This window comes from Muscardinus avellanarius, assembly GCF_963383645.1.
Source record: "Muscardinus avellanarius genome assembly, chromosome: 2".
NCBI classification, from domain to species: Eukaryota; Metazoa; Chordata; class Mammalia; order Rodentia; family Gliridae; genus Muscardinus; species Muscardinus avellanarius.
The window spans coordinates 85,487,452-85,559,540 of NC_137787.1; the positions used below are offsets into that span (position 1 = coordinate 85,487,452).

General features: G+C 37.4%; 1 protein-coding gene across 1 annotated transcript; it reads left to right on the forward strand.

Moving 5' to 3' along the window:
* Positions 1-40,343: 40,343 nt before the first annotated feature.
* Positions 40,344-56,004, forward strand: MMADHC (metabolism of cobalamin associated D; the record flags this gene model as incomplete). Its single annotated transcript, XM_080688934.1, has 6 exons — positions 40,344-40,482; positions 43,298-43,515; positions 48,164-48,269; positions 48,878-49,008; positions 54,216-54,302; positions 55,810-56,004. The coding sequence occupies exons 2-6, from the start codon at positions 43,327-43,329 to the stop codon at positions 56,002-56,004; spliced, it is 708 nt and encodes a 235-aa protein (XP_080545060.1). The 5' UTR covers positions 40,344-40,482; positions 43,298-43,326.
* Between the last annotated feature and the right edge of the window lie 16,085 nt (positions 56,005-72,089).

Genomic DNA, 72,089 nt, shown 5'->3' on the forward strand with positions numbered 1-72,089 from the left:
ATCGGAGCCTGCCTTGTGGTGAGGCCGGTGCCAGGGCCCCCATGGCCAGGATAGGAGAATGCTGCATGGTGAGGCTGGTGCCAAGGCCTGCGAGGCTAAGATCAAAGTCTGCAATGCGGTGAGGTTGGTTTCCGCGACAGTGAGGTCGGGATTGGAGCCTGCAGTGCCGTGAGGCCGGTGGCAGGGCAGGGCCTGAGAGGCTGGGATTAGAGCCTGCTGGGTGGCCAGGCCAGTGCCAGGGCCTTCGAGAGTGGGATCTGAGCCTGCAATGCGGCATCCACAGGGAAATTTCACAGAAAATAAAAAATCAGATGCTTTCCCTAATATGCAAAAACTAGGAAGAAATGGGTAATAGGAGGGAATCTAGTTGAAGAAAGGGCCCTATGGAGGAGCAATTAAGGGGACCAATCAGAGGGGATGGGAGGGGGAAAGATGGAATCTCTTTAAAGCACATGATGTACTCAAACAAATATATCAAAGTCAATCACTAAATCAAGCATGGGATTGAGAGAGGGGGAGGGAATGGGATGGGGATTGGATAAAGGCTGATTGGGTGATGTGTCCTCACAATTCTGGTATTCCATTGAGATGTTTGACTACAATACACCAATAAAATATATATTTAAAAATAATAATAAGAGAAAAAAAAAAGAATGGGCTTTAAAAATAGATAAAGCTGCATGTGGTGTACACACCTAGAATCCTAGTACTTAGAAAGCTGAGACAGGAAGATCATGGATTCAAGGACAGCCACAGCAAGTATGAAACTCTCATCAACCTAGTGAGACCTTGTTTAAAAAAATAAGATACATCTGGGGGTGGTGGCGCACGCTTGTAATCCCTGCGCTTGGGAGGGGGACACAGGAGGATAGCGCAGGTTTAAAGGTAGTCTCTCTGGCTTAAGAGACCCTGTTTCCAAATAAAAAATATAAAAAAGTAGGTCTGGGAGTGTAGCACAGAGAAGGGTTTCCAGGAACCCCAGTCCCACCAAAAAAATAAAAAATAGAATGCCCACCAAAAAAATAAAAAATTAAAAAAATAAAATAGGAGTGAGCGTGAAACTTTGAGGTAGAATGCTCCTGGGTTGAATCACCAATACGACAAAAAGAAAAAAGAAAAAATTTTTTCTTTAATGAAAAAATGGGTTTATTTCAGTTAATGTTCAATAACTCCAGAAAAAAATTAAGTTAGGAGGAAAGTTCATGAGGATTTTAAGGATTTTTTCTCCTCTTTCTCCTCCTCCTCCTCCTCCTTCTCTTCCTCCTTTTCCTTCTCCTGCTCCTTCTCTTTTTTTCTCCTCTTTTTCTCATCAACTTCTTTACTAAAGGAAAGGAAGGAGCCAAGAAGAACAGTGAAGTGGGGCTTTCTTTTTCATTCTCTATAATTCAATGACATTTTTTTCAACTGAAAAGAGGGTAGGTACTTTTTCAGCTATGATCTAGAATGATCAGCTTCAGCTAGAGATCAGATAATTAAAAGCAATAAATATGTAGTAAGAGTATACAATTGTAGTCACATACAGGTATTTTTTATACATTAAAAACACAAATGAGGCTGGGTGTGGTGGTGCACATCTATAATCCCAGTACTTGGGAGAATGAGATAGGAGAATTGCAGGTTCTAGGCCAGCCTCAACTTAGTGAGATCCTGTTTCTAAAACAGAAGGAAATGTATCTCAGGGGTAGAATGCCCCTGAGTTCTACTTTCAGTGCCACAATTAAAAAGAAAAAAAAACTATAAATGAATTTAGATGTTTTAAGTGGCTTTACCTTTAGGTAGAAAATATATCTTTTAATACAGGAATTGTGCAAAAATATAATTCCCAGGTGAGTCTTCTGGGTCCCTTTTTATGGAAATGAGTGCCTGGGACCTCTTATTTTTAGATAATGAAAACAATAGTCTTTTAAATCCGAATCCTGAAGTATTGAAGTTGGCAGAGACTGTGAAGTTATTAGAGGAGGGCGTAGGCTCAACACTCCAACATATAGGCACAGGCAGTAACTTTCTCAACAAGACCTCCAAAGCTCAGGAAATTAAAGCAAGAATTAACAAGTGGGATGGCATCAAACTAAAAGTTTCTGTTCATCGAAGGAAACCATCAAAAACCTAAAGAGAAAGCCTACAGAATGGAAAAAGATCTTTACCAGCCACCACTCTGATAGAGGGCTAATATCCAGAATATACAAAGAGATCAAAAGACTCTACACTAGCAAAACAACCCAATCAAGATAGGGCAATTGAACTGAATAGACACTTTACAAAAGAAGAGATACAAATGGCCAATAGATACATGACAAGATGTTCTACGTCACTAGCCATCACAGTTTTTGGACAGCCTCAGCTACTTAGGCCCTCCGCCATACAGTGAGACCCTGTTCCAAAATAATAAAAAACAGGGCAGGGGGTGTAGAACGGAGGTCAAAAGCCCTTGGATCCCATCCCCAGAACTGCAAAAAAAAAAAAAAAAAAAAAAGAATTCAAAATAGGGCAGCAGGTGTAGCTTGGAGGTCGAATGCCCCTGGGTTCCATCCCCAGACACACACACACACACACACACACACACACACACACAGACACACACACACACACACACACACACACACACACACACAGGGGTTGAAATCAGAGAACTACAGTAACATGCATACCGATGTTCATAGCAGCACAATTCATAATAGCCACAATATGGAACCAACCTAGGTCTCCATCAACAGATAAATAGATTGCAAAATTGTGGGAAATACACACAATGGAATCCTACTCAGCTATAAAATACAAAATCATGTCATTCACAAGAAAATGGAAAGACCTGGAGAACATTATGTTAAGTGAGATCAGCCAAGCACAAAAAGAGAAGGGACATATGTTTTCTCTAATATGCCCAAACTAGAGAGTATTGGGGATATGAAAGGGACTCCAGATAATGGAAGGAAGGGAAACCACATCAAAGCTAGAATGGAAGGGTAGGAGAGGAAGAAGACAGAGGTTGATTGATGGAGGAGCTACATTCAAATATGTGTAAAAGTATGAATGTAGCATGGTCAACCTGGACACTCATTGTTGGGAGGGGAAAAGAGGAAGTAGGGGTGGGAGAGGGCACCAAGCACAGTCTGAATGTATGCCATTTTCAATATGATCCACATTAAAAAAAAATCCTAATTCACTAAGGAATCAAAAACTGCCATTGTGAAAGCTTTTAGCAGTGGAGACACCATGGACATAGTGTAGCTCATGGTGACTGTTTTCCCTGCCTACAAATCTTGGCTCACATATATGGGAAAGCCCTGACTCTCATGAATAGAAGCCTGACTCCCTCACCTGTGGTGTGGTGAGGCGTACCTCACCCTACAACATACTTCCCATGGAGCATAATATTAGTTTTTTTCTTGAGATTATTTATCACCTAGTTGTTCTCAGCAGGGCAAGGTAGCTATAAGGAATGAACATTCTAATGCGCTTTCACTCTAGGAAAGCATTGACAATGTACAGAAGAAGAGTACATTATAAGCCTAAATACAGAGTAACTTACTGGGGCTAAAGTTTTAATACCAGCTCTTTGCCAGCAGAAGTTAAGAGATGGACAGAAAGAGCCCCAACGAACTGAAACACATGCACCACCACCACCAATACCACCACCACCACCAGAGTTTTTCCCATTTCAGAATGCAGGTCTACAAATTGCAGAAAGTTGCAAAGGACTGAGCTTTCAGTAAAGATTGTCAAAAATCAAAAGTAGCACTGTAAAAGTACATGAGAAAAAGAAAGACACTGGCCATTTTGGTGATATCCCAAACACACACACACACACACACACACACACACACACACACACACACACACATCTTACAGAAACATCAGCATGAAGAGAAATTATATTTTAACCAAAACCATCTGAAGGCTGAACTCTAAGTGCCTTATAAACAGGATCTTTGCCTTTATTTTTCTCCGCAGCCGACTACAATTTTGGTGATTTAAATAAAGGCTGGAATTTTTTCCTCAGATGAAACCTATATATTTGATGTTTGTAATTCTAAAATCTTTCTTTAGCCATATCAGGGGAAACAGATAAAAGCATTACTATACATATGCATAGACACACACACACACACACACACACACACACACACACACACATGCATACACATATTAAACACTAAGATTCACTCATTAATCCAGATCTAGATAACAAAAACATACTGTTTGATAGTATAATGCATAATCCTTCTTAGGGAGAATTTATCTTTTTTTCTTTATAAGTATAATGGTAATGTGTTTGGAGGGGGTTTTCTGAGGATTTAAGACAGGAGTGTTTTACCTCCGAGCTATCCCCCTAGCCTTTTTTTATTATTTTCATTTTTATTTTTAAATTGCATTATTGGTGCATTGTAGTCATACTTCTTAACAGGGTACAAGATGGTAGAGGCACATACACACATCTCTCCTTTAGCCCTTGGTGTCTTGCTAAGTTACCATAAGCTGGCCTTGAACAGGGCATCTTCCTGTCTCGGTTTCCCAGTATGATAGTCATATTTTTCAGTTGGTGTCTCGGCTAGAAAACAAAGGAAATTAAGCCAGACTTACTTACACAGATTTTAAAATCTGCTGAATTCACCAAATCTTAGCCTGACCTCAAGTAATAACATAATAGGCACTGAGTAAATTTTTGTTAATAAATTAATTAATATAGTATGACCAATCAGCAAAATAGTCATTTATCATAACCTTTACCTGAATTGTATATATAAACTAAATTAATTCCCATCTCAGTATTGCCAGTTATGAGCCAATAAAGATCTACTTAGGTTTTATAAATGTGTTCAGATTTCATGCCCTCCTCTTCCCCAGAAGCAGCCAAGCCTCTGTCAATAATCCTTTAGCAATATCTTAAGTCTTCATGTCTTAAGTTCACAAATTAAACCAGGATGGTAAGGAGAAAATTTATAAAGTATTATTTGAAGAATGCTTAAAGGATTGGCTAAGTATTTTTCCTTCACCAATTTACTACTGGTGTGATCTAAAACTGACACCATCGGTCTACTTTTAGACTTAAACTGTTCAAAGGTAAAAGGCAAATAAATATATTGCAGCTACAATCTGAAATTTCTTAGGCCTTAACACATGTGATATAAAATGAAGTATATATATATATATATATATATATATATATATATATAATTTTTGCGGGTCTGGGGATGGAACCCAGGGGCATTCGACCTCCAAGCTACACCCCCTGCCCTATTTCTTATTCTTTATTTTGAAACCAGGTCTCACTGAGTTGCAGAGGGCCTAAGTAGCTGAGGCTGTCCGCGAACCGCGATCCTCCGGTCTCAACCTCCAGAATGCTGGGATTACAAGCATGCGCCACCACGCCCGGCTTGAAGTTATAGTTTAAGGAGTGACTTACATGTTCCTGGCCTATAAATCCACTTACCTTGACAGGCACTCAGGTCTTTAGCCATTCCCACTCCACTTCCCCAGACCCCATGAACTTTCCCCCAATATGGTTGGGTTCTCAGCAGGTATCTCAGACTGGCTTCTAAGTAATCCTATTTCTACTGGCTTCTGTGATGACTTTGGCTGCACTCAGCATCATTCTTCAAATACCCCAGCTGATAACAGAGCCCTCCAGAAGTCAAATCTATGCAAGGAACTGGCTCACAGCAAAGGGCATCTCACGTCCATCCTGATTTACAGAGATTCTCAAAGCACTTATACCCAGTTCCCAGAATTTATAGAGTCCCCCCAGTGCTACCCAAGAATACACAACATTCCTTAAATTTTTAGTTAATATCACTCTGCTTTCTACAGAGCTCCGGAAGAGCTAGGAGATAGCTCTAGGTGGCTGAAATCATGGCACATTCTGACAGCCAATGCCCTCTGCTAAGAGCTCATCCAACCTGGCTCATCTTCCTCACAGGACATTCATCAGTATTTATGCAAACATGCTTCTGTAAAAAACAAGATTTTAAAAAATGCCAAGTATTGTAAATGCCTGAATTGTAGTCTCAGTTGAGATCACAACCACAGATGGAAAGATGAGGAGTTAAGCATTAATATAATATCATCCACAAACATCTTCAGGAGAATTAGATTCAGAGACCAGTTGACCCCACAGTAGAGAGTAGATATCTGAATGACAGGACAAATGTAGTTTGATAAGAGGCATAAAAGCTGAGCATGGTGGCCCACACCTGTAATCCTAGTATTTGGAAGGCTGAGACAGGAGGATCACGGTTCAAGGCCAGGTTCAGCTACGTAATGAGGCCCTTTGCAACTCATTGAGACCCTGTTTCAAAAAATAAGCAATAGGGCTGGGGGTGTACTTTGGAGGTAGAATGCCCCTGGATTCCAATTCCAGTACTAAAAAAAAAAAAGGAACAAAGAAAGGGAGAGGTATTAAGGCTAAAATATTGAGAGGCTGGAGGTCCTGCCCAAGTAGACAAAGCCCAGGAGCCAGGTGCCTTCAGAATGAATGGCAATGGCAGCATGAGGTTATTAGGTATCCAGACAGAGGACACCTGCTTAAAGAGCTTAAACAGGAAGAAAGGACACCAGAGATGAAGTTACTCAGGTCTAAGTGCTTCTGAGAGTCTATCTTAGAAACAAGTCATTATTTTTCAGTGAAATTCCATACGAAGCTTTCACTTTACAGATTTGTTATTGGTCTCCCTGTAACTGGCTCTGTTTCATCTTTATCCAGTCATAACATCAGTCTACATGATACCAAACATCCAGCCAACTCAGCTACAATCAAAGGTCCAGTGAGCCAGCCAGCTGTTTTCTGTACAAAACACCAAGCAATCAACTGGATGAACTTCATGCCTGAGTGGATGGGAATATCCAGATGTTTGGGCATTATGTAAATGTCAAGCGCCAATGGAAACCAGGAGTGTTAGCTGTCATTGTCTTTAAATGAGCCCTTGCACTTTTTTTCATGACTGGGACATAAACTCAACAAAGATATGCAGAGGCATACACACGTACACTCGATGCACTGAAAACAGCAATCTTGTGTGTAGGAACCTTTCGGAGGTGGGGAGCCACGTGGTTTCAATTTCATTAAATGTATTCAGTGTGCCTGTTTCCTGCCACCCTGTGCTCTTCCCTGCCCCTGCTCTGCTCTCAGTCTTAGGGTCCACATAGGACCCTTTGCCCTATGGTTTCGGCACAGGGGAGATGTTTCTGGAAGATCGGTATCAGAAGGAAGGGGAAAGTAGAGCTTTCCTGTTTTGTCTTTCCCTGTTTATGATATCTCCAGGCAGCAGCCCCTGCCAGGTGGTCCTTCCTTCCCCAGGTCTGCTTCCCACCCAAAAGCCCTATCATTGTCTCAACCTCCATCATCTGTTTATCTGTTCCCTGGAATAATTTTCATCTACTGAAACACCCAACATGACTCATTTTTCTAGCTGCACCTTGAATGATACACAGAATAATCTGGCAATGTATCTTCTCATCCTAAGGTTCTCAGGGCAGCCTGAGGCTTAATAAAGAGCAGCCCAGGCACTGAGCAGAGAAGGAAGTGAGCACAGCTCCTCTCCTCCCGCCCTCTCCTGTCCTATCATCTTCCAACTAGCAGGGAAAATAAGTAAAAGTGATTTAGTACTTGCTGCAGCAACACATATACTAAAACTGGACACATATACTAAGTCACCTGCACAGGAATGATACTGGATTGGTAAAGTCTTCTTTATTTTATACTGTCTTTATGTATCTCATGATATCATGTTGTATACTATAAAGATTCACAATAAAACATATCTTCTTTTTTTTTTGGTGGTGGTACTGGGGGTGGAACCCAGAGACTTTCTACATCCGGGCTATACTCCCAGACCCATTTTATATTTTATTTGGAAATAGGGTCTCACTAAGTTGCTGAGAGCCTCACTAAGTAGCTGAGGCTGGCTTCGAACCTGCGCGATGCTCCTGTCTCAGCCTCCCAAGTGCGGGGATTACAAGCATGCGCCACCACGCCTGGCCAAAACATATCTTTAAAAGAGGCTTATCAGAGCCTACTCCCCCAGATTTCTCCAGTGATTCTTATGAGACAGAAGTCCCAAACAGAATGTCTAAAACATGTTTCAAAATCAGCAAGCCACCCTTTTTACCTGCCTCAATTCCCTGTTAGACTTTTTTTTTTTTTTTTTTTTTTTTTTTTTTTTTTTTTTTTGCAGAGGAAGGGCAGCAATTTTTTCAAATGGCCTTCCAAAACGTAATTCAGAATTGACAGCTTTTCAGTGTTGTCAAAAATCATTTCAATAATCTCACATACAAATTTAACTCGTCGTTCTATCTTTTAAAATAAAGATTTTTAGAGCCGGTGTGGTGGCACATGCTTGTAATCCCCGCGCTTGGGAGGCTGAGACAGGAGGATCATGCAGGTTCGAAGCCAGCCTCAGCTGGCTTAAGAGACCCTGTCTCCAAATAAAATATATAAAAAAAATAGGTCTGAGAGTGTAGCCCAGAAGTAGAGGGGCCCCTGGGTTCCATCCCCAGTACCACCAAAATAAATAAATAAATAAATAAATAAATAAATAAATATTTTATAATGTTTATTAATGTCTAGTTTTCTCAGAACACTTTAATAAATCGCTTTCAGACTGATGAGAAAAAAATGAAAATATCAAAGTGAAGTAGATCTCATTGAATGTAGGATAAAACATTAATGTGGGGAAAAGTGAATGGCAGGAATTCCTCTCCATAACACTGCTGAGCACTTCTTGCACGTCTTCTCTGCTGCACATGGAATACGCAGCTTCAAAACAGGTCCTGACTGTAGGGAGTCCGCACCTTTGAACTGAGAATAGTATGTTATGAAAATGTTTCTTCAAGAGCAAAAATGACTCAATACTTTACCCTGAGAAGTCTAAGTCATAATATGGAGACAAAACACTGATATAAAGAAGCATATTATCTTATACCTTTTATAATTATGTTATTTTGAAAAAATGTTGTTTCTTTGTGAGTAACTCATGTGTTTTGTAGAAAAGTTTGACTTACAGCTAAAAATAAAGAAGATAAAATTACACAAACCAATAATTCTGACAGTGAACCAATTACCATGAATATATTGGTGTATTTTATTCCAGACTCTATGCATGCTTATAATATGAATATATGTTTTTATATTTTTACAACATATATAAGGTTGTTTTGATTGTTCTATGTCACCAATATATTATGAATATCTTTTCATATTAATAAACATGCTACCTTACAATTTAAAAATATATCTCATTATATGAAAAATACTGTCTTACCGCTAGCTATCTAGTAATGTCCAATGTATTTCAATAACAAATAATATTGCAACACAGATCTTAAACATATACATTATATATATATAGTTTTTACCTCTATAATCATATAAAACATATTTCTAAAAGTGAAATCAATTAAAACTTGTATTACACATCCCAAAATTACCCTCTCTAGAAGTCTTGTATGAATATTAGCTATGCATGTGAGTAAACTGATTCTCCTCCCCCACCCATCCCAAGGATTGGCTTTATAATTTGTTTCAGTGTATGTATGTGTATATTGCTGTTGATTGATTGAGCCTGGGGACATTCTAGATCTGAACTACACCCCCAACCCTTTCTCTGTTTGTTTTCAAATGGAGTCTTGCTAGATTATTGCAAATCTCACTATGTTCCTGAGGCTTCCTCAAACCTGCTATCCTCCTATCTGGACCTCTAAAGTCCTGGGATTACAGATGTGTGGCACCATGCCCAGCTTGATTCATTTCCATCTTAATCATCATAAGTAATGACATCCTAAATTAATTTCTATTTCTTTGAATATAAAAGTGTTGAAGATTCTTTTATGTTTATTTGCACTTCTTTTTTTGAAATTTCATAAACTTCTATACTTTGTGTTCTAAGTTTTTATTATTATTTTATTTTTATTTTCATTGGTGCATTGTACTCATACATCTTAATGGGATACAAGATGGTAGAGGCATACATGCACACATCATTCATTTAGCCCTTCCCTAATACATACCCCATTTCCTTCCCCCTCCCTCCTTCTCATGTTTGGCTTAGTGACTGACTTTAATACATTTGTGAATATACATCATGTACATTATGGAATTTCTCTCTTCCCTCCTCTTATCCTCCTCAGGTCGCCTAATTTGCTCACCTATGGTTTCTCCTTCTTTATCTAGAGTTCCTCCTATGAACTGTTTAAGTCAGTGTGTATTTAAAGATCTTTATAAGCCGGGAGTGGTGGCACACGCTTGTAATCCCAGCATTCAGGAGGCTGAGACCAGAGGATCGCGGTTCGCAGACAGCCTCAGCTACTTAGTGAAGCCCTCTGCAACTCAGTGATACCAGTTTCAAAATAAAGAATAAAAAATAGGGCAGGGGCTCTAGCTTGGAGGTCGAATGCCCCTGGGTTCCATCCCCAAACCCACAAAAAAAAAAAAGATAAAGATCTTTATAAAGATTCTTATGCAAAATAAGAAAATTTAGTTTGGATATTATACAAAAAAAATGTAAAAGGAAGAAAAGACAAATATATGAAAAACAAGAAAGAAAAATAATAAAATAAAAAGAACAATGCAAAGGTTAAACAGTTTAAGAATAGGAACTAAGAGATACAAAGAGAAACTGTAGAGAATAATCCAAGAAAGTTTTCTAGAGTTGAGGGATATGAGTTTCTAGATTGAAAGTTGTTTTTAAACAATAATGAGCTGAAAGGCAATAATGTGCTTATCTATTAGGAGTTTAAACATAAAATCTTCTAGCTAGGCATGGTGGCGCACACTTGTAATCCCAGTTCTTGGGAGGCTGAGACAGGAGGATTGCACAGGTTCAAAGTCAGCCTCAGCTACTTAGTGAGGCTCTCAGCAACTTAGTGAGACCTTGTTTCCAAATAAAATAGAAAATAGGTATGGGAGTGTAGCCCGAAGGTAAAAAGCCTCTGGGTTCCATCCCCCAGCACCACACACACACACACACACACAAACACAAACACAAACACACAAAACAAAACATTTTATAAAATCTTCTAACTTCAAGTCATACAATTAAAATTACCTTTCATTTACTTACTCCACTACAGAAGCATTAAGGCAGTTGGCATGCTTAGGGAGTGCCAAGAATAATGAATGAAAATAGGCTGACTCCAAGTATCTTCACTGTAATATTTTAGAACACATGAGAGGACCAGACAATCCAATAAGAACCCAGAGAAAAAGCAAAAAGCTCATGGAAAATGTCAAGAATCACTATGGCAAATATTTCTTAACTCCAACACCGAAATCAGAGAACAGTGAGTGTATGCCTTCAAATTTTTTAGAAAAAAAAGTTTTCAACCTCTAAGTCTATATACAGTAAATATCATAATTATACATCAGGATAAAATAAGATACATAAATATGAAAAGTTTTCTTCTTGTGTAAATCTTTTCAAGAAGCTACTGGAGAATATATTCCTCCAACACAAGAGAATAAACTAGAAAAGAAGAAGATCTAGAATTCCTGAAGTTCTTGAAGGAAGAACTCAGCATCATGTGCCAGGGCTAGAGAACAACTGATCCAGTATTGAAACAGATCAAACAGTAAGGAGAGATCTCTTCAAGAAGATGTAGCAGATAAAACATTTAATGTGCCCAAAAGTTTTGAAAAGTATTTACACCACTGAAGAAGAATTTGGTCTAATGCAGTGATAAGATTATAAAAAAAACAAGAGCAAAAACAATAAAGCTAGATAATTATTAACTTGAAAGAGAACAAAATATTGCTCAAGGAAAGAAATGACCATCATATAGTACCTAGCTCACCCAAAAGTATTACATAGTCATAAAAACATCAACTGTGATTACTATACTAATAAGACTGTCTTTCCATCATCTTGAGAAGTGGCTGAGACCAGAAGTGAACTAAGAGTGGAAAGAATTTGTAAAGAGCTAAATCCTCCTCCTCCACAATAGTGAGTCAGAATACACTACTACAAGTATTTTCCACTTAAATCTCCCTTCACTGACTTTGTAAATGATCACATTTCTTCTCTATTTCTATATTCTGTTGAATTATGCTGGGATGTAATAGGTGTTAAATAAAACGTTTTATGATAAATCAATTAGTTAGTTACTTTAATTTACATGTTGACAGTCAGAAAATTTGAAAATGTTTTACTTTAATCTTACATCAAAGTTCCCTCAGAAATAGTTTCAGAGTAAAAAGTAGTTTGAAATTATATATTAAATTTTAACTACCTTTGGCAATTCAGCTTCTGATACTCTTTTTTTTTTTTTTTTTTTTTTTTTTTGGTGGTAGTACTGGGGATAGAACCCAGGGGCTATCTCCAGGCTACACTCCCAGACCTATTTTATATTTTATTTGGAAACGGGGTCCCTTAAGCCAGCAGAGGCTGGTTTCAAACCTGCGCGATCCTCTTGTCTCAGCCTCCCAAGCGCGGGGATTACAAGCGTGCGCCACCACGCCCGGCCTGATACTCTCTTAATGGAAGGTACATAGTACAAAAGAAAATGTATAATTTTAAAAGACAAGCAATTTATGTAATATATGCATAATTATCCGCAAAACCACAAGCATTAGCCCATGGGTTTTATTTTTTCCATGACATATCTATTGTCTCAGATTACATCACCTATTTTCTGGTGGGTGGTAAAGTGAGTAGACAGCAATAAGTCATTACAAAAGTCACTGAACATCTCACTGTTCTTTCTACCTAAGAGAATTTATTTTTATTAAACACACTAGAACGTGGTCACCTTTGCCTGTGTACAAGCCTAGAGCCCAACACTTCATCGTTAAGACCAGCTCATGAGGAGGCTGTGGAGGCAGTCAGGACCATGGAATTCAGAGAGCAGGAGCAGCTCAGCCAGTTCTCCTTCTCCATCCTCAGACAGAGGCTGTTATCTCTCACTGCCCTGTAGCTTTCTCATTTTTTCCTTAGTAAATGAAAAGTCTCCAGATATTTGATAGAAAGAGAAGACAAAGTAGAAGCCTAATCAAAGTAAGATTGATTACTTTCCTGACATTCTGTAAAAGGAACAATAGCAGCTTAAGGAGCTAAAAAACTTTCCTTATTCATTCATTTTTAAAATAAATCTGTAATTGAATCATTTGGTTTTAGCTGCTTCTTTCATTTAGAGAAGTAGATTCATTTTAATTGGTATTTAAAAATTTATTGCAAAGAGAAATTTATTAGGAATCATGGTTAAAATTTATAATTGGCAATATAAGAATTTTTTCTATTAATCCTGAGATACATTTCTACAGAACATTTTTAAAAAATTATCTAATCCTTAGACATAGCAACTGGAGATTTAAAAGATTTTTTTTCAAGATAGTTTAAATTGTCACAAAAAAAGAAAAACCTTCGCAATATACTATTCCATGTAACATTGGAAATCCACAGCAAACTCTGGAAAAAAAGCCCATGAATTTACATTTCACTACCTAGAAAAGTATCTCTAAGTGCACAATAATAGAGGGTAATTTTATTTGAACATTTAAGAAAACTTAAGACTAATAAAAAGAAAATGTTAAAATTATGATCCTTTACTGAGATTGAAGCTATATGCATATTTTTCATGTATATAGTATATTTTTTCATTTGTATGTTTGTATCATTTTGGAATGGTATTACCAACCTCATAAAAATAATATACGTGTGTGTGTGTATATATATATATATATTTATTTATTTATTTATTTATTTATTTATTTATTTTGGTAGTACTGGGGTTCCTGGAAGCCCTTCTACTTCCGGGCTACACTCCCAGACCTATTTTTACATTTCTATTTGGAAACAGGGTCTCCTAAGCCAGCGCACACGGCTGGCTTCGAACCTGCACGATCCTCCTGTCTCTGCCTCCCAAGCACAGGGATTGCAAGCGTGCGCCACCACGCCTGGCAAAATAAAATACTATATTTTTAAAGGGGAATTTACATACTCAACTCCCCAGTGAATATCTGGAGGTGTGTGTCAGAGTTAAAGCAACATATCAAAGCAAATTTCTAGAAGCTGTTTTTAAACAAGAATCAGTTAGAAAGCAATAATGTGTTTGTTAGGAATTTAAACATATAATCTTCTAAAATGAAGTCAGATTAAAGTTACCTTTCATTTACTAATTCCACTACACAGCCATTAAGGCAGTTGGTATATGAGTTCTACTTTGGCCCTTTCTGCCAATTGTCTGCCATTAGCACTATAATGATCTCTCTGAACTTCAATTACTGTATCTAAAATAATGACAGCAATATTTTGTAAAATCTAAGACCTTTCAGAGATTAGAAGAAAAGAACGTTGAATTTCATGATATTATTCTATTAGAGCTGATATACAGTTCACGTAGCTTTCTAATTCAGCTGATTTTTTTGACCCTTTTATTTATCATTTCCCAGAAATTCTTGAAATAGTCATATATGCACTTGTCTTGTTAATTCATTGACTACTACCGTTTATCATAAATTCTGGGGTGTTCATTTGGTTTTTAAGAGCAAGATGTCAGGAAGAAAGAGTCACCTACCAGCTTATCAGTATCTCCATAGATACTTCTGCTTCAAGCCAAGATGATGGACTTGGCACTGTTATCTCACCCCCCATGATAAATACCTAGCAAAATATTGCACCCAATAAATAGTGGTTTACAGACACTAGAGAAGAACCACTGTAAACTACAATCTCTGAGAGAAAGAAAACAGATGAAGAAAGCCCAGCATGCATCATTTTACCTCTTGGAGGCAATTTCTAGGCAACAGCCCAGAGTCAGACAATTTTTCTGAACTGAAGAAACAAAGGTTAGAATTCAGGGAAATCAAGCAAGGTAGAATTTGTAGAGCATAGAGTCACAGAGAAAGGAGCTACACAAAGAAAGAACTCAAGAGCTCTGCCATGGGAATTTCTGGCTGAATAAAGAGCTGTGCACAGGAAATGACCCACACTAGGGAAAGAACCACAAGAAAGGACTTAGAAAGCCCCCACCGCTCCCCCAGGGCTAGGAAGAGTTCCCCTTCCAGCTCCTTCCCATTCCCACCAGCCAGAATGAAAAACAACGACAAACAGATGCACAGGGCATCGAGTGGAAAGCCTCAGAAAGGCACTGAATTTCAAGGCACCACATAATCAAACTGCAGGTAACTGGTGATAAAAAGAAAATCCTAAAGTTATCCAGAAAAATAAAATCCATTGTGATAGAGCGCAATAAAGAAGAGACTAACAGCAGACTCCTCACCATAAACTATGTAAGCCAAACATACTGGGAAAGGTCTACCTACTATTTCTTTACCAAAAGAAAATATCTTTCCAAAATGAAAAATAATAATATACATCTCTGGATGAACAAACTGAAGAGAATTCATTGCTAATGGAACTGCACTCCAACAGTCTTTAAAAAAAAGTTCTTTGGACAGAGTTAATAAGACACCAAGGCCGGGCGTGGTGGCGCACACTTGTAATCCCTGCGCTTGGGAGGTAGAGACAGGAGGATCGCATAGGTTCGAAGCCAGCCACGCTGGCTTAAGAGACCCTGTTTCCAAATAAATAAATATAAAATAGGTCTGGGAGTGTAGCCCGGAAGTAGAAGGGTTTCCAGGAACCCCAGTACCACCAAAAAGAAGAAGGAGAAGAAGGAGAAGGAGAAGGAGAAGGAGAAGGAGAAGGAGAAGGAGAAGGAGAAGGAGGAGAAGGAGAAGGAGAAGGAGAAGGAGAAGGAGAAGGAGAAGGAGAAGGAGAAGGAGAAGGAGAAGGAGAAGGAGAAGGAGAAGGAGAAGGAGAAGGAGACGAAGAAGATACCAGATTAAATAACTAAATATTCACAAGAGACTGCAGAATACCAGACATGGTAAACCATTAATTCTAAGACAGAGAATAGAAAAAAGTAACAAAAAATAGCTAAATAGAAAATAAACAGCAAGTTGGTAGGTTTAAATCCAACTATATGCATAATGACATCAACTCTAAGTCTAAATATTTTGATTAAAAGGTGGAAATTGCCACATTGGGCCAAAAGAAAATGATTTGAGACAAATAAAATAAAAAATGAAAAAATAGATATTATGCTAATACTTTATCAAAAGAATTGTTGAGTGGCATAATTAGTATCAGAGTAAGTATCTGAGATTTCATGCCTAAAATCCCAGTACTTGAGAAACTGAGACAGGAGGATTGGAGGTTCAAGGCCAGCCTCAGCAACTTAGAAAAACTCTAATTTAAAACAAAAAAGTTAAGAGTTGGGGGTATAGTTCAGAGGTAGAATGTCTGCCGAGCATGGTGACACATGCTTGTAATCTCAGCATTTGGGAGGCTGAAACCAGAGGATTGCAATTCGAGGACAGCTTCAGCTACTTAGTGAGGCCCTTTTTTGAAATAAAAGAATAAATAATAGGGCTGGGGATGTTGCTCTGAAGTAGAATGCCCCTGAGTTCCATCCCCAGTACCACACACACACAAAAAAAAAAAAGAAGTAGAATGTCCCTGGGTTCAATCCCCAATATAAAAAAATAATATTGTCATGAATAAAGGACATTTTATTGTAATAAAAAGGTTAATTCATCAAGAAAACATAATAAGATGGTAGAGGCATACATGCACATATCACTCATGTAATCCTTCCCCAATTTCCACACTATTCTCTCCCCCTCCCTCCTTCTCATGTTTGCCGTAGTCATTGATTTTTATATGTTTGTGAATGTACCTCATGTACACAGAAAATTTCCTTCTTCTCCCTCCCATCCCCCTCAGTTAGCTTGCCTTATTTGATGATCTATGGCTTCTCCTTTCTCATCTAGAGTTCCTCCTATGACCCTTTTTCTCCCTAGCTTCCACATATTAGAAAGAACATCTGATTTCTTACTTTTTGTGACTGACTAATCTCATTTAGCATAATGTTCTCCAGTTCCATCCATTTCTCCGCAAATGGTATAATTTTGTTCTTTATGACTGAGTAAATTTCCCTTGTATACAAATCCCATAGTTTTGTAATCCATTCATCTGTTGATGGACATCTTGTCTGGTTCCATAGTTTGGCAACTGTGAATTGTACAGCTATGAACATAGATAACACATATATTAGTTTGGTAGTTTGGTTTCCATTCTTTTGGGTAGATACCCAGAAGTGGTATTGCTGAATCATATGGTAGGTACATTCCCATTCTTCTGAGAATCCTCCATACTGTTTTCAAAAACCCTTTATGTGATCCAGGACAGTGCTTGAAGACTGACGCTTTTTTCTAAATAATAATGGAATAAGGGATCAGAAGGCTCCGAAATATATAGAAGGATTAAACAGCACTATTAACTAATTCAACCTAAATAACGTTTATAAAACACTATACCCAACAACAAGAGAATACACAAACTTTTCAAGAATATTCAATGAATAAATATTATTATTTCAATGAATATTCATTTAATCATGATCCTCATTAGATAGGCACTATTATTAACCCTATTAATCAGATATGATCCTAAGGCACTTGTGCAATGTAGATATGACAAGATATACAGAATCAGGATGAAACATTAGGGTCAGGAGGAGAAATGAGGATTGTATTAGCGTAGGGAAACTGTTGAGGAAGAGATAAGTTTGAGCTAGCACTTACAAAGTCTAGGCAGACAACTACAAGGTTTTCCACACTAGTTGTCACAATCAGATATTATCAACAATCTAAGCCTTCAGCAGAGGAGCCTAAATCAATTCCTTAATTGTTTCAACAAACACTTATTGGATACCTAGTATTCTAGGCTCTAGGATCCCAGAGATGAACAAAGGATAGATATCTTGAGAATGTGTATACAATATACACCAAGTTGCTAGATGGCATTGGGTTACGGTCCCTGCCATCAAAATGGGCATGTATAATCTAGTTAGTTGTATATTATGTAAATGAATGTGCACAGATTTACTAAAAAGCAACAAAGACTAGGTTATAATCCTGAAATAAAGTGAGTAATTCTGCATTTGACCCTCCTTATACACAGGTTCCACATCTAAACATTCAGTCATAGATAAAAAATATTTCTCCCAAAAGTGTGTCTGTGCTGAACATGTACAGACATTTTTCTTATCATTTTGTAAACAATACAGTAAAAGAACTACATAACATTTACATTGTATTTGGTACTACAAATTATCTAGAGATGACTTTAAATACATGGGAGAATGTATATAGGTTATATAAAAAATACTATGTCATTTGACATAAAGGACTTGAGTATCACAGTCTGTGGTATCCACAGGCCTCCTGAAATCAGCCCTCTGAGGATATTGAGGAACAACTCTATACAGGTTCCAGAATGAAGATTTGTGTAAATGATCCAGAGATCTCTTCATGAAGGAGATGACTTGCAGCTGAATTTTGAAATAGCAGCCACGTGTATGTAAGTGAAGAAGGGGGAAAGGGTGTACCAGCTGGTGATGACAAAGTGAGAAAGACTCAAGTTTAGCTAAGGGTAGGTAATGTTGGATGGTAGCAGAAAATGAAGTCAGACACCTTAAGGTGACAAGAGGGAGACAAACTGCAACACGAAAAAATAACTTCCATCCAAGATGATTGCTGAGCATCTAGGCTTGATAACTTTCATCGGCAAATTCTAACAAACCATTCTGCTTTGCTTATGAAGGAAGGAGGGCAGAAATGCAAATGAGAATGCACAGAATGTCCAAAACAACAGGAAAAACTGTTTCAATGATCATTTGATACACATGTAATTACCTTCAGAACTCAAAACTAGCAATAGAAAATTAAAATAAATAAAAAAACTTTATGTGATCCAAGACCATCTTGATTCTTTAGAGATTATTTAAGCAACTAATAAGCAAATGTTACTGTTTCCACAAAACAACATCAGATCTTATAGAAAACAGGAGCTTTATAACAAAGAGTGGCATAACCACTGCACTTCTATGGGCTGGTGAATGTGCTTGCTCTGCTCATATGATAGGCCACTGGCCTTCACTGTGTTCAGGAGATATTCCCTTTGCAATTTGTCAGCAGCTTAGCAAATGTTCTTATGAGTGCACAGCTCAGGAATAAATGTATCCTTCCCTCATGCATGGCTCAAATCACCTCAGTGCAGTGTCCCTCTGGTCGCCTGGCTTTTTGTAAGGTCCCCAACTGCCAATTAAACAACTTCATCATTTCTGGATCTAAATTTGGACATAGGTATTGTTTGGGTGCCTGATGAGACTAATTAAGTCCTCTGCACAAGTGTGAAGTAATCAGTCCTAGAATGCAGGAAATTTTTAAAAAAGAAGTCCCCAGGTGTGAATGTGAAATGGTTCCTGTCTCTATTGCAGATTCATAAGATCACAGCTGAAAGCACATTCTACCATAAATTGAATGACTCTGTGTTAACAGCAGGACACAAAATCTCATCTCACAAGTCTTCCCCCACTAACTCAGCACAGCCAGAAGTTGTAAAGTACTGTGTCGACACCTAGCGTCCAGAGTCAGGAAAGCACAAAGGGGATATTTTTCTTCAGTCATCTTCCAAGGTCCTACTTTTAGATTTACCCCTCTCACTACATCCTACATCAAGGGGCCTAATGTGATTTCTCACCCTAACTCAGACAATTCCTGTGGAAGTAAAATTATGTATTTATTTGGTGAATTATCCTCAAGTGCTTTGATATTACAAAATGCTCCCAAAGATGGTTTTCTTTCCACTTGTCATAATCAAACTCCCACCTTTTTTTTTCTCTTTATTTTCTTCCATTACTAGGATGTGGACCCTCTCTATATAAATTTCATGTGTTATAACAGTACTACTTGCAACATGAAATATAACTGGAAAAGCTGTGCCACAAACATCAGAATTGTCCATTACACCAACATTTGAGTGGCTTTAGAGTTCCTTCATTTGGGAGCTTTATTTTTCCCCATGATTTCTACAGACAACAATGAGACTGAGAAAAATATTAATGAATAAGCAAATAACAACAGGATAGCATAACAGAAATTTAAAATAATAATCCCAAAGGAAAAAAATGTAAGAGACTATTTTCTTCTAAGTTTTTTTGTTTTTTGTTTTTTGGGGGTTGGGGGTTTGTTTGTTTGTTTGTTTGTTTTGCAGTACGGGGGATGGAACCCAGGGACATTTGACCTCCAAGCTACACCCCCTGCCCTATTTTTTATTCTTTATTTCGAAACAAGGTCTAACTGAGTTGCAAAGGGCCTCACTAAATAGCTGAGGCTGGCTTGGAACCTGCACAATCCTCCTGTCTCAGCCTCCCAAAGCTGGGATTACAAGCGTGTGCCATCACACCCAGCTTCTTCTAAGTATTCTTTAATGATAGGTTTGCGTCATTTCTACATCAGACTTATAAAATTTTTTGAAAATAAGAGCTTTCAGAGAGGAATAGTTTCTCTCAAAGCATTTTTAGACCTATGTTCCTATCTTCAAGTCAGACTTTTTTTTTTTTTCAGCACAGGGACATTCTGCCTCCTAGCTACACTCCCAACCCTAGTTTTCATTCTTTATTTGGATACAGGGTCTCACTAAGTTGCAAAGGGCCTCACTAAGTAGCTAAGGCTGGCATCAAACCTGCAATCCTCCAGTCTTAGCTTCCCAAACACTGGGATTAAAGCGTGCACCACCACACCCAGCCCAAACTTTTTTACCTATCAGGTAAAATAGAAGATTGAGGGATTAGATGAGTTTGACATATAAAAGCACAAACATGGGATGACATTCTCATTCATAGAATTAGATTTGCCAATTATCACGTTATTTAAAGCCAGGAAAATTAAAAGATATTTTCTGATATACCTTACATGCTTTCAACTTGTAGGGTTTGGTTTGGAAGTTAAGCCACAAAACTATTCAGTTTATTTCCCCAAGTACAGTGAGACATTTTATTTCTGACATCACCTTATTCACATGTACCCAAAATCTCTATATCTCTAACCACTACTTTTTGTAACTCATTTATATTTACTAGAGATCTTTAATAAAAGCTCAGAATAATTCACATCTGTTTAATTTAGGATTCATTTTCCCTAGATCTTCACACTTCAAATTTTGAAAATGTCCTTTTAATTATTCTCCTCCCTGTTAGTTTTCAGGGTTGGTTTAAAATTGTAGAGTAGTGACAGCTGGTGTTCATAGAGTGTATTACACTTTTTTTAGCACAACTTTCATTTTTTATGCTTAGTCCTTAAGTTCAAATGTTTATAAAAATTCCCCGAGGAGCTTGAGAGACAAATTTCTAAGCCTTCATTCTGACAGATTCTATTCTACTTATACCTTGAATGATGTATATTTTTCCATCCCTTTATCCACCTCCTTGTCTGCTTCATCCAAGTGTCTGTAACAGTGCTTCTAGAGCTTCATTGTAAACAGGAGGCACGAGGGGTCTTGTTAAAACAATGTAGATTCTGAGACAATAGTTTGAAGATGGGATAAAAGATTCTACATTTCTAACAAGCTCCGGGGTAGCTTTAAGAGTGCCTTTATATTCTTACTTTAAACTTAAGCATTTCTATTTGTTTATGTAACTAGATCACCCAGACTAAATCTCTGAGCTTATAAAGATGTGACTGGTAAATGCTTCTTGCTCAGCAGCTACAAAGGTTTTCCTTAACTCTCCTCATCCTGTTCTCTACTCTGTCCACATACTTGGAGTCCTAAATGGTATCTTCTATCACCTCGAGAAGCAGCTAGGAACAAAGCAGACCAATATTCTGATGGGAGTCCCACCTGATGGTCCTCTCTAGACCAAGCCATTCCCTGGTACCAAACAGACATAAAAAGCCCAGAGCAATATCATCACCTATGTATACAGGAACAAATTTTCTTACCGCATTCTCATCTCCCTATTAGAAGGAAGTCAAGAGGAATTTAATGATGATGATGATGATAATTTTGATACTGCTGATAAAGAGGATATTGACTAACATTTACTAGACAGCTGTAAGAGCCATTCATTGGGTTAAATTTTTCTGTAGATTATGATTATCCACATAATTCTCAAACTATCCTTAATTTTAATGATGAGGAAAGAGATGCAGAGAAAAGCAGATAGGTAGTAGTTAATATCTAATCTCACAATTAAAGCCTAGTTTTAGACTGTATAGGGCACATTTAAACTAAAAACCCAAATATTAGCCAGGTGTGGTGATGCATGCTTATAATCCTAGTACTTGGGAGGCAGAGACAGGAGGATCGAAGGTTCACAGCCAGCCTCAACTACTTACTGAGGCCCTGTGCAACTTAGTGAGACCCTTTTTAAAAATACAGAACAAGAAAATAGGGCTGAGGGTGCAGCTCGAAGGTAGAATGCCTCTAGGTTTAATCCCCGGTACCTACACACACACACACACACATACACACAGAAAAATACAGTGAATCAAGGGCTCCTTTTCATCCTTCCCAAAGGTATAACATTAACTCAAACATTTATCTATAAAGTTTACATATTGTCATCTAGCAATGAATGGCTAGAACTCACAAAGGCTTTCCAGGACAACTTTAGGTTTTCTATAAATGGCCAGAACATATGTCTCCCTTATTGTATCAATTAATAAAGAGCATCGAAGAGAATACTTTCAAAGATATATTCTCAACAACTGAGTTCTGTGAGCAAGACAAGGAACAAAATTATGCATATACTTTTCTTTTGCCCCTACCCTTCTTCATTCTTATCATTACTTACCTTTACATGTTATTTTACTATAAATAAGAAATAGCTGCTTGAAACCTGTTCTTAAAATAACACAGACTATTGTCTCCAAATTTCTAGTGTGCTTTAGATACGCTTAGTTGAACAGAAACTACTCCCTTTTGTCTCTTTTGTTTTTAATACTACTGTCTTTATAGAATGTGCAGGCTGTAATACAATAGCACTTAGTGTTGAGCACTTAGTGTTGACTACATATCCCTTCGTGTGCTTAAGAATACATCCTTTGTTGTTGAGAAGCAGTGTTCTCTAGGATAAAAAAAAAAGGGGGGGCCATGTGTTTATCAGAAGACAGTAATTCAGACAGCTGTGAGAATTAAATAAGAAAGAAAGCCCTAAGGATTACATATTAGTCTCTGAATAATCTCATAATCTTGGACTTTGATCAATCTTTATAGCTCTATGAAGGGTCTGCTATTCATTTTAAAAATAAGAGCTAACCAAGAAGGAGTTAAAGGAAAGCAAGTAAACAGGGGAAATTCAAATAACAGTGGAGACATAGCTTCTCACTTCTCTCTCTTCTTAGTTTTGTTGTCCTGAAGGAATACACAAAGACAAGTTGGACTCTCACATCCATTGCTACATAAATTTCTATGGCACTGGGCAGTTTGCTTAGCAACTGAATCTCACTCCACTTCTTTACTTATGAAATGTGGAAACTATGACTTACCTGGCAGTTATTATAAAGAAAGATGGTAAGTAGGTATAGAGCCTGGAAACAGAACAATAAAAAAACAGCTGTTACTAATGGTACCTGCCATCACTTCTTCTTCTGTTCAACCTTCAATATGTATTTATTGATCACCTCTCTGACAGGAATAAAATAATGTCCCAGGGACGGTGAGCAAGCAAACAAAAACCTCTGTCCTCCAGAGGTTGCTGCTTCATCCTCTGAACATCACAGTAACCAGAATTCTATCCCCCACTGCTCCCCTGGAACTCCTACAGCAAAGCACCGCTATCCTATCTATCAAATAAGATGTGCTCTTTGGGGGATTCAAAAGCCCTTTAAGTTCTAATGATACTGTGCTATATTTTTCTTTGGGTCTATAACACTCATGTCTCTCTCCTTATTTCTTTCTGCTCTCTGGTAAAACTACTTAGTCTCTGTTGCTAGTTTTTTTCTTCTGTTACCCCTCTGATATTTCCTAAAGGTTTTCCTTTTGCCTTTTTTTTTAAAAACAATCTCCATAAAAGACCCCTATTCTTCTTTTTCATAAACATAGACTCTTTAAGGATCTAAAACAGCTGTGCACTCTCTTCCTAGAAGACAAAAATGGATCTACTTACAAATATACAGAAATTCACATACACTCTGGAGTTTCACAAATCTTCTTCCCAATCTCCAAGCCAACACTGTTCTCCAGACTAAGAGGTTCCTATCTTTATTACCCATATGTTAGTGACCCTCAAATAGCAAACAACTAATTGTACAATTCCACATGAATGTTCTTTAGGCATCTTAAAATATTCCACACTGAACTCATTATCTTTTTCCTTAAACCTATTCTCCTCCTGAGAGGCAGTATCCTATGGGAAAAAAACACTATTTTTAAACCAAACAGACCTAGATTTAAATGCAGCCTCAGAAGTTTCAATAATATACTTAACATTTTCTCGCTTTAATTTCTTCGTTTATAACATGAAGATAATAACATCTCCACTTTTGTATTATAATGAAGAATAAAATCAGTAATGAGAAAATACCTAAGTACCTGCCACATGGCATATATTCCATAAAAATTATTACTGATTCTCTTAGCAAAAGCAACTCCAAGCCAGGTTTGGTCATGCATGCCTATAATCCCACCCACTTAAGAGGCTGAAGCAGAAAGATCTCATGCTCAAGGTCATCCTAAGCAACTTAGTGAGAGTTTGTCTCAATATCAAACAAAAAGGGCTGGGAATATGGCTCAAAGGTAGAGCACTTGCCTAGCATACTTAAGTCTCTGATCAATCCACAGTAACACATACACACACACCAAAAATGCCACTCCATTCATAAAGTGCCTTGAGCCAAAAATTTAGGAGTCATCTTCAACTTGTCCCCTTTTCCTTATCTGCAACCAGTGGGTGGCTATGCTATGATTCCACTCTGTTCCCTGTCCTTAGTTCAGGCTCTTGTGTGTTCCGTGTGAAGAGAGCAATAGTCTTACCAGTTGATCCAACTGCAGCCCCACACCTTTCCAGTCTGACCTCTAAACCTCAGCCAGAAGATCGTCCCAAGATACAAAGGTGATAATTCTATGACTCTGCCTATATCTGCCCACTGTTTCTCATTGCTTCTGGTATAATATCTACTGTAGCTTTGCAATGAAAGCTGACTATGAGCTGGTCCCTATCAGCCTCCAATTCAGTTCCTCAAACTAGGTTGGCATCTTCCCAAATCCTCGTGGTGTTTTGAATTCTATTCCTCTATTGTGCTGCTTCTGTTGCTTGAAATGTCCTGAACCCTCTCCATCTTTTCTTGGCATTTAGGCAAACACCTACTCATTTTTCAAAGCACAATAAAGCATCACCCCAACTATGAACTTATTCCTGACATCCAGCCTCCCACAGCATTGTTGATTTCTGCCTTTTTTTAAATTTATCTGTGACAGATGACTCTCTATCATAGCAAAGATGAATACCATATGGTTCCTGGTCTCAAAAAGCTTACAATCATCATTTAATGAGAAATCTTGTTATATAACAAGACAGATAGCAGAAGGAATTAAGAGGTATACACACACACACACACACACACACACACACACACAAACACACAAAGTTGTAAATAATTCCACACTCAGCTCAGTGGGCCCTTCTCTGGAGCCTGCTGTGCTTCACTCCACTACAAGACAAGCTGTGTGTGTGTGTGTGTGTGTGTGTGTGTGTGTGTGTGTGTGTTGCTACATAAGTGCTGGTGGTATACTAACTCAATCTTCACAAAAACTCCAAGATAGACACTATTATTCTGCTTCTATTAGAAGTGAGGAAACTAAAGTAACTTGACCAATATGACCAGTCTAGAAATATCAGGTTCAAGAATCCAGCCCAGTTTATGTGATGTCAATCTGTACTTGCACAAGAACAGAATGTTCTTCTGTTTTTATGTTTCTATGTTTTTAGAATAGCCTCAATAGAGGAGGTAGAGATTTTTAGACTGGTAACTCCTGGACACACTGGAAATGTAATCTAGAATTCTCTTTTCAATCTAGAATTTCTCCTCATCTCTAGAATTTAATTTCATGCCACTAGTGTTAAACTGTAAAGGCCCCAAATATTCAACTTCTGTGGAGGTTTTCTGCATTCTTCATCCCGAGGAACCTGACATCCACACTATAATAGAGACCAGAAGCTCCAAAAGAAAAAGAGTATCTACCTCTTTCTCGGTTTTCCTGCTTTATGTCCAGTGTTTACTCTAAGAAAATATGCAGTTCCCCTTCAATTTCATATCTCACCTTGAGTCTGATAACTTTAGTCCATTATTAGATCCATAAATTTCCAATAGTAAAAGTAACAATTTAAGAGAACAATTTGAAGTGAGGAAAATTTTTTTTATCCCAATAATGACCAACTGTTTCCCACTATGTGCAGAAAAAGAGTAAATAAAAGTATAGTATGAGGAGTCTGGGACAGGGGCAATTCCCTGACAGTAAGAAGTTTTGAGATATATGATGTTTCCCAGAAGTCATAGAATCTCCTTCCTTGGATATCCTTAATCAAGAAATTCTAAAACATTTTCCTTAGTCTGAGATTGAGTATGCATTGATTTAAAAAACTGCATGAGAGAGTGGGAGAAAATGTCAATGGAGAGAAGCAGCATATCTCACGAGCTGAAGCAAATTAAGTTCAACTACTGAGAAAGCAGCATCTTAATAAACAAATTAAATTTAGCTTATGACCTAAAACAGACTCGGGGACTATGGCGGAAGAAATCCAGTAACTCTGACCTGTATGAGACTCACCGCAACACACACAAAAGAAGCTCAAGCGAGCTGCAGACGGTGGCCGCCAGTGCCATATAGAGCTGCCAGCCCAAAAAGGATTTTGGGGCGCTGCAGTCCTGGCAGTCCGAGAAATGTCCAAGAGTCTGAAAGTGGCCACAGAGCTTTAGCATCTTAAGCTGCAAGTTCACCCGAGTACCTGAGTGGCACCGTTTGCGCACCAGAGGAGGCACCCACAGAGGAGCTGGGAGACCTTCAGAGACTGGGAACTGGACCTGCCATACTCCCGGAGAATCAGCGTGATGTGGAAGAGCTGCCAACCCTTCAGAGCCCCTGACTGGGCTGCCAGGTAACAGGGTGAGCTCAGATGAGCCATGGGAGCCAGCGGGCACACAGTGAGTGCCACCAGACATGGTGATAAGTGAGGGCGCCAGTGTGCACCCAGGGGGGCACCTTCAACTCCATTGACGCAGCAAGGGCGCTTAAGGCATGATACCTGCACAGGGCCACAAGGGGGCGCGCCAAGCAAATACGAGACATTGGTATATACACTGTAGATTAGTAAAGTAGTAGGACTGTTTCTTTTTCTTTCTTTTATTTCTTTTTTGCTGATTTGTTTTGTTTTGGTTTGTTGGGTTTGGGGTTTTTTGGTTTTCATTTGGGGGGAGATTTTTTTTTCTTTTTTTTTTACTTTTATTTGGGTTTCTTGTTTGGATCTTTCACTTCATATCACATGGTTGTTAGTTTGTTTTATTTTATATTTATCCTGTTTATTCTCTTAACCCTTTTTGTTCTCTCTTAGTCCATTTTTATTTTGTCGTTGTTGTTGTTTATATTTGATGTATAATAGTCTTTCTACCTTATTTTGTTACTTTATCTGTTTGTGTTTGCTCCTTCCCCCTACTCCCTCTACAAAAGTCTACAATTTAGACTATCTACTATCTTCCCTCAAAACATTATCTTTGTCCCCTAACTGTATCTCTTTGTTTAATACACAAAGTTTCTCACATCTCCATACTTAAATATTCTAATAAATACAAGAGTCCTACTGTCTAAGCTTCTCCCCTTCTCAATCTGATTCAACCTTATTATACTTAAATTCTTCCACAACCTAATTATACCCTCTACCTTACCTGACTCCTGCACCCATCACCCTAGTTACTGCACCATCACCCAACCCTCAACACTCGAAAAAGTACTGCTTACCTGTTGACTCTTCTAAATTCCTACTACTAAGACTGGACTAAACATAATACCCACAAATGATGGGAAGACATCAGAAAAACAGGCCTGAGGACTCTGAAAATATGAGAACCAGGAATAGTGGAGAAATGACAGAAGTCACGAATACTGACCTACAAGAAATGCAAGAAGCCGGGCGTGGTGGCGCACGCTTGTAATCCCTGCGCTTGGGAGGCGGAGACAGGAGGATCGCGCAGGTTCGAAGCCAGCCGCGCGCGCTGGCTTAGGAGACCCTGTTTCTAAATAAAAATATAAAAATAGGTCTGGGAGTGTAGCCCAGAGGTAGAAGGGCTTCCAGGAACCCCAGTACCACCAAAAAAAAAAAAAAAGAAGAAGAAGAAAGAAATGCAAGAAGGGGAGTTCTGAATCTTGATCTACAATATGATGAAAGGATTTAAAACAAGTCTAGAGGAGATTAAAGATGAGTTAGAAACACTTAAGAAAGAATCAGAAAGAGATCTGGAATGAAATGAAAGAGTCAATAAATGAAATGAAGACAGCAATAGAAATAAATTCTGGAAGATTAGATAAAATGGAAAGTAGAATATTACTATTAGAAGACAGTTCATTCAAAACTGAAAACACAGTCAACAGTACAGAAGTCATTACAGCAACAAAACCTAAGCATCCAACAAATTTGGGACAATATGAAGCATCCTAACTTACAGATAAAAGGCATTGAAGAAGGGATAGAGGTACAGATCAAGGGCATCCGTAATCTCTTCAGAGAAATAATCTCAGAGAATTTTCTAAACATGGAAAGAGACTTGGATCTTCATGTCCAGGAGACATACAGAACACCATTAAGACAAGATCAAAGAAGGACCTTCCCACGCCACATACTAGTAAAAATGACCAATATAGAGGCCAAGGAAGGAATCTTCAAAGCAGTGAGAACAAAAGGATGGGTGACATAAAGAAGCAAAATAATAAGAATTACCCCAGACTATATAACCTAGGTCATGAATGATAGGAGAGACTGGTACGACATAATTCAGACCCTGGAAGAAAATAACTTCCAACCAAAACTTCTGTATCCAGCAAAACTATTATTCAAAATTGATAGAGAAACAAAAGTGTTTCAAGATACACAGACTCTCAAAAAATTAATGAATTCAAAGCCAACACTAGAGAAAATACTTAAAGAAATAGACCATAAAGAAGAAAAAAGAAGCAGACTTCAGAACCAGAGAAGAGAGTAAGTTGATAAGTGGGCCATTTAAGTAAAGAAGAAAGAACAAACTACCAAAGAGAAGACAGAACACAAAATGACAGAAAACAAAAATCATATTTTAATAATATCTCTTAAGTCAAAGGACTTTACTCACCAATCAAAAGACAAAGACTGGCAATGTGGATTAAAAAACATAATCCAAATATATGCTGTCTGCAAGAAACTCACCTGACAGCCAAAGACATTCACAGACTGAAAGTGAAAGGATAGAAAAAGATATACCACACTATTGGAGACCAAAAACGAAAAGGGGTAGCAACCCTGATTTCCAACGAAACAGACTTTAAACTAAAATGCATCATAAGAGACAAAATAGGGCACCTCCTTTTATTAAAAGGAACAATACACCAAGAAGATATAATGATAGTAAATGTTTATGCCCCAAATGTGGGTGCAACCACATTTGTAAAACAAACCATCAGATCTCAAATAGACCCAAATACAATAATTCCGGGAGACTTTAATATGCCTCTCACACCACTGTATTGATCTTTAAGGCAAAGGATGCGTAAAGACTCTTTAGAACTAAAGAAAACTATAAACCAAATGGACCTAATAGACATTTACAGGATATTTCAGCCAGGAACTACAGAATACACATTCTTCTCAGCAGCCCATGGAACCTTCTCCAAAATAGATCTCATCCTGGGACACAAAGAAAGCACCAGTAAATTCAAAAGATGTAATATAATTCCTTGCATCTTTTCAGACCATAATGAAATGAAAGTAGAAATAAACAACAGGAAACTCAAAATAAACTATTCAAATACATGGAGATTGAATAATACACTATTGAATGATCCTTACTCTTCACCATGCACAGAAATCAACTTGAGATGGATCAAAGACTTAGAAATTAGAGACTGTGAAGTTATTAGAGGAGGGCATAGGCTCAACACTACAACATATTGGCATAGGCAGTAACTTTCTCAACAAAACCTCCAAAGCTCAGGAAATTAAAGCAAAAATTAAGAAGTGGAATGGCATCAAACTAAAAAGTTTCTTCTCATCAAAAGAATCCATCAATAACTTAAAGAGGAAGCCTACAGAATGAGAGTAGATCTTTACCAGGCACCACTCTGATAGGGGTCTAATATCCAGAATATACAAAGAGCTCAAAAGACTCTACACTAGCAAAACAAACAACCCAATCAAGAAATGGGCAATTGAACTGAAAAGACACTTTACAAAAGAAGAGATACAAATGGCCAATAGATACATGAAAAGATGTTCTACATCATTAGCCGTCAGGGAGATGCAAATCAAAACTACACTGATAGCCGGGCATGGTGGCACACACTTGAAATCCCTGCACTTGGGAGGCGGAGACAGGAGGTTTGCATAGGTTTGAAGCCAGCCTTGCTGGCTTAAGAGACCCTGTTTCCAAATAAAAAGTATAAAATAGATCTGGGAGTGTAGCCCGGAGGTAGAAAGGCTTTCAGGAATCCCAATACCACATATATATATATATATATATATATATATATATATATATATATATATATATATATTCACACACACACACACACACACACACACACACACACACACACATACATATATACACTGAGATTCCATCTAACCCCAGTCATAGTGGCAAGCATAAAGAAATCAAATAACAACAAATGCTGGTGAAGATGTGGGGAAAGAGGAACTCTTTTACACTGTTGGTGGGAATGCAAACTAGTTCAGCTACTATGGAGATCTGTGTGGAGATTCCTTAGAAAACTGGGAATAGATCTACCATATGATCCAGCTCTACCACTCCTGGGGATTTTCCCAAAGAAGTTGAAATCAGAGAACTACAGCAACATATGCATACCTACATTCATGGCAGCACAATTTGTAATAGCCAAAATATGGAACCAACCCATGTCCCCATCAACAGATGAATGGATTGCAAAATTATGGGAAATATACAGAATGGAATTCTATTCAGCTATAAAGAAGAACAAAATTATGTCATTTGCAAGAAGATGGAAAGCCCTGGAGAGCATTATGTTAAGTGAGATCAGCCAAGCACAGAAAGAAAAGGGACTTATTTTTCCTTTAATATGTCCACACTAGGGAACATTGGGGATACCAGAGGGACTCCAGATAATGGAAGGGAAATCTTAGCACAGTTTGAATGGAAATATAGGAGAGGAAGAAGGCTGAACTTGATTAATAAGGGTCTACATCCGAATATGTGTAAAAGTATGAATATAGCATGGTTACCCTGGACAGTCATTGTTGGGAGGTGGGAAAGGAAAATGGGGGTAGGGGAGAGGGCACCAAGTACAGTTTAAACGTATACCATTTATTTTCAATAAAAAATATGTATAAGGCCAGGCGTGGTGGTGCATGCTTGTAATCCCCGCGCTTGGGAGGCTGAGACAGGAGGATCACGCAGGTTTGAAGCCAGCCTCAGCTACTTAGTGAGGCTCTCAGCTACTTAGTGAGGCTCTCAGCAACTTAGTGAGACCCTGTTTCCAAATAAATTAAAATAGGTCTGGAATAATAACCAGAATGTTATTTTAATAGGTGAAAGTATAAACAGAGAGTGAAACATATATACATTAAAGTACTATTAAGTAATAAAAAAGCCAGGAATGATCTATCAAACCACAAAAAAATTGAAGATGCTAAAAAAATCAGTCTGAAATGTCACATGTTGTATTATTCTATTTCTAAAATATTCTGAAAAAGTTAAAATCATAGAGATCATAAACATGTCAGTGGTTGTTAGATGTTTGGAGGAGGTAAGAGGATTTAGTGGATGAAACAAAAAGGCTTTTTTTTTAGAAAGGCAAAATTATTCCATATGACTCTACAATGGGAATATAAATGATATTATATATCAAAACCCCTAGAATTTAACAACACAAAGAGAACTTTAATAGATGAAGCTACTAAAAGAAATCATAGGAACTCAAAGAATCCCAGGATGGAATGCAGACTGTGGCAAAAGACTCCAACTGTATTACAAATATATAAATTAACCTAATCGCAAAGAGTAAGGTTGCTGACCTGAGTAACTTTGAAGATGAGTTTGTATGACTAAAGGCAAAATAAGTATACATGAGCATTGTAACAATTAAGTAAATGGATGGCAGATGGTGGGAGCCAAGTTTTTCACACTGAAGTAGAAGGTTACAGACAAGCCAGTGGAGGAGACTAGCGTGATCAGTGAGGTCTGGATTAGATCTGGAGACATCTGTATGAGCTTCTGCTTAGCTGGCACAGGTACAGATGGATGCATACATAAATTATCTCTATATGTGCATATTTATTCAGGTAAATATACAGACATATATCTCCTTAGCTGGCACAGGTACAGATGGATGCATACATAAATTATCTCTATATGTGCATATTTATTCAGGTAAATATACAGACATATATCGCCTTGATCTGCAGCTGAGAAAGCTCAAAAGCAACACTATTCCAAATATCCACATCTTGATTTTTAATAAAATTTCCCATTTAAAGGCCCTATGTCTCACTGAAAATGGCTGGTTGGGACTAGGGTAGGGAATGTACAAGATGACCCTTGTACATTTTGTGATGCCAAAAATTAAGAAAATGTTTAAGAAAAATGAAAGAAAACAAAATATAAAACTATAAGGGTGGGCCAAACAGGCACGTGTGCCAACTGAAAGAAATCCCTAAGACCAAATTTGGAATGATTTGAACAACAGAATAAAGTAGTATTGGATTACATCCAAAATGCAAAATAAATATCTACGACTCCATGCTAATATAAATAACTTATGCCAGGTGTCGTGGTGCACACTTATAATCCCAGCATTCAGGAGGTTGAGACTGGAGGATTGCAGTTCATGGACAGCCTCAGCTATTTAGTGAGGACCTCTGCAACTCAGTGAGACCCTGTTTCAAATTAAAGAATAAAAAATAGGGCCAGGCGTGGTGGCACACACTTGTAATCCCCATGCTTGGGAGGTGGATACAGGAGGATCGCGCAAGTTCGAAACCAGCCTCGCTGGCTTAAGAGACCCTGTTTCCAAATATAAATATAAAATATGTCTGGGAGTGTAGCCTGGAGGTAGAAAGGTCCCATCCCCAGTACCACCAAAAAAAAAAAAAAAAGGGCAGGGGGTGTAGCTTGGTGGTCAAAGGCCTCTGGGTTCCATCTCAGACCCACAAAAATAAATAAATAAATAAATAAATAAATAAATAAATAAATAAATGAGTATTTTTGAGTCTGTACTAATATAAATAGTTGAATGAATAAATAAATGGAGGATAACAAATCTCCCATAGAAAACTCCAAATAATTTATGATAGTATTCTGCTGTCGAAGAGATAGGAGCATAACTTCCCACTGTTACAATTCAGGCTGCAGATAGTGACAGCCTCCCAAAGAAAAATAATAACTTTACAGGAGAGAGATTTGACAAATGCTACATTATCGAAGTGATAAAGGTTTGTATCAACAGTGATAAGTAATGTTGATAGTGAGGTAAATACTAAGCCAGGCATGGTGGCACACCCCTATAATCCCAGTACTTGGGAGGCTGAGGTGGGAGGATCACAGGTTCAAAGCCAGCCTCAACAATTTACCAAGGTTCTCAGCAACTTAGCAAAACCCTGTTTCCAAATAAAAAATAGGGCTGGGAATAGTCTGAAAGTAGAATGCCCCTGGGTTCAACCTCCAGCACTACACACACAGACACATAAACACAAACACACACACACGAGAGAAAGTTGACCATAAATTTAATCTGAAAGCCTTGTCCTAAAGCTCCTCAAATCTTTCCTCCAAAAAGAATTCTCTCTCCCAGGCCTGTCACTCCCAAATTTCTGGGAAATCTACAAATATTCATGCATGATCTTAAAGTTACAGGATATCCATCCACTTATGAAAATTGTCCTATACACTGTTCATCAGTATATATATATATATATATATATATATATATATATATATATATGTGCATTTTTAGACTAGGTGAAGTGAGATATGAAACCTGTGGTATCAAGTACTTTCCTAGAAACCTATAATTTATAGGTTGTAGTTTGAACCTGGAATGTCCTCTAAAGAACTCATGTGTTGGAAGCATGGTCTTCCATGCAGCAACGTCCCAAGGTGGACATGGCTAGAGGAGGTGTGTCACTGGGGGCACAACCTTGAAGAGTGTACCCACCCCTGTACCCTTCCTTCCCTCTGTCACCAGCTGCCAAGAGCTGAGCAGCTTTCCTCCACTATGCCCTTTCTCCAAGATATTTTTCCCTTGGAGCCTGTTGACCACAGATTGACTCTCTGAAACAATAACCCAAATAAACCTTTCCTCCACTAACTAGTTCTTGTCAGGTATTTCGATCATAGTGATGAAAAACAGGAAGTACTTTCCCACAGTTACCCTTTAAACAGATACTAGAGAAGACATCAATCTAAGGATTCTGAGACTTGCCAGACCACTGTAAACCATCTTGTGATCACCAAATTGAAGGTTTCCCCATGTTGTCCCATGCCCACTCCTTATAAAATTTTCTTTAAAAAAAAAAAGGAGCATGAGAACCCCGAAAGCATTTCTCACTCTCGAGATGGCCCATATTCTCTCTTGATTGTATATTCCTTGCTTTCCTAAATAAATCTCTGTGCTTCAATATCTGATGCATACTAAAATCCTTTTCTGTCAAGTAATCAAGAATATAATCTTCCCGTGTTGAAGTCCAGGGCCTCTTTATACCCCCTTCGGTGACAACAGCATGTGATGTGATAAGGATATTTTACTCCTTCATTCTCTCCCCCCACCCAAAAGAAAAAATCCCATAACCTCAGTCAACACATGAGAAAAACAGTCAAACTCCAATTGGGGTGTATTCAAATAAATGCCTTATGAGTATCTCAAAATGTTCAAAGGCAAACAAAAGTTTAAGGAACTCTCACAGTCTAGAAGAACCCGAGGACACAGGGAGCCTTAATGTGATGTGGTACTCATAATCTTGAACAGAAAAGGACATTAAAGCTATTTGGTTTTCTTTGTTTTTGTTGTTATTCGTTTCTGGGTTTGTTTTTTCTTTTATTTTGGTGGTACTGGGGTTCCTGGAAACCCTTCTACCTCCGGGCTACACTCCCAGACCTATTTTATACTTTTTATTTGGAAACAGGGTCTCTTAAGCCAGCGCGGCTGGCTTCGAACCTACGCCATCCTCCAAACCTGCGCGATCCTCCTATCTCCAGCCTCCCAAACTCAGGGATTACAAGCATGTGCAACCATGCCTAGCACATTAAAGCTATTTGAATAAAATATTGGCTGTAGTTGCTGCTTTAAAAATAGATAGCCAAGTACAGTGGTGTACGTCTATAATCCCAGTACTTGGGAGATTGAGACAAGAGGATTGCAAGTTCATGGCCAGCCTCAGCAATTTGCGTCCTCTACAAATTAGTCAGACCCTGTTTCAAAAATAAATAAATAAATAATTAAATAAACAAGGCTGCTGGGGTGTAGCTCAGAGGTAGAATGCCCCTGGGTTCAATCCCCAGTACCACAAAACGAACCAATAAACAATATGTAAATTTAAATGATACAGTGTTTATAAGTAAGCCATCTTATATTTACAGAGCCTATATTTAGAGCTTGGCACTGTGGGAAAGCTTTTTTTTTTTTTTCTTACAAAGAGAAAAAGATAACTGCCTTAGGCTCAAAATCAATGATTCATGAAGAATTATATAAAGAAGGGAAAGCTGTATATTCTTGGAAGCAATACGAAAGGCTAGGGTGGGAGAAACCCACCAAATGGACCAATGAGTCAAAGAAGAAAACGAAAAGTCCCGCCTAACCGACCTAGGACGCCCTCCTCTCCATCCTCCCAGCTCGCCCCCGCCCACCTTTGGTTCCCCAACCGCGTCAGCGCGAGCCTCATCCAATCGGAAGTCGGCTCACCCAGGGCTACGTGACGCGCGTGCGCATCAGGGGCTCGACAAGCCTAGTCATCGATGCGCTCCGCAAGCGACTCCTTCGGCCTGGTCGCGGCCCGCACCGACGCTTCCCAGGCTGCTTTCGCCGCCGCCATTTTGACGCCGGGAAGAGTCGGGCTCCGGGACAGCTGGAGGCGGCGATCGGTACGGATGGGTTCCGCCCGCGTTAGCCCCTCCAAATCCGCCGGTCCTCGGGCCGCAGTTCTCGGTATTGCCCCGGAGCCCCCGGCCCCGCCACCCTGTGTGTAGCTCGTTCTCGCTGCGCGCTTCGCCGAGCCCGGCGTCACTACCCTGCTGTGTTTTGTCTCCCCAGGAACCCGTCACCAGAGGGGAGCTTGGGGGCCCATCCTCTCCGCTGAAAATGGCCAGTGTGAGTGAAGTGGGCTCTTGGGAAGCAGCAGGCCACTTCGGGAGTGCTGGGTGGGGGGCGTCCGCTGATGGAGGCGCCGGCGGTGCTGGGACTCCCATGGGCGTTGGCTCCGGTTTTACTTTTAGGGACATTGAAGTTCAAAGCATCCTTTCAGTATTCTTAAGACATTAAGTATTTAGAGTCTTATTAAGCTCCCCCCCCTTTTTTTTTAATCTTTTCGGTTAGGTAACCTAAAGATTTTGTAGCACTTTTAGCGTAAGAAGTGACATTCCAAATTCTACAAAGTGACAAAAGTTGTCATTCACCGTTCGAAGTGCCCAGTGATTAAATATACATGTCTAAGGCTGAGGGTGTAGTTCAGTAGTGGAACGCTTGCCTACTGTGTACAAAAAAACAAACAAACTCCATAATGCCTTGGAGTTTATATAGTAAGATAGTAAGGGATATCAGACATATATGAAAACAACTATTGTAAAATAGAACATAATGATTTAAGTTTTGAAAAAGTTTGTTGCATATTCGAGAGTTTTGTGATGGAAAGTAGAGATTTGGGATTACTTTAAAAAGCATTTAACCTGAGTTTTGAAAGATGAGCAGAAATTGTTAAGATGAGAACGACAGGAAGGAAGTATATTCAAAAAATTTTCCTCCCCACCACTTTCAAACATTAAGTCGGCCTGCCTGACTATAAGATGTAAAAAAGAGATTACTGGGAGATGAGGCTAAATTGTGAAGTGAAGACAAAGTATTGGGGAGCCTTGAAAGCCAAACTCAATAATTTAACCTTTATTTTTAAAATTGTGATTATTTAATTAAAGCTGTGTGTGGGGAAGATTAATGTGGCAGCAATTAGCAAAAATCATATGCTTGTAATTGGTAAAAGTCTAAAGGTGTAACTATAGAGGACAAGTCAAAAGTTTACACTACCAGAGCCCTGTCGAAGTGGCACACACCTATACTCCCAGTACTTAGGAGGCTGAGATGGGATCATGGATTCCAGGCCAGCCTTGACAATTTTAGCAAGACTTTGTTTCTTTTCCTTTTCTTTTCTTTTTTCCTTGTGGTACTGGGGATGGAACCCAGGGGCATTCTACTTCTAAGCTGTACCCTTAATCCTATTTTATTTTATTTTATTTTATTTTGAAACAGGGTCTCACTAAGTTGGAGAAGTCCTCACTTAGTTACTGAGGCTGGGCTCAAACCTGTGCTCCTCCTGTCTCTGCCTTCCAAGTACTGGGCTTACAAGTTTGTGCCCAGGTAAGATTCTATTTAAGAAAAAAAAAAAAAAGTAAAAAGGACTGTGATCAGAGGTAGAATGGCCCTGGATTCCATTCCCAATACCCCCCCCCCAAAAAAATATGAGCCAAGTTTTAAGGTGAATTTTTATCCAGCCATTCCCTGTACAGAAAGGGCATATAAAAGACACATAAGGTACTCTCAAAGAAAGATTAATTGAAATAGAAGAGAATGCTAATTTAGTTAGTATATTTATATATTTAAGTGATTTAGAATATTATTTTTTTATTACTTTTTTTTCCTGTGCCTTTTATCTTGAAAGTTAGACTTCATTAAAGGTGGTATGATTCTTGTTCAAGTATGCTTTTCTTAAAAACTCAGAAGATAAGGCAGCAGTGAATTCACACAACCAAACAGCTTTAGATAGCAACACATCACTAAGCTGAGGGGAAAGCTTTCCTTTTCTATCAGAAAGACATGCTTTAGTTTGCCTAGTCTCTGAAGCATAGGTATTTATGACCCTTCTTAATATGCATGTATGTAATCTAATTTCCACTAAACCAAGAAGTATCTGTTTAAGGGTCAAGTAGTAAATATTTTGAGGTTTTTGTTTTGTTTTGTTTTTGGTGGTACTGGGGTTCCTGGAAGCCCTTCTACCTCTGGGCTACACTCCCAGACCTATTTTATATATTTTTTAAATTTGGAAACAGGGTCTCTGAAGCCAGCACAGCTGGCTTCAAACCTGCGTGATCCTCCTGTCTCCACCTCCCAAGCATGAGGATTACAACAAGCGTGCGCCACCATGCCCGGTGTAAATATTTTGAGTTTTGTGGGCCATACACTTTCATTTACAACTGCTTACCTTTGCCATCATGGTGTAAAGGTAATTATATGCAATAAAAAATGGTGTGATTCAGTTACAATACAAATGTATTTACCAAAGCAATAAATAGGCTGTATTGGGAAATAGTTTGCCAACCTCTGCACTAAATTACTCTGACCCAATGTGGGTGTGGTGGCACAGGTTCATAATCCCAGGACTTGGGAGGCTGAAATAAGAGGATCACTGATTGGAGATTCTGTTTCAAAACAAGAAATAGAAAGGGCTGGGAGAATAGAATGCCCCTGGGTTCATTCACTAATACCACACACACAAAAAATTTACTCAAGTATTTTGCTAAAGCTTATGCATAGAAGATATTTGCATGTTCATCCATTCTAACCAATCTCAGAGTCTAGGAAATGAATATAAAATCAGAAAATGTATTACAAAGGGATGTACTAAAAGAAAATTGACATTGTCATCAAACCAAGAGGAAAGACTGGCACAATTTATAGTAGTAAGAGAAGAAAAGGAGTAGAAAACAGGTTTTGGCCCAAGAAGTTTTTAAAATGTTCTCTATCTTAAAATAGAAGACTCTTAATAGTTTTTGCTACGTTTTTAGGTATTGTCATTAAATGGAGCAACTTTTGCTGGGCGTGGTGGTGCATGCTTGTAATCCCAGCATTTGGGAGGCGCAAACAGGAGGATCCGAGTTCACAGCCAGCCTCTGCTACTTAGTGAGGCCTCTGCAACTTAGTGAGACTCTGTTTCCAAGTAAAGAATAAAAAATCAGGCTGGGAGTATAGCTCGGAGGTAGAATGCTCCTAGGTTCAATCCCTAGCACCACACACACAAAAAAAATGGTGCAGCTTTTATAGAGTTCTTTTCTTTCATGTGGCACCCTTGAGCTCTTTTATTGGAAAAGGCATATACTTCTACCCAAAGTAATTTTCTAGCCTTTGAAAGAAAAAGTTTATTCAGGAGTGAGAGTAATTGTAATCCAGAGTACTCACACCGAGCCAAAACATTGGGGCCATAGACAGACCTAGGAAAGTGAAGGGAAGCAAAGAAAGGCAAGGGTTTTAAAGGTTAATGTAGAAAGTTGTTTTGAAACAATTATCTTTGCTCACAGGATCTTTAGCAAAGGTAGCATCAGTCCAAGGTTGAGCAGGTAGTTGCTGAATAGATAACCTCCAAGAAGTATTTTTTTGTGCAAGGTTGTGGTTTGGATAGTCTTTTTGAGACAGTTCCTGTTACCAGATAAATAAGCATAAAGACTTGCCCTCCACCACCACCATCATGGCCTTCTGAAACAATTTTGTTAGGGTTTGACTTAACTCCATTTTGATTTGGACAGTGTATGTTTGTAATACTGGAGATTAAACCCAAAGGCCTTCTACCTCCAAGCCACACCCCCAGCCCTTTTTTTTATTTTGAAATAAGGTTTCCTTAAGTTGCGGATGTTGTTGAGTTGCTGAGGCTGAGCTCAAACATGCAATCTTCCCGTCTTAGCCTCCCAAGTACTGGGATTGCAGGCTTATGAGCCAGTACACATGGCTTCACAGTATTTATTTTTTAATTATGAGTATACATAATGATTGTTACGTAGTTGATTTTAAATAGAAGTGGGATAACTTTTGATTTTAAAAGATGCATTGCCAATGCCAGGCGTGGTGGTGCACGCTTGTAATCCCCGCGCTTGGGAGGCAGAGACAGGAGGATCGCGTGGGTTCAAAGCCAGCCACATGCTCTGGTTTAGGAGACCCTGTTTCCAAATAAAAATGTAAAAATAGGTCTGGGAGTGTAGCCCGGAGGTAGAAGGGCTTCCAGGAACCCCAGTACCACCAAAAAAAAAAAAAAAATTGCTAAAAAATAATGACATTTATACCTAAAATAAATAACCATAATTTTTGTGTCATTCTTAGGTGCTCTGTAACAGAGCTAGACTGGTTTCCTATCTCCCAGGATTTTGCTCTTTAGTTAGAAGAGTTGTCAATCCAAAAGCTTTTTCAACTGCAGGATCTTCAGGTTCTGATGAGTCTCATGTGTCCACTGCACCTCCAGATATATGTAAGTAAAAGTCGCTGCTTCCCTTATGGTTTCAAAACATTTTGAGTTACATTTCCTCTAATATTTCTGCTTACAGACTTAAAATTGGTCAAAGATGCTCTTCAGCTTAGGTAATGATGAGAGTACATCCTAATAAATCCATCATAAAATTAAAGGCATACTAAATCAAAGTGCACTTAAAACACCTAACCTGTGGATCATCATAGCTTAGCAACATAGTGATCACATGGCTTACTGTCCAGCATAAAAAGAGATTATTGTGCAGCATGTCACTAGATGGAGAAAAGATCAAAATTTGGTGCATATTGCTTTTGCACCATCATAAAGTTAATCAAGCCACAAGAGTGTGGGATCATCAGTACATGGTTCCAGAGTTTATTTCTTGAACTTTAGTTTTTATCTTTAACCACACATAAGTCCTCCCTGAAATAAATCTCCTTTTGATCATATTAAAACATTTACCAGGTGTGGTGGCGCACACTTGTAGTCCCCACGCTTGAGAGGCGGAGACAGGAGGATCGCACAGGTTTGAAGCCAGCCGTGCTGGCTTAAGAGACCCTGTTTCTAAATAAAAACATAAAAAATAGGTCTGGTAGTGTAGCCTGGAGGTAGACGGCTTTCTAGGAACCCCAGTACCACCAAAACAAACAAACAAAAAAAAATTACTATTTCATGCCATTCTTTACTAAATTGCTTAAATGCAGCTGGCCCTTTCATAGATAGTATATTTAATCACAGTAATTTTCCTGCTATCTACAAAGTCTGCTTCTCCGTTTTGCATACCACTATCATGCTATTCCTTCTGAAATATTTTAATCCTGGCACTTTCTTTATAAACCTTGATTACCAGACATTACTTTTACCAACAGTTCCAAAACTATTCTCAAGCTATGAGTCATTGTTTAAGATTAATTTTAGGAGGAAAAAAAATGGGTGGAATTCTGTGTTTTGGGAAAGTTTAAAAAAATTCTCCGTACTCTTTATACAAACCATATTTGTATTTTGAAAGTTTATAATGATCACTAAGATATTAAAGACCATTAGAGGCTTCACCTAATGTGTCCTAAAGGTATTGCACATGGAGTCCTTTTTTTCTTGAAAACACATTAGTATAATGTAATTTGTACTTGGTTATTCAGAGCCTCCCATTTTGCCCTGGTTTTCTTTTATAATTCCATCTTTGGTTACTCCCTAGTTTATACCACCTGAAAATGAGTTCATATATGAATCGTAATGAATGATTTGCCATTCAGATTATATAATGGGTTGGTATGCTAAATATATTTTAAAAAATTTTATAGAGCAGTAAAAAAAAAAGACAACCCATCAGAAAACCTAAACCACATGGGATATGAACAGCCTTTCACAGAAATCCTAAATGACCAGTAAGTGCATGAAAATGTGCTCAAATCCACTCTTTATATGGAACGCTATTGCTTATTCTTTCCAAAGAGAACTTGAGACTGTTAGACCTGTGTGGAATTTAAAATCCATCTTTTTAGAAAATAAGTAACAGCATTTGTTTTATAAACTAACTAGAGTCGATCATTAGTGGCTGTCTAGAGCATTATTACTCAATAGGCCTTCATCAATATTATCTGGGAACCTGTTAAAAATATACATTCTTGAGCCTCACTACAGACTTATCTAATCAGAATCTACATTTTAATAAGATCCCAGATAACTTAAGTCTTTTTAATTTTGACACCATTGGGCTGGAGTATTTGTGTTGAATATTTTGAGACATTGGTTTCAGCAGGAAAGAGTTACAAACTTGATGGGTAATTTATGTTACTAAGTACAGAACTGGAATGTTGGCATTGATGATCTAGCAATGATGGTCATGTTGACATGCCTGTTTTCTTCAGTCACTTAATTCTGGCAGAGTAATTAAAAATAATTTATTTTACTGCTAAATAATGTACACAACAGTTGTCCCTTTCTCTAAATTAAACTCATACTGTGTAATTAATTTTTATTTTATTCTTTTCTGGATCTTTTTTAAATATTTTTAAATTGGAGTATTTTAAATTTTGTGTAAAAGTATTATGGTCTGTTCTGATTATTTTTAGTTCATATTAATTCATGTAGCTGATAAACAGGTCACCATTTCACATAATGCCTGATTTTTGTTTTTTTCTCTAGTCCATTAACATTTTGTGCCACTATGCAGCAGCAGCTAAATGTCCTTCCCCAAGGATAACCACTATAAAACTTGGTGTCTTTAGTTTTAGGTCTTTTTATTTATGAATCTAAGGATATAAAATAAGCATTGCTATATATGCTGTTATTTAACTTAGGGGTTTTTTTCCCTACCTCTGAGCTACAGCATGGTCCATTTATTTATTTATTTATTTTTTTTTTTTTTTAAATGGTCCAGCTAAGTTATAGCACACTGGCCTCAAAGCTCCATGCAGTTCTCTAATCACAGCCTCCCAGATCATAGAATTATAGGCTTGTGCTAACATACCTGGCTTAGCTTTTTCTTTTAATGCATAGTATGCTGGACTTCAGTGTCAGTACATAAAAATTTGCTGTATTCTTTTAATGACTATTGAATATACCATATATGGCTTATAGTACTTTATTTAATCCTTCTCCTAATAATAGACTTGCCTATGAGCCAACACTGGTTATCTGATTAGTGTTTTGGAAGCAACTTGAAGCTGATTTATAGTCACATAACAAAGCTGATTTCATTTCAAAGATCTGTCTTTTAGGTAAAAAGTACCTAATTCCAAGAAGAGCATTCTTTCAGTCTACTAACATTAATTGGTATTAAGGAGAAACGTATTATTTTGTTGTTCCTTATCAGGTTCTCGAACAGTGTGGCCTGATGAAACTATGGGACCATTTGGACCTCAGGATCAGAGATTCCAGCTTCCTGGGAACATAGGTTTTGATTGTCACCTCAATGGAACTGCATCACAGAAGAAAAGTCAGGTTCATAAAACTTTGCCTGATGTTCTGGCAGAACCTTTATCAACTGAAAGGCATGAGTTTGTGATGGCACAGTATGTGAATGAATTTCAGGTAAATTAATACCATTGCACTTTTCTAAATATTGATGCTATGCAATATAATTATTACTATGAGCATATATTTTCATTTAAAAAATAAAGTCAGCTTAATCCCTATATGTGTGTGTATGTGTGTGTGTGTGTGTGTGTTATATATAAACAACATAAATAGCCTAAAAACTTAGCATTATCCAAGTTATATAGTATTTGCTATGTAATTTTTAAGTTATATAGTATTGGCTATGTAATTTTTATACTTTTAGATTATATGCTTTTTTAAAATTAAATAATTCTTTGAGTATATTTTTAAGAGCTACTTTTCCAAAATAGGTAATTTAATTATTACTAATATTACAAATGTAGGTATTTAATAACTACTTATCCCAAATATGAGTGCTTTAATTATTTCTTATGTTGCTAGAATTTTAGGCTTTCTGTTTTTCACTTTTAAAAATGTCAGTTAGCAGCCAGGCGTGGTGGCGCACACTTGTAATCCCCACGCTTGGGAGGCGAAGACAGGAGGATCGCGAAGGTTCGAAGGCAGCCGCATGCGCTGGCTTAGGAGACCCTGTTTCCAAATTTAAAAAAAATATATAAAATAGGTCTGGGAGTGTAGCCCGGAGGTAGAAGGGCTTCCAGGAACCCCAGTACCACCACTAATAATAATAATAATAATAATAATAATAATAATAATAATATAAATAAAAATGGCAATTAGCCAGGCGTGGTGGCACACACTTGTAATCCCAGCATTCCAGAGGCTGAGACCGGATGATTGTGGTTTGCAGACAACCTCAGCTACTTAGTAAGAGACCCTTCACAACTTAGTAAGACCCTGTTTCAAAATAAAAAGAATAAAAAACAGGGCAGGGTCTGTAGCTTGGAGGGCGAATACCCCTGGGTTCCATCCCCAGACCCGCAAAAAAAAAAAAAAAAGGCAATTATTGCTTGTATATGAACTTAATTCCAGTAAACTTCACATACTGGTAGCCACTTAAAACCTCATTCAGATAGTAAACAACAAGGGAAGCATAAAGTTTGGTTTGGGGGGAGTGGTTTTTTGTTGTTGTTTTTCTAATAATTTCTGAGGACTTAAGGGTGCTTGTTTGTTTAAATTTTTTAAACTTGAATTGCATCTTTGCTTATTCAAGGGAAAAGCTACATGCAGTTCATTGTTTGGCTCAAACCTTTAATGTTTATTGTTTTTCCTGTTTCTACACAATTTCAGGAAGAGTTTTTGATTAAAGCCATATCATTACTAACAGCAAATCATCACATTATATTATATCAGATGACCTGACATTAAAACACAGTTGGCACCAGGTGTGGTGGTGCACACTTGTAATTCCCGCACTTGGGAGGCTGAGACAGGAGGATTGCACAGGTTCGAAGCCAGCCTCAGCTACTGAGTGAGGCTCTCAGGAAGTTAGTGAGACCCTGTTTCCAAATAAATTATAAAATAGGTCTGGGAGTGTAGCCTGGAGTTAGAAAGCCCCTGGCTTCCATCACCGTGACACCACACACACACACACACACACACACACACACACACACACACACACACACAGAGTTGGCTTCATCATCTTTTTATTTCAGATAATTAATTCTCAGTCTACTTGGCCCTATGTTCCTTTCATGCCTACCAATTAAATGATATTTTCCACAGGTTGCTGCTCTTCGTCTATTTAAATTTCTGTTTGGACACTTAATCTCCTGGCTTACTCCATAGGCTATTTTTATCATTCCTAACTCAGTATTTATGACATTTCTGGCTTTATGTTTCTATTTAACTATCAAATATCTTCATTTGCATATCGCACAGATTTTATGTGGTAGAAGAGAGAGAATGTCATGGCTTTTTTTGTTTGTTTGTTGTTTTTGTGTTATGGGGGAATCCAGCCCAGGGTCATTCTACCTCTGAGCTACACACCTAGCCCTTTTTAATTTTTATTTTGAAACAAAGTCTCACTAAGTTGCTGGGGCTGGTCTTGTCTGTATTGTGGCTGGAGTACAGAGAAAAAGGAAGTAGTGCAAAATAGAAGGAAAAGGTAGGAGATCAAAATTGTGAATGACCATTTATGCTACATTAAGAAATGAATTCCGGAGCCCAGTGTGATGGCACATTCTAGTAACCCCCATACTTGGGAGACTAGACAGGAGGATCCTGGTTGGTAGCCAGCCTCAGCAATTCAGTGAGGCTTTCTATACCTTAGCGAGACCCTGTTTCAAAATAAAGGGCTGGGGATGTAGCTTGGAAATAAAATGCCCCCTGGGTTCAATCCCCAGTACCATAGAAAGGAAAGAAGGAAGGAAGGAAGGAAGGAAGGAAGGAAGGAAGGAAGGAAGGAAGGAAGGAAATAAATGAAGGCTGGGCATGGTGGTACATAACCATTTTTTTTCTTTTGCAGTACTGGGGATGGAATCCAGGGGCATTCTACTTTATTTTGAAACAGGGTCTCACTGAGTTGCAAAGAACCTCACTAAGTAGCTGAGGCTGTCCTTGAACTGCCAATCCTCCTGTCTCAGCCTCCCAAATACTGGAATTACAAGAGTGCACCACTACACCCCGTGTGGTACTTAACCTTTAATCCCTGTACTTAGGAGGTTAAGACATGAGATCACAGGTTCAAAGGCAAGGCCAGCTTCAGCAACCTAGTGGGGCCCTCACCAACTTAATGAGATTCTGTTTCAAAATAAAAATAAAATAGGGCTAATGGTATAGTTCAGAGGTCAAATGTCCCTAGGTTCAGTTCCCATTAACACACACACACACACACACACACACACACACACACACAGAATGGAGTCTTTTTTCCTCTCAAAACCTGCCTTATTACTGTATAATCATTAGTATTAATAGTATAACAACTTCTATCTGTACCAAGATTTGGTGCCATCCTCTACTCTCCTCTCCATTATATCCCATAAAATAGTGTCAAAAGCTTTCTGTTTCTTTCTTACTATTCCTTTCAGTTTTCTGCCAGAGTTCAAGGCCTCTTTGTCTTACCTGGATTCTTAGAGGCATTGTAGGGTAAGATTGACTCTGCCACTTAGTTTTGTAACTTTGAGAAAATTACTAAGCCTTTCTGAACCTATGAAAAATGGGGATTATAATCTCTAGGCCACAACATTGCTATTAAGACTAAATGTGGAAAATGTATATAAAGTATTTAAATCCACTAAGTGACCAATAAATGTCAATTGTTAACTGGTCGATTACTTGCTCATTACCATATATCCCCTACACTAGCTTTTTATATTTTTACCTTATTATTTCATATTATCTATAAGCTGAAGTCAGCTTATACATTTTTTTGTTGTTGGTTTTTTGGGTTTGTTTTGCAGTCTAGGAATGGAACCCAGGGGCATTTAACCTCCGCGCTACATCCCCTCCCCTATTTTTTATTCTTTATTTTGAAACAGGGTCTCACTAAGTTGCCGACAGCCTCACTGAGTAGCTGAGGCTGTCGCTAAACCAGGATCCTCCTGTCTAGCCTCCTGAATGCTGGGATTACCGTGCGCCACCACTCCCAGCTAGCTTATAAATTCTTGATGTAGCATAAATGACCTTTTGTCATCTTCATTCCTTAACTTCCCATCTTAATTCCTACTACTTCCTCTTTCTCTGCACTCCAACCGCACATACTTCCTTTTATTTTAAATACCTTCCCTTTATCATTGCACACTATTGCAATGCTGTTGTTTCTTGCTGGATTGATAGTGCTTCTGAATTCTACCTTTTCCTTACTTGTCAAATACACACCTTTAATTAATAGATGCATATCTCAAATATGACCACTTCAATTTGTATCTTACTCCCATCATAGCAAGTTTTTCCTTTTCTTTGTTCCCAGAAGAATTTCTTCGTAATCCTTTAGCACTTTTCATATTGAATTGCATTTATTTCTTTATGCTTATTTTTCTTCTTCTAGGTCTAATGCACCTAAGAGTAAAGACTGGATTTTTGTTGTTGTTGTTGTTGTTGTTTATAACTATTATACTGTGTTATAAAAAGTAGATGTTTAGGATTCTACTAAATTTTAATTGAATAAAGACCTCTAAGCCCTTTCTATAAAAGTAGATTTATTATTTAATCATGTTATATTTAAGTCAGTGTTATTATCCCAGTTTTACAGGTTGTAGCACCAAAGAAAATATATATATATATATATATAATCACAAACTATCAAAAGGTAAAAATCAAAAAATGTAATTATGGCATTTTAGTTTCTTAACCAGTTTCTCTTCAGATCAAACCCTAGAATGTCAGTATATTTATTCATGTTCTCTTTTATTCAGAATTTCAGAGTTTCAAATCATATATTCATCTTGGAGAAAACTTTTTTGAGTTTATAAGAGAACATTGCCAGACAAGCATGGTGGGACATGCCTTTAATCAGCTGCTCCAAAGGCTGAGGCAGGAGGATCTTAAGTTCAAGGCCAGCCTGGGCAACTTAGCCAGGACCTTTCTCAAAGTAAAAGGGGCTGGAATGTAGTTCAGTGCTAGAAGCCACTGGGTTTAATTCCTAGTATTGCAAAAACGAGTTAAAATTACTTTATCATCACCACCTTCCAGTCATTTATTTTTAAAAATTTTCTAAGTTTTTAACAGACATATCATTTTATCTGATTTTGTTTACTTGTATCCTTGTTCCCCATAGGGTAATGATGCACCTGTTGAACAAGAAGTTAACAGTGCAGAAACTTACTTTGAAAGTGCCAAAGTTGAGTGTGCGATTCAAGCCTGTCCAGAATTGCTGCGAAGAGGTTTGTCATACCTTATACTTTGAAGCACTGACACATATAAAGTGATATTACTAACTTTAATGTGTTGAATAATGTACTCTAGAGGCATTATAATGTTCTATATCATTAATTTAGTGAGCTGGATAGAAATTATCACATGTCCAAGATAAAGGCTTTCAGCTCTTCCCTGCCATCAGACTTCATGCTACAAGTAGATAAAAATAGAATTTATAATAACTTTTTAACTAAATCTTATCATTTCTACTCTTATGTGATAATTGTAATTATAATTTTATGAGTTAATATATAATATGGAAAAATCTTAATATAAATGTATTTGATAATTATATTTATTATACTTCTCTTCAGAATTATTGGTAGTAATATTTCAACTCATCCAATAAAAGCAGAAGTGAAATAACTTTGTTTTACTCTTTTCTGGGGTTAGAATGCCTCTGGATTTAAATGCCTCTGGATTTAATCCCCAGTCCAAAAAAAAACAATGTATATTTGTAAAAATAATTTAGTACCGGAAAATTTTAACTTAATCATTTTTTTAAGATTTTTTTATGAACTATATCTCTTTTGAAAAGCAAACTACTTTCTTGGAATTTTATTTTTATTTGTAGATTTTGAATCGCTATTTCCAGAAGTAGCTAATAGCAAACTAATGATTCTGACAGTAACACAGAAAACTAAGAATGACATGACTGTTTGGAGTGAAGAGGTAGAACTTGAAAGAGAAATGCTCTTAGAAAAGGTAATTCTTTCAATTGCTAACAATTTATTTGATGCTCTTAAATACTATTAAACCAGTGTTTTAAAAATGTAATTTTTAGCCAGGCGTGGTGGTACACGCTTGTAATCCCAGCATTCGGGAGGCTGAGACCAGAGGATTGCGGTTCGTGGACAGCCTCAGCTACTTAGTGAGGCCCTCTGCAACTTCGTGAGACCCTTTTTCAAAATAAAAAATAGGGCAGGAGGTGTAGCTCAGAGATCAAATGCCCCTAGGTTCCATCCAAAGACCCACAAAAAATAAGAAAAATTTTAAAAATGACATTTCTAGCCCTTTTTTGTCTGTATTTTAGTACTAAATATCTTTTTTAAGAATTAAAGCCAGGCATGGTGGCGCACGCTTGTAATCCCTGCACTTGGGGGGCAGAGACAGGAGAATCATGCAGGTTTGAAGCCAGCTGTCCTGGCTTAAGAGACCCTGTTTCCAAAAATAAAAAAAAGTATAAAATATATCTGGGAGTATAGCCCGGAGGTAGAAGGGCTTTCAAGGAACCCCAGCACCACCAAAAAAAAAAAAAAGAATTAAAAGACTACCACTTTTTCTTGTTTGTATCCTTGAAAAAGATTTTTTACTTTCTTAATTTTTCTAAAATTTGTATCAGTTTTAGGAAATTTGGAAAAGACAGTAAAATATTACAAAAAAAGCAAAATTAACTCTTTTTACTCCCACTCTGAGTATTTTTCTTCTAACCCTCTGTTCTGCCCCTCACTTAAAAGTATGCCAAGTAAATAGTGAAAATTACCCCATCTCCAACAAGTAAATAGTAACAGTGAACAGCTTGATAATAGTACATGCTATACACGTACACTATTTTCTCTCCTTTGCTTTTAACCTAAAGATAGGTTTTGATACCTCTCTACCATATTCCACATATATATTTCATTTTTTGTAAAATCTTTATTTACATTGTATAAGTAAACCATAAATTTTTAAAATTATTTTAAAACCGTGGTTTATAGGTTGAAAATTAAGGTTTTGATACTACTAGCAACATAACAGTGAAAATCATTTGTTTCATATGTTTTTATGCACACCAATATCTGTAAATTCCTAAATAGACAGTTGCTGAATTTAGGGATATTTACATCTTAATTTTTGGTAGATGCAAATTTACCCACCAAAAAGATAGTGCTAGTTTGGGTAGGGTGGTGTATGCCTGTAATCCCAGTACTTGGGAAGCTGAGACAAGAACATTGCAGATTCAAGGCCAGCCTCAGCAGTTTAGCAAGGCCCTTGACAACTTAGTAAGACTCTGTTTCAAAAGAGGAATGCCAGTGGATTCAGTCCCCAGTACCAAAAAAATTAAAATTGCACTAGTTTATATGCTGTCACCCTAGCTTTCCCTGGACCTTATTTAATATTCTTCTTATCAGTCTGGAAAGTGATAAGTTCCATAATTTTAACCATAAATTTTAAAAATTATTTAAAAATTTATTAGTATTTTATCAATCTGGGAAATGATAAGTGATAACTTTAAAATCTAGTAATTTGGAACTATACAATTCTAGGAGAGTTTGATATTAGACTATATCAATTTGCCCATAAGATAGAATATGTTTCTGTTTTTAACAAGAATAACTCACTGAGGCACCTCAGTAGCTAACTTGAGTTGAAAAGTTGAAATATTCCTTTAATTATGTTCCCTTTTTGTGTGTGTGTGATACTGGGGTTCCTGGAAACCCTCCAGGCTACACTCCCAGACCTATATTTTTATATATTTTTTTAATTTGGAAACAGAGTCTATCTTAAGCCAGCACTGCTGGCTTCGAACCTGCATGAGCCTCCTCTCTCCGCCTCCCAAGCACGGGGATTACAAGGGTGCGCCACCACACCCGGCCTCTTTTACTTATTTTCATACAGGATAATGTTAGGAATTATTTTATATCTTCTTTACAGTTAGGTTCTCTTTATTTGTAATAATACAGTTTTGCATATTCAAAATTATTTTATAATAATTTCATATTCAAATGTCCCACATGGAACTTTCTAATGAATTTCATGTTAGTATTTAACACCTATGAGCATACTAGTCAGGTAATCATTAACAAAAAAGACAAAAGACATTTTTTTGCTAGTTTTAAGGAAATTTGAATTTAGACAGTTGCAATTTAAATTTTCAGTAAAATGTAAACATTTTTGCTGACATTGTATGTTAATGCTTAGTAAGTATATCTTTATCGATGTTGAGCTGCTGAGAGCTCTCACATATATATTGCCTTAGTAGTCTTTTAATTTTTGGTCAAAGATTATAAGTTTAATTTGATGCTGATTCCAGTATAGTTCTACTGTTTTCTGTACAACATGCTTCATCTTGAAACTTGAGATTAAATAGTGATTGAAAATATTTTATTTTCTATGAAAGAGATCATTTTAATTGACATCTGAGTGATTGCTTTGGAACCATTTCTATTGGTTCTAATACCTCCAAGTAGGTATTTTCTTTTGTGGTTTAAACCTAGTCTAATCTTCCAGCAGGTGTCAGTGTTTGCTTTTTGATGAATAGAAATCTTAAGAGAAATGCTTAAACTGGTTCTTGTGATAATTTCTAATTCTTTTAAGCTTGTAAATGTTTTATTGTATTGCTTTTCTTGTAGTTTTTAGGTATATCACAACTGTTCATTAAATGGAAATACATGCTAATTACTAGTTTCTTATTTTTCAGGATTACAAGGATTCACGAAATGTAGCGATAAATGTAAATAATTATGTATGAAAGATAACCTAGAGGATACAGTATTATTTTAGAGTTTATTATTAATTTACCAGTAGGTATTGGAGAAGTAACTAACTTAGGTGGTACACTTATAGCAAGGGGTCAACAAACTTTCTGTAAAGGCTGTTAGAAGGCAAATTTATAACATATTTAGTTTTACCAAAAAATGTTTGACAAATTTAACAGTTTATTTAAGCAAAGTATACTTAGGAATGTGACAACTCTCAGAATTAGAAGTTCAGAGAACTCCACTCTGCCATGTAAGCAAGGAGTATTTATAGATGGAAAATACAAGTGCGGTCCCACTACATCTTCGGATTATAGCTCTAAACCGTATTTAAACAAGGTCTGATCATTGGCTCCCTAATACTATAAAAAAAAAGTTATGTGAATGTTTTCTCTCTCAAAAATGTTATGTTCTTTTACTTTCCACTTAAAGGGAGCTTCTCTTTGGCATATTCTAGTTGCCACTGTCACTGTTCTTGCATTTTGGGGACATTTTGAGTAAAATAACAGCTACTTTGCACAATCATTATGATATCTCAGCAGTCGATCTGATGATCAATACAACTGATCAGCTGCTAATAGACAGGTGGTACACAGAGCGTGGGCCTGCTGGACAAAGCGATGATTTGTGCCCTGACAGGATGGAGATTTTATTACACTACTCAGCATGGCATGCAGTCTTTAAATTATGAATTGTTTATTTCTAGAATTGTCCATGTAATATTCTTGAATAGCAGTTGACTGCAGGAAACTGAAAATACAGAAAGTGAATTCTCAAATGCGTGGGCTACTGTATTGTTAAATCTTATAACTCTACCTGTCAAGCAGACCTAGAGAGCAGTATATAAATAGATGGATGTGCCTGTGGTCTCCTAAAACTATCCAAATAGGCAGCCGGCTCCATTTGACCCTAGAGCCATAGCTTGCTAGTGTTTGATTTGTTCTGCATTCCCAAGTCTTGGACTTTTGAGTATCCCAACTGAAGGCCAGAGGTGTTCAGTGAGGTTTCTTCATTCTTGGTGGCTGAGAAATCCATGTTTCCCAGCACTGCATGATCCCTCCTTCATATCACATTTAGTTTGATGCTCTACAGCTGGTAGTCTCTGCTAGATCTCTTAGAATCTTGCCTCCTGCTTGCAGTTCATCCCTTTGCTAAGGAACCATCGTGAATTGCTCTGTAAGCTTTCCAGAAGCATCCTCTCTTTTTTCTAGTACTTTTCCCTACAGGTGCTTCAACAGTGTATAAGTGTTGCTTTTTACCTCCTAAGCTCAGTGATGCTATCATTTTGCTTGTACTCTACTTCTTTGCCCTTCTTTTAATAAGAAAATGTCCCTAGACAGGAAGCTAGATCAAGTACAGAGATTCTTTTTTTCCTCTTCTCAAAGACCGCAATCATGCCCAACTCTTAGTCAGTATCTAAAAATTACTTTCCTTGCATATATTGATCAGTTTTATAGTTTATGGCAGGGTAATGAGTTTGGTACTTATGTTATATGCAAAGGTGTATCTGTGCTCTTGTTTTTGAACATTTCTCTTTTCAGCATTATGATCTAGTCTCAATATTTGTTATTGTCTTTTCACTAGTTATACTTCTGATAAAAGTATATAACTAATATAGACATTATAAAACTTAGGCTGTAAGACCAGAATTTGGATGAATGCGTGTGTTATGTAGCAATTACCTATGATACACAAAAGGTATGTGGGGTATATAAAGACATAGAAATATCTCTACTCATATATTCAGTTCAGTTTTATATGCCTTATCAGAAATAATTCATGACTACTTAAATGAATAGATGTGATTTGAAGGGCACACAAATACAATGTTCTAAACAACTTTCATTCAAACTAATGGATTCTCTCTTTTATTTTTTCATTTTCTTGCCTACTTCTAATCTCTGTTTCGTTACAAAATAGCAACTCTTAAGTTATAACTTAACAAATTTGGAAGTTAATATTACAAAACTGATTAGATATATTTCATAACATAGGAAATGATATAGAATAAAAATAATTTAAACTTTTTTAAGACATTGGGCTCTATTGTATTAACTATTAATCTTTTGAAATATGGTAAGAATTTTAGGGCTTTACCATCTGTTTTATCATTTTTTTATGTTCATCTTACTGAGTTCTAACCAAAGCAAAAGTTAATAATAGCTGGCTATGGTGGCACACACTTGTAATCCCAGCGCTTGGGAGGCTGAGACAGGAGGATCGCACAGGTTCAAAGCCAGCCTCAGCTACTTAGTGAGGCTCTCAACAACTTGGACCTTGTTTCCAAATAAAGTATAAAACAGGTCTGAAAGTATAGCCCGGAGGTAGAAAAGCCCCTGGGTTCCACCCCCAGTACCACACACACACAAAAAAAAGATGATTACAATTTTTTTAAAAATAATCTGTAGTGATGATATGTTGATTGTATTATTTGAACCTTTTTCTATACAGTTCATTAATGGTGCTAAAGAAATTTGCTACGCTCTTCGAGCTGAAGGCTATTGGGCGGACTTTATTGACCCATCATCTGGTGTAGCAGTGAGTAATTAAATACATTTTGGAAGTCAGGTTATGTGAAGTAGAAATGATCCTTATTATAAGATTATTTAGAATTATATGCTTGATAAATATAGATTATTTAACTTTTTTAAAATCTCTTAGCTGGGCGTGGTGGTGCACACACTTGTAAGCCCAGCATTCGGGAAGCTGAGACCGGAGGATCACAGTTCGTGGACAGCCTCAGCTATTTAGTGAGGCCCTCTGCAACTCAGTGAGACCCGGTTTCAAAATAAAGACTAAAAAATAGAGCAGGGGGTGTAGCTCGGAGGTCAGATGCCCCTGGGACTCCCAGACCCACAAAAAAAAAAAAAAAAAAAATCTCTTAATTTTACCTAACTACTGAGTCAGTTAGTTTTCCCAACTTAGGATACCTGGTATCACTCACAGTTCAATTTCTCCAATACTTTAATTTTTTAATTAAAAATAAGAAGTTAATAACTTTCATTCTTCCTAGTAAATATTATTTACTTTACATTAGTATGTTTACTATTTATAAACTGAAAATTAACATTGAGAGTTTCCTTAAGGAATAAATTATTTTTAGAAATGAAGAAAATAAGATAGAAAATCTAGAGAAGTAACTTTTGGAAACTAACTTTTTTAAGGTTATACTTTGAAGAAAATAACCAACTCATTAGTGTGGTGCCATTTTGAATTCTGATTGTATCTTTCATTTAAAATAGTGATAAAATCTTTTTAAAATCTTAATATAGGAATATATACTGCTTTTCAAAGTATAGATTGGAAATAGAAAGCTTTGGGGCTTTATCTTGAAAATGATGAAAATAAACCATAGATAATTCTTAGGTTTCACTTCATCTTTAAAATTGTGTAGTATAGCCGGGCATGGTGGCGCACACTTGTAATCCCCGCGCTTGGGAGGCAGAGACAAGAGGATCGCGCAGGTTCGAAGCCAGCCTTGCTGGCTTAAGAGACTCTCTTTCCAAATAAAAATATAAAAATAGGTCTGGGATTGTAGCCCGGTGGTAGAAGGGCTTCTAAGAACCCCAGTACTGCAAAAAAAAAAAAAAAAAAAAAAAATTGTGTAGTATAGGCCAGGCTTCGTGGAACATGCCTCTACTCCCAATATTTGGAGATTGAGCAATGTAACAAACCTCTCAGCAACCTAGAAACATCCTGTTTCAAAACAACAAAAAGGGGTGGGGTATATCTAGGAGGTAGAATGCCCCTGGGCCCACAACCCTATTTCAAAACAACGTAATAAAAGGATTGGGGATGTATCTCAGAGGTAGAATGCCTCTGGACCCAATCCCTAATAACCACACAAAAAAAATGTTATGTGGTGTTACACATTTGATGGCATGAAATTTGCGAGATCATTCATTCCACATTTCTAGAGGAGGGACCTTTTCTTATTTAAGTTTTGAACTGCTAAAATAGATATGTGTTCATATTTGCATAAAAATTACTATTGCAATGTCTTTTTTACTAATGAAAATATTACTTCACTTTTTATTTCCTCCAGTTTTTTGGACCATATACAAACAACACACTTTTTGAAACAGATGAACGCTACCGATATTTAGGATTTTCTGTTGATGATCTTGGCTGCTGTAAAGTGATTCGTCATAGTCTCTGGGGTACCCATGTAATTGTAGGAAGCATCTTCACTAATGCAACACCGGACAGCCATATTATGAAGAAATTAAGTGGAAACTAGCAGTAATGTCATTTCATTTGCTATTAAGTTTGTATGTAATTGATCAATATAAACATTATCAAAGTCTTCAGTTGTTAAAATATACTTATTTCTAGGTATTTATTTCAACATTTATGGATTTATAACATTGGCAAGTGATTGGGGATTTTAAAACTGCAAATGTTAATTATTCACATTATTGAATACACATTGGTATACCCACATTGTAGAGAATGTGGTAATTAACATGTAACCAGGGTATGATCTTTTATTGTTATTTATCCTATCTACTGGACAAACTTTAGTTTTAATTATTTTTCCCAAAATAAATCATACATTTGGTTACGATAACATGTTTTCTTATTGTAATATTTTAAAAGTATAGTTTATAAAAATTCTAAGGGAGCTATATTTTTAAATTATTTTAGTAATACAATTGAGAATTCTAGCTCCATAGTAGACTTTCTAATTTTCTCTTTTATTATCTGTTAAACATTCTAGTACAGTTTTAAGATTACTTTGAAATAATATATGGGCAGGGAAAGAAAAGAATAAAGATTATACTTTTTATGTATAAAGCATATGAGAATCTCATTCTTATATACACTAGAGAAATAATTCTTAACTCCCGAGTTAAGACAGATAAATAAAATTCATTTTTAGATAAAACTGCCTCAACTGCCAAATAATTCCTCCAACTCCCAACTTTATAGAAGTTACCTCTTTGTAACAGAGCTTGTTTTATAGTACTATTAACTTAAAAGAGCCATCTTAGCTAGGCATGGTGGCTCATGCCTGTAATCTCAGTACTTGGGAGGATGAGAGAGAGGATCACAGGTTCAAGTCCAGCCCTTGGTAACTTAGTGAGACCATGTTTCAAAACAAACTAAACAGAGCTTGGGATGTAGCTCAGAGGTAGAATACCCCCTGGGTTCAATTCCTAGTACCATTTTTTTTAAAAAGTCACTTGTTAGAGTTTTGCCAATATAAATATTTCGGGAGGGGGGAGCGGGGACTTAAACCAAATGAAATAAATTTTTTTTATGTAATGAAGTGCCTTTTAAAAAAAGAATTGCATGCAGTTGTCCAATTTTTAATCACAAGTTGATTTAAAACTGCTTAGTTAACATGTAGCTTAATAATAAATTGTTACTTATTATCCAAATGGGAACTGTGTGTATTAATAAATAAAGGCACATGCCATAAATGCTTAATAAATTTTCATAACTAGTCCCAGATAAAAACACAGAATATCCCCGAGGCTTATCCTGCTCACTCAGGCATTTTTGCACCTCCCAAGGGTAACCACTCTTCATATTTTCTGTAGCACAAATTGATTTTGTCTGTTTTTATGCTTGATGCATGTGAACCTATACAATATGTTTGCTTTTGTGCCTGGCTTTTATTCCGGCACTTCCTACCTTGCACCATTCTTAGAGCCATGTTTCTTTGAAACTTCAACACTTTCTTTAACAATTATGATGTGCCATCTACTATTTGGAAATAGCATTTATTCCCTATCAGTGGTCATGGCTATGTAACGTATTGATTGGGGCGTAGAGTACATGGCACTACTTTTATAATCTTGCTTTCCAACAGCATTTTCTGAAGCAAATAGCATGATAAGCAATAACTGCCAATAATTTTTTTCTGAAGTGTGATGGCAGGGGTCAGGTTTTTAAATATAGCACAGGGGACACTTACAGATTGTAATGATAGAAAGTGGTTGGTTAAAACACCTGAGGTATCTGTTTTATCATGTTCACTTGATCAGGACCCTGTGGAAAAGAAAGAATTTGTAAAATTAGTCATTTAAACATAATTTGTTACCTTTTAAAATAAGGCTACACCATTGAAATTGATGTTAGACCTGTCACTAAACAGAAGAAATGTATGTGTGTGAAAATTGTGTTTTGACAAGAACTTAGGAATTTGATTTAGAAGTTAAGCGTTGGAAGGGATCTTTCAGATCATCTGATCACATCACTCATATTTTGGAAGACAAAATAGGAAACATAGGAACATGCATCAGGTCACTTAGCTGGTGTTAGGATCCAGCACTAGAACTGGGCTGTGAGCCCATTATCTGTATAGATTTCCTTTCTATATTCACTTTTCATGGTACTCAAGAATCTATTAAGTGTCTGATTAAAATATCAAAGTATTGCAGAATTTAAGCTGAAAGGACTTTGGGGTTAACTAATACTAGTTGCTACATTTCATACATAGGAATTTGTTCCATTGAACTTTTCATGCTTTGATTTTCTTTGAAAATTTGCTGAAACGTGTATTTAAAAATTCAATTACAGAATGCTATACTTCAAACAGAAGTTCTCTGGCTTCAAGTTTGAAACATTCATGTTTTTCTTGGGCTTCCATCACTTGTAACAACCTAATCCTTACATTCGAACAAAATTCTGCCTTAACTTCCAACTCTGTTTCTTCCTTTTAGGGCTTATTCTCTTGTTTTGCTCCAAAACAGGGTTTGTCCACCTCTGCGCTGTAATTGTGTATGTTAAGCAGCATTTCCTGGCCTCTGCCCACTAGATAGCAGGAGCAAACTCTCGTCATGATAAAAATGTCTCCAGACATTGCCATATTTTCACAAAGATTTCTCAAATCTTTATTATGCAGAGTTATAACCATTTAGGGTATCCTAAAACTAAGTGAACTAAGGAGGTATCTAAGGGAATAAGATCAGGATATGATCATGGATGTAATGTATTAAAGACATAAAATAAGGCTCTAGTGTTTTGCATTAAAAGTGATCTAATAGAACCCATATTAGTTCAAGGATTCATTGGAGCCTGCTTTCTCTGAAGCCCTTCCTGTCTACTCCACCCAACACTTGTCTTTTTTTTTTTTTTTATGTTGTATAGTACTTGGTTAACGCCGCAGTGTTTTGCACTTAAGTACTAGTGCACAGTTCTTTAGTTTGTGGGGTTTTTTTGTTTGTTTTAAGTTTTGTCTCATATCTGGAAAATAGGAATATGATTCTCTACTGAAACAGCACTTAGCACTTCTCCTCTCGTTACTAACCATGATATTTTGGACTTCCATAGGCTATTGTTTGCCCACCCCCTCTGTGTCATTAGAATACATGTAAGCAGGAACTTTATTCTGATCTAGAGGATTTAAATTAAGGCATTGAGTATTTGACTTTTAATTATTACTGGAAATTATAATCACTTAAAACCATGTCACTACTATAGTAAGTATAAAAGGCTGCTTGATTGATGACAAAGGTGGTGATTGCAGTGCAGTGAGAAAAGGGTAACCCTCTCAAGATACACTGCTGGATCACTGTACATACAGGAAAAGAATGTATTATTTTTCTTGTGTTACTTCCAAATGGACTACAGATCTAAATGTGGAAAACCAAATAATAAAAGTTTTTAGGGGGAAAAAAATCCTTGTTACATTAGAATAGTCATTTTTTTTAAGTAGAATCCAAACATACAAGGGGAAATTTGGGGGAAAACTAAACTTTTAAAAGTTAATGAAGTAGCCAGGCGTGGTGGCACACACTTGTAATCCCCGCGCATGGGAGGCGGAAACAGGAGGATCACGCAGGTTCGAAGCCAGACTTGCTGGCTTAAGAGACCCTGTTTCCAAATAAAAATAGGTCTGGGAGTGTAGCCCGGAGGTAGAAGGGCTTCCAGGAACCCCAGTACCACCAAAAAAAAAGTTAATGAACCCAGCATTCGGGAAGTGGAGACTGGAGGATTGCGGTTCGCAGACAGCCTCAGCTACTTAGACCTTCCACAACTTAGTAAGACCCTGTTTCAAAAAAAGAATAAAAATAGGGCAGGGAGTGTAGCTCGGAGGTCAAATGCCCCTGGGTTTCATCCCCAGACCCACACACACACACACACACACACACACACACACACACAAAAGTTAATGAAACCTTTAATTCATTAAAATATATCATAAAAGAAGGCTGCTAACAAATATATACCCAACAAAGATTCATTCAAAATATAGTTAAGTCCTAAAATCAGTGTGCCAAAACCCCACAAAAAGAATAGGGCAGGGGTGTAGCTCAAGAGGTCCAATGCCCCTGGGTTCCATTCCTAGACCTGCAAAAAGAAAGGAAGGAAGGAAGGAAGGGAAAGAAAAGAAAGATAAATGAATCCTCTTTATATAAGAAACTAGCCAGGGTTGTGGTGCACGCTTGTAATCCCTGTGCTTGGGAGGCTGAGACAGGAGGATTGCACAAGTTCGAAGCCAGCCTGAGCTGGTTTAAGAGACCCTGTTTCCAAATAAAATACAAAATAGGTCTGGGAGTGTAGCCTGGAGGTAGAAAGCCCCTGGGTTCCATCTCCAGTACCAACAACAACAAAAAGCTAAAACTAATTTCAAGGAATTTTGGAACAAAAATGGCTTTCCTTTATAAGTAGATAAAATTTCTATGCATTAATGACTACATTAAACAAAACATCAAGTTTACAAAGCATTTTCTTTCTCTTATAACGTGTTATTGTACTATTTTAATCTTTCTTGAGTAAAGTATGAGTCGTCTGAAAACCTCATAGTCCTTAGACAGGAGGATCGCACAGGCTCAAATCCAGCCTCAGCTACCTAGTGAGGCTCTCAGCAACTTAGTGAGACCCTGTTTCCAGATAAAGTATAAAATAGGGGTGGGAGTATAGCCCGGAGGCAGAAAATCTGGGTTCCAACCCCAGTACCACAAAAAAATAGAATAAAATGAGTGACAATTTAATAATACAAAAATAAGCAAAAAACCCAAAAAACAAAAAAACCTTTAAACACTGGTTTATACTCCTGGCCTGTATTGCAATTCTATGCTATTTTGCTACCAATTTAGTCATTTTTCTGTAATATAAATCCACTCATGTCACAGAGGTTTTAAAAACATGCCTGCCAGAGCTCCATTTTTTTACTTGAAGAACGTTTGAGTACAATTCCTGTCACATAGATGTTCAGCAACTGCTGTTGTGAAATAGATTCTGAGGAACCTAATGATGGTTCAGAACAGGGAATCCAGATTTGCAGGGTCAAACTGGCACTTTGTCCTGGTCTCCACCTTAACCCAACATCCTGGTGTAGGGAGAGCTCCAGAGAGTTTCAGACTAATTCAACGTGTTTTACAATTGTAGCACTGTTTCTTCAGCACAACTGGAACAGTATATTTGATGAAATAATCTCTGCCTGTCTCCCAAAATATTAAATGGTACATACTTACACTAGAAACATATATTTTTATCTGATATACAAAATCATCTAACTCTCTTATGTGCTAAATCTGTTGACCCTATGTGAATGATAATATTTGCTATCAAACAATAGATATTTTTAATGGTGAGAATTCAGGGGAACTTAAGGTACTGAACTATATTGGTTTTTTTGTTTGTTTTTGTTTTTGGTGGTGATGGTACTGGGGTTCCTGGAAACCCTTCTACCTCCGGGCTACACTCCCAGACACCTATTTTTTATATTTTTATTTGGAAACAGGGTCTCTTAGGCCAGTGAGTCTGGCTTCGAACCTGCGCAATCCTCCTGTCTCCGCCTCCCAAGCGCGGGGATTACAAGCGTGCGCCACCACGCCCAGCCCTAGCTGTATTATTTTTTAAAAATACTATCGGGCAAGGTGGCGCACGCTTGTAATCCCAGCTTTCGAAAGGCTGAGAACAGAAGATCACGGTTTGGGGACAGCCTCAGCTACTTGGTGAGGCCCTCTGCAATTTAGTGAGACCCTGTTTCAAAATAAAGAATACAAAATAGGGCAGGGGGTGTAGCTCGGAGGTCGAATTCCCCTGGGTTCCATCCCCAGACCCACAAAAAATAATACCTACTAAAGTTGAAATGAGTACGACTTTGAACATTTTCAGGGTTTAACAATGCCTCCATGGCTCTTCATCAGTTTATAATTTCAGGTTTTGCCTTTGAGTGTTCATGGTAACTGTTCATATATTGCTGTCTTGTGTCCTATTCATTTTAAAGGTGTGATTTAGATTCTCAATATTAAAATCAGCAATCTTTTTAGAAGAATTTTATTTCCACATTCCTGTTTGACTACCGAAGGACATGAGATCTTTGCTTAGGGAGCATATGGCTTCACTTTACCTTGTTTAAAGATATTTGAAATAATACAAACTCCAGTGTCACATAATCTTAATCGTCAATTATAAGATTCGTTGCCATTCAAAATAAGTCAAATGACTACTAGTGTCAAAAGGGAAAGATAGCTCAGACATGGAGCGAACAAACTGAAAAAAAGAAAGAGAAACTATGTTTATTTCGGTGTAACTAAGTTATTGTAATAAGATTTGTCCTATATTAAGCCCGGGTGAGTTAAAATACCTTCTCAGAGTCAAGTGGTCATTCATGGGAAATAAATGAACTCTCCTGGGACACTGGAGCATGAATTAGTGACCTGGAAGAGGCAATTAATCTCAAATGGATGAGCGCTTGGCTTTTAGATTGCTCTCTATTTATAGTTCCCTCCTAAGCAAGTGGAGACCAACCCACAGAGTCATTTTATGCAGATAAATTAAACTCTACATTGACTCAAGACAATAATGTCTCCAAGTGGCAAAAGATCATTTTGGCATATTGGGGGGAAAGTGTTGTTTTTGTTTTTAACAATCCACCAAGTTTATCCCAGCAAATTAGAGGTGAAGTAGTAAAGTAAATTGAAGCAGTGTGCCACTTAGAACTACCAGAACTCCTGGCCTACTTCTCAGTTAAGTTTATCCAGCCAGGCATAATGGCCCACGCTTGTAATTCCAGTACTTAGGAGGCTGAGACAGGAGGATTGAAGGCTAGTAACCAGCCTCAACTACTTAGTGAGGCCCTCCACAATGTAACAATAAAAAAAAAAAATTAGGGCTTGAAATGTAACTCAGAACATCCCCGGGTTCAATCCCCAATACTGGGAAAAAAATTAGAAACATAAAATTAAGTGTATTTTCACAGGCAAGTTAAAGATTTTTTATGTGTGTGGTACTTGGGGGTTGAAACAAGGGTCATTCTACCTCCAAACTTCAACTCAAGCCCTATTTTTTTTTATTATTCTTTATTTTTTCTGAGCTATACCCCCTGCTCTGTTTTTTATTCGTTATTTTGAAACAGGGTCTCACTAAGTTACAGAGTACCTCACTAAGTAGCTGAGGCTGTCTGTGAACCATGAGCCTCTGGTCTCAGCCTCCCAAATGCTGGGATTACAAGCGTGCACCACCACTCCTGGCTTATTCTTTATTTTAAAATAGGATTTCACGAAATTGCAGAGGGCCTCACAAGTTGCTGAAGCTGGCCTCAAACCTGTGATCCTTCTGTCTCAGCCTCCCAAATACTGGGGTTACATGTATGCACCACCATGCTCTGCTTAAATGATGGATTTTTTTTTTTTTTTCTGTTTTGGGGAATTTAACTCAGGGCCTAGTGCTTGATGGGCAAGTGCTCCATCACTGGTACCTAATCACCACTTTTTTAAAAGCCTCATCTGATAGCTACTTTTCTGACATGGCATTAAGGATAACTGAAAAGAACTGAGATTAAGTCCTTAAATTACATGCAAATATCCAGCTCATTTTCAGCTTGTAAATCCTCAGGGTTGTGGGGACCATACTTGGTCCCAGTCAGCCAAAGGAATTGCTGCAAGTCCAGGATTACCTTTAGCTGTTGGGCGTTCCGTTATCTCCCTCCATTTCACAGTGAAAACTTATCTAATTCTAATGAGTGCCCCTTCCTGTGTGTGTAGATATATACGCACACATATACATACACGCACACACACTCACACATACACTTTGTAAACAAAACTAAAAGGAAAATGTATATATGTGAGTCATTTGACCTAATTTAAAGCCATTATATAAGTTTATACATAAATATGAATATCTTAAATGGAAAAGAGCCCCTATTTCACTGAACACTTTGCTAACTTTTTAGCATTCTTCTCCTTTAGAGAGTCTGCAATGATAACATTTGACCAATAGGTGTCACCATCCAATTACCTAGAATTCCTCAAACTTGGGACTTCTTTTTTTTTAATTTATTATTTATTTATTTATTTATTTATTTATTTATTGCAGTATTGGGGATGGAACCCAGGGGCATGCTACCTCTGAGCTACACTCCCAGCCCTATTTTTTATCCTTTATCTTGAAAAAAGGGTCTCACTGAGTTGCAAAGGGCCTCACTAGTGGCTGAGGCTGTCCGCACGCAAACAGTGATCCTCCTGTCTCAGCCTCCCAAATGCTGGGATAAAAGCGTACTCCACCACACCCAGCATTGGGATGTCTATTTTTGCAAAGAAACGGAGGCTTCTAGTTTTGTAAAGAATAATCAGAAGGAAACATACCTAAGTGTTGAGTGCATGTATGTTTCTACCACACTGACCCTCACTATGACGTTTAGTTACAATGCACCTGGTACTGATAAAAACGAATAACATACCTTAGTTCTGCATGTTTGGAATTTGTTCTATTTTTAAAAAGTGGTTCTTAAATATTGCTAATGACTTTATTTCTTAGCTCATTTTCCCCCAATGCTATTACCATTATTATTAGATGGCATCATCTGGGCTATGAAACTAATTATATTATCTTTAAAATAGAAATTTTCACATACAGTAACTCAAATCGCTCAGCAGTGACACATTTCTTTTCATTTTTTGAATTGTAAAGTCCTAGGAGAAAAAAATGTTTGTCACAGTGCAGTCTAGTATCTTGAATCACAAAAGAAATCTGGGGAGAAAGACTCCTAGCTAATACCTAAAAAAAGAGGTAGCAAAAGCCCTGCTGTGAGGTAGTCAGTTTTTCATTACCAGCAAGGCATTCAGAAATTCTAGTGTAATCCAGGCGTGGTGGTGCAGGCTTGTAATCCCAGCATTTGGGACGCTGAGACCAGATGATTTGGGTTCAAGGCCAGCCTCAGCTACTTAGTGAGACCCTCTGCAACTCAGTGAGACCCTGTATCAAAATAAAGAACAAAAAATAGGGCAGGGGTGTCACTCGGAAGTAGAATGCCCCTGGGTTCCATCTCCAGTACTGCAAGAAAGAAAGAAAGAAAGAAAGAAAGAAAGAAAGAAAGAAAGAAAGAAAGAAAGAAAGAAAGAAATCCCTAGAGTAGCTAGGTGTGGCAGCACATGCCTATAATCCTCGTACTTGAGAGGATGAGACAGGAGGATAGCAGGTTGGAGTCCAGCCTCCCTAACTTAGCAAGACCCTGGTTCAAAATAAAAAAAAATAATAAAAAGGTCTGGGAGTATAGCTCAGAGGTGGAGTGTTACTGGGTTCAATCTCTAGCACTACAAAAAAAAAAAAAAAAAGAGAAGAAAAATCCTAGAGTAGTCAGAACTGTGTTTAGTCAAAAGATCTAATATGGTCTCAGATTTAAATTAATGTCTAGTTGTTAAGCAATTATTTAGTGCTTCTATTAAAAATGACCATGTTTCTAAAATATGAAAACAAAAAGCTAGTAATGATATGCTATTGGATTTTTAGAAATATTGTAATTTTTAAATATTTATTTATTTATTTATTTATTTATTTATTTATTTATTTATTTATTTATTTTATGGGGCTGGGGATGGAACCCACGGGCATTTGACCTCTGAGCTACACCCCAGCCCGAATTTTTATTCTTTATCTTGAAACAGGGTCTCACTGAGTTGCAGAGGGCCTCACTAAGTAGCTGAGGCTGTCTGCGAACTGCGATCCTCTGGTCTCAGCCTCCCAAATGCTGGGATTACAAGCGTGCGCCACCACGCCCTGCTGAAATATTGTAATTTTGAATGATTATGGAATCATTAAAAATAGTCAGGCGTGGTGGCGCACGCTTATAATCCCCGTGCTTGGGAGGCGGAGACAGAAGGATTGCGCAGGTTTGAAGCCATCCACTGGCTTAAGAGACCCTGTTTCCAAATTTAAAAAAAAATACATCTGGGAGTATAGCCCGGAGGTAGAAGGGTTTCCAAGAACCCCAGTACCACCAAAAAAAAAAAAAAAAAAATCATTAAAAATTTATATGGAAAATATTGAGGAAAATGCATGAAAAATGAACCAGTTGAATTCTTCATGTTACCTTGCAGTATTTAGAACAAGAAATGACAAAATTCAAATTACAAATTATTTTGGATCAAGAAAGAAAATTCAAAATTTATAATTTTTTATATAAAAAATTATAGTTTGAAATATAAGCAACTGGAGAATAGGCAAATTTGCTGAACTTTAAGGTCAAGGTAAACAAGTAACACAAATAGTGTACAGCTACATAGGCAAGAGAAGGACATAGAAGTGTGTGTGTGTGTGTGTGTGTGTGTGTGTGTGTGTGTTAGATCTTAGAGATAATCTAGTCTTTCCTTTCCTTTTTAAATTAAAAACTTAAAAGCAGGAATTAGTGACTTGGAGAGGCATAAATGATTTGCCCAAGGTTGCTTTAGAATTCAGATTTCTTACTCTGCAAGTTACTTCTCCTTGGTGATTTCTGATAATTCAGCTAGGTAGCTTTTAATTCATATTTTATTTTCTACTCCCCCCAAAAAACAATTGTAAGTACAACATAGGCTTTTATGATATCAATTTGCATTACATGGTCATGTGTTTGTAATGCTTCTTAATCAGGGACATTCCCCGAGCTCAAAGGGGAACTCCCGTCTTCCTCCTCTATTTGAACAGCTCTGCTTCATTTACCACATGGACGATGATGGAGATGGCGGAGAGTGCTGTCTCCTGAGAGCACAAGAACCAACAAAGAAAGGCCAAGACCTCTGAAGTATTAGATGTGCTCAGTAATATTTAGAGTTTTAGAGTTTTAGGTTTACACATTTACGGTTATAAGAAAGCATCTTTGTTATTGAAATTCCTTCAGAAACAATAATATTAAGAATCCGAATTGTTTTTCCCTTATCATCTTCCTCCTCCTCCTCCACTACCTTCTCTCTCTCTCTCTCTCTCTCTCTCTCTCTCTCTCTCTCTCTCTCTCTCTCTCATCATGCAAGATTTCTTAAGAATGCAACTGTCACATTATACAGGAACAGACAATTGAGATAATAAAGCTATTAATTTAATATTAGACAATTAAACTTCAAACATTTATTTCATAGTGCAATCAAAATAGACAACCGCAAGGCCTTTGCTAGTTAGTTCAGACATTGTATGCTGTTCACTATATGCTATGGTTTGAATAATCGTGTCTCCAAAATTAGTTTGTTAGAATTTACACCTAATGGGGTGGTGCATGCCTATAATCTCAGTACTTAGGAGGCTGAGACAGAAAGATTGCAAGTTTATAGCTGGGCATGTTGGCACATGTTTGTAATCCCAGCATTTTGGAGGCTGAGACAGGAGGATCCCGGTTCAAGGACAGCCTTAGCTACTCTAGTGAGACCCTTTGCAACTCAGTGAGACACTGTTTCAAAATAAAGAATAATAAAAAATAATAATAGGGTGGAGCTCGGAGGTAGAATACCCTGGGTTCCATCCCCAGTATCGCAAAAAAAAAAAAAAAAAATCACAAGTTTGAGAAAAAACTCCGGGTGTAGTGAGACTGTCATCAACCTAGCAAGACCCTGTTTTAAAATAAAAATAAGGCTGGGGGGTGTAGCTCAGAGGTAGAATGCCCCTGGGTTCAAATCCCAGTAAAACACACACACACACACACACACACACACACACACACACACACATACACACACACACGCATATATATATATATGGAGTTTTATTTATATAATATAAATAAACTCTAAGGTTATTAGAGGTAGAACTTTGGAGGAAGTGATATATTCATGAAAGAAATTAATGTCCCTATAAAAGAGGTTTCAGAGCAGAGCAGTATCTCAGTACTTTGGAGACCAAGACAGGAGGATCTCAGGTTGGAGACCAGCCTCAGAAACTTAACTAGGCCCTCAGCAACTTAGTGAGACCCTGTATAAATATAAAAATAAATGGATTGTTTGAAACTTTTATAATTCATAAGGTATTTCTCAAAAGCCATGCCTTTTCTTTGCTTTTTATTTAACTATACCCAATACAAGTATATGTCCACTCCAAATTAGTAAGGTTTAACATTTTAATCTGATGTCCTTTATATCCACTCCAAGCTGCAGAGTTTATGGCATGTCTAGAGGTTCTTAAAGGAGAAGAAATCAGAGCTGGCTCTTGAGAGGCAGGTTGGATTGAATAGTGAGAAAAGTATGTTCCAGGCCCTAGAAGTCCTGTGGAAAGAACACAAAAAAGGAAGTGGGTTGATTTGCCTAAAGCTGTCTTTTTTTTTTTTTCCCCCTTTCAGTACTGGGGATGGAACCCAGGGGCATTCTACCTCCCAGCTGCCCCTCTAGCTCTAGCGTTTATTTATTCTTTATTTTGAAATGATCTCACTGAGTTGTAAAGGGCCTCACTAAGTAGCTGAAGCTGTCTGGGAACCTTGATCCTCCTGCCTCAGCCTTCCAAATACTGGAATTGCAAGCGTGGGCCACCACGCCCAGCTTAGCGCTGTATTGACATCTGAGGAAGTGGGAAATGAGGCCTGATAGGTGGAAGCTGAATTAAAGGGAGTTTTAATCCCAGAAAGCAGAAATTGCCTTAAATGTCTTTAGGAGAGATAATACATTTTCAATACCAGAAAGAGGAATTTGCCTTATATGCTATAGCATTGGACAGTGAAAGCTTTCAAATAGCAGAATAATTTCATTAAGTTATTTTATTTATTTATTTATTTATTTATTTATTTATTTATTTTGGTGGGTCTGGGAATGGAACCCAGAGGCATTTGATCTCCGAGCTACATCCCCTGCCCAGTTTTTTATTCTTTATTTTGAAACCGGGTCTCACTGAGTTGTGGAGGACCTCACTAAGTAGCTGAGGCTGTCCGCCAACCGCGATCCTCTGGTCTCAGCCTCCCGGATGCTGGGGTTACAAGTGTGCGCCACCACGCCCGGCTTCATTAAGTCATTTTAAAAGACAAATTGTAGGAAAAACAATCTTCCTGACAACAAGAAGACTGCTGTTGCAAAGGGGTGAGCCAAAGGTCATAGAGACCTAAATAGGGTGGTGCCTATGCAAATGAAATAATGTATTCCAAAAGAAGAAGCAAATGTATTTAATGACTCACCATCCCTGCACCTTTCTTCCTAATCCAGCAATCCGAACAACAGTTGCAATTTCCACACTGGATGTTTAAGAGAATAACAATAAATGAAACCAATATTTCAGTGACGTTTACTATGCTGTGTGCACAGCACTTGTCTAAGTGCTTTCCATAGAATATTTAGACTCTTCATAACAACCCCAGAAGGTGTGACAATGTGCTCAGTCACACAGATGATGAGGGGCAGAGCCAGGACTGGAACTGGAGCGAGGGGGCCTGGAGTCTAATGTAGGGCCCCTCCTGGCAGCCTCCTCAGCAAATGGTAGTTGTGGTACAGGGCCCTCTTCAGTTTGTATGCATGGAAGATGAAGTAGAATGTGTAAGTGGGAATAAGCAGCTACTTAGGGATGGAAGCCTAGGATTCAGAGGTGTGGACTTGAGTGCCACATATATCTCAATTAACACTCCATTGCTAAATTCGAGATTAGACTCTAGCCCATTGATTTCCCATAGCCCAGGATGAGAGGTGCTGTGGGGGAGGGGCAATCAAAGCAATCAAGACTTTCAGACTCATCGGAAACCGTGTTGACAGACTGTGTCTCCAAACCGCTCACGTTCTGAACTTTCGTTCTGCTTATCTTTTGCACTCTGGCGTATTCTATAATTTGCTCGTGTGCTATATTGATTTCCATTTGGTTCTTGGAAATCGGGAGGTTCAGAGTATTTTCTTGCTTATTTAAGTTCCAACCTTTGCCAACTGTTTTAGATTCTGAAATTCTCAACATTGAAACATGCCATGAAAATATGATGAATATAACATTGTGGTTAAGAGAAGGAGCTTTGGAAAAAATGACTATTTGACCTTAATTCTGACATGTTTTCTGACCGTGGGCATGTTACTTTCTGTCTCTAATAACACTCATCTCATGGGAGGGTTAAGATTTAGGAGGGGTGATACATGCATGTAATTTCTTACTGTCTCTTTGGAAGAAGTCAGTAAATCACAGCTGTGATTGATATCTGCTCTCTGATTTTGTACAAATTTTGTGGACTTCTGAACAGGTAAAAAAAAGTCCCTAAAAATGCACTTTCCTAAAATTATAATTCTAACATCTTCAAGAGATGCATTTGGCAGAATACTTTAGTACTTAATTAACCACAACTTTGGAGAAGGAAAAAAGTAACACCATTAAAAACAATTCATTGCACCCAAAACAAATACAAGGTGACTCCCACTAGCTGGTTATACAAAGATACCATGTTGAGTTAGACAGTCATGGAATTCACTGCTATAGATTTAATCAGCCATTACATCCTGATATATTTGTTGGAAAGTTTTTATTGGCATTTTAAGTATTTTCTCTTTAGTAAAGTAGACAGTTACCTCAAAACTCAATACACAGCATTGGGTTGAACAGAATTCCACCTCAAGAGTTTAAAAACATACATACATACACTGTGAGAAAAATACAGATTTTAAAACTACCAATATTTATAGTGACAGATGCTATGTGTTTGTACAGCCAAATTTTAAAAAAGCCTTATACTAGTGCAAATAGTTCCCTCTATGAAGATTCTCCAGGTCTTTATTAAGTCGAACTGTTTGTTCATAAATTAACAATTGTTTCCTTTTATCGTATGTGTTGAAATTTACATAAATATTTCACTTACTGTCCTCAAAAACAGTATGGGGTAGTTACAGTATCCTCAGTTCCTGAGGAGGAAATTGAAACCCAGAAAAAAGAAGTAAATTCTTTAAAGCCACAGCCTTTTAAGTAATGAACTAGGAATCCAAACTCAAGTATTCTGAGTATGAAAATTCTTAGCTTTCAGAATACGTTGTCTCATGAAGGCCATTGACCAAGCTTCTTACTTCAGGAAAGTTTTTGGACACTGTATTGGAGGAAGTTATTGATTATAGGGAAGTGACCTAAACTGATTTTGATAAATGATTTTTTTTTAGATTCTAAAGAGTCTAAAGTAGAAAGACTTCATAGTAAAATCTTTATTTAGCCAGTGGCTCAGAGTATGTTCTGCTGCTTTTAGAAACTAAAAGTTCTGGTTTTAGAAAGGAGCACTATTTTCAGACTGACTAATAAAATTTAGATGAAATTAAAATTCCACTGGAAGTGTAGTTCAGTAGTAGAGGAGTTGCCTAGCATGTGTAAGACCTTAGATTTGATCTCCAACACCACAAAAAAGTAAATAATAAAATAAAATTTTTAATATCAGCATGTCTTGTGAATAACATGGAAAACAGCATAGGCTTTATAAAATTTGGTAAAAGTCAAGAATACTGTAAATAACTTAACCTGAATTTTACTATTTGCATAATAATCATATAAATTTTATTTGAAAGAAGCATACTAAAAGAAGCCTTCGTATAAGTGGCTATGTTTGATCTCAATTAAAAAGATTATAGACAGGCCAGGCGTGCGTGGTGGCGCACGCTTGTAATCCCCGCGTTTGGAAGGCAGAGACAGGAGGATCGCGCAAGTTCGAAGCCAGCCGTGCTGGCTTAAGAGACCCTGTTTCAAAAAAAAAAAAAAAAAAAGTATAAAATAGGTCTAGGAGTGTAGCCCGGAGGTAGAAGGGCTTCCCGGAACCCCAGTACCACCAAAAAAATAAAAATAAAAAATTATAGACATTCTATGCATATGTTCAAACATGAAAATATACAATGGTTTTTTCTAACTATATCATTTTTTCGTATTATTTATTACAAATTATTTAATATTATTTTGATACCTATGAATACTATGAAGTTTTTTAGCCATTACATTTTTGTCTATCACACCGTAATCAGTACAAAAATAGAAATAAAAATTTGGAAGCAGTAGCCCTGCCATTTTAAATTTGATATTCAGTGCAACATGGAAGACGTATCTTTCAGGGATTCTTAACCTTTTAATGCTGGGGACTTAATTTCAGAAGAAGGGGTTTTTTTTGGGGGGGGAGTGTTGTTTTTTGTTTTTTATTTTTATTTTTTGGTGGTACTGGGGTTCCCGGAGGCCCTTCTATCTCCTGGCTACACTCCCAGACCTATT